Genomic DNA, 72,089 nt, shown 5'->3' on the forward strand with positions numbered 1-72,089 from the left:
ATGCTGCCAGGTTTGCTACTACTCTGACTACAAACAAAAAGGAAATATGCCATGGAAACTTGGAGAAAAAAATGGATTACCCCTGTAGTCAAACTAATATTCAATACAGAGTATGTTGTTGTTGTGTCTTTCGGCTTTTCCCGGTTAGGGGTTGCCACAGCGGAACTCCGGTCCGCTAATGATTGGTAGTTGATTTTTACGTGCCGAGTTACCAGCCCTGATGCACAACCTTCAATGAAGGTACGCCCATTCACGCATGTCTCCACGCAGAAGACGCTCTAGCTGAGAATCGAACTGGACAGCGTCTTACTGTGAGGCGACAATGCTACTGCAGCATCACCACCGCGGTATTCAATACAGAGTATAATGATTTGAAATGTACAGCGGGGTAGTTACCTGAATGTTAAATGAAGCAAGAATAAGGAATGATCTTTGTTACTTAAAAAAATATGGCACGTAGGGTTCCAGAGTTAAATAATTACATAGCAAATACAATATTTTACTGAGGAGATGCTTCCTTGTTTTTTCTTTCACTGGGAACCCCTGAAGGAAGATAGGAAAATACTTTGAGTGGTAGACAAAAGTTTCCTTGGACAAGGGTCTAAATTCTACCATAGTGATAAGATTGTGAAAGGATGATCTACAATGTCAAACTTCCAGGTTAGATGACCTAACATTAGGACCACATGTCAGGGAAAAATTGATGCTAAGCTGAGATTTCTGTTGCATTGTCTGAAAAAACAGATTATACAACGACACCCCATTAATATTCAAAAACGTGCACACTGATTGGTCAGCGTGCATGTTGTAAATCAGAGTTATAGTAATGGAAAAAGGTCCCATCGCCAGGACTTTTTCCATTACTATAACTCTTCTTTTACAGCCACGGAGAAAGCAAGATCTCTGTTGCTTCACACTGTCTTGCTATGTTAAACAAGATTCTCCGTTGCTTTTTTTAAAGCTGTCTCGCTATGTTAAACTCCTTTAACATAACGAGACAGTTTGTAAAAAGCAACGGAGATCTTGCTTTCTCCGTTGCTTTTTTCAAAACTGTCTCACTATGTTAAATGGGCTTAACATAGCGAGACAGCTTTAAAAAAAGCAACGGAAATTCTCTGTTGCTTTTTTTCAAGTTGTCTCGCTATGTTAAACCCATTTAACATAGCAAAACAGTTTGTATAAAGCAACAGAGATCTAACTTTCTCCATTGCTTTTGCCCACAGCTCTGATGTACTGCGTAGGCATACGTATGCGCAGTACATCAGAACTGCCGCAGAATACCAGACAGCTGTGGAAGGGCAGCAAGGAGGCATTATACAATGCCATTATTTAAGAAAAGTAATTATTTTTTTTCTTAAATAATGTCATTGTATAATAGCAATAACCCACTTCTGGGTGTGGGTAATGCTGGAATTACCCACGGTTGGCTTTGTTTGGCCACTCGGGCTTTGCCCTCGTGACCAAACCATACCAACCATGGGTAAATCCAGCATTACCCACACCCAGGCGTGGGCTATTGCTATAGTATTCAGTTCTTTCCATACTTTGAGGCAATCAGTAGTCCTCTATCCAGAGTGACTAAGAAAGTGGAACAAGTCATAGGTTCATAGGTAGGTACTAGGGTATCGGCCCAAGGGCCAAAGTAAGCCTAGCCAACAAGATTCCCTGGCTTACGCCACCCAAGAAAGTTATTTTCCTGTGCCCCTGTCGAGCAGAGCCACAGAAATAATCCCTGGGGTGTATTTCCTGTTTCCCATCCACTCATCAAGATTTTTCTTGAAGAGTGCTAATGAGGAACTTTGTTTGACATAGATGGGTTGCTTGTTCCAGAGTATGGGAGGTCTCTGGGACAGGAATCAATCCCTCCAGCATGTCCTGTTTATTGTGGTGACAAGGTTTAGGTCCCTAGAGCATGTAGCTTGGAGAGATTGGGATTTTTTTAGGTGTAGCATGTCCAACAGCTCTAGGTTTGACATAGCTTTATATGTTAGGCAAAGATCACCTCGGAGTAGGCGATATTGCTACAGAGTAAAGCTGGAGTTTTTTGAGATGTTCAGTGTAGGGCATCTGTTTGAGGCTAGTAATCCTCTTTGTGAGGTACTTCTGTGGCCTTTCCAGCTGCTGCAGATGTCTTGTGAGGTAATTTCCAGAAGGGGCGTTGTACTCTATAATGGGTCTAATGAGTATCAAGTAGAGGGGAACAATTAACTCTTTTTTTCCTGGATGAGAACCCTTTTATGATGAGGTGTGCCAAGTAGAAGGATTTCCTGACTACGTGGCAATGTGATTATCAAAGGAGAGACTACTGTGCACCTGGGTCCCAAGGTTTCTTATCACAGATTCGGCATTAAGTAGATTGTGCCTATGTGGTAGTTCATAGATTCATAGGTTAGTACTAGGCTATCGGCCCTAGGGCCTATACAAGCCTAGCCATAACAATTCCCTGGCTATTTCTTCCCACAATATTTACTTCCCTGGACCCCTGTCTAGCAGGGCAACTGACATGATCCCCGGGGTAAATTTCCTATCTCCCATCCAGTCATCAAGCTTCCTTTTGAAGAGGGCCAAGGAGGTGCTATGTAATGGGGAGTCTCTGGGTCAGGAACCTATCCCTCCAGCATGTTTTGTTCATTGTGATGACAAGGTTTAGGTCCCTGGAGCATGCGGCTCTGATGGATTGGGATTTCTTTAAGCATATCACATCCAACAGCTCTGGGTTTGACATGGCCTTGTATGTTAAGCAGAGATCGTCTCTTAGTAGACGATATGCAACAGAGTATAGCTGGAGTTTTTTTAGTCAGTCAACATAGGGCATCTGTTTTAGGCCTGTGATTCTTTTAGTGAGTTGTTTCTGCAGCCTTTCCAGTTGCTGCAGATGTCTTGTGAGGTACATACCAAACAGGGCATTGTACTCTATGTTGGGTCTAATGAGGGATGAGTACAGTGGGACAATTACCTCCTTTTTTCCTGGAAGAAAAGCCCTTAGTGATGAGGTGTGCCACATAGAAGGATTTCATGACTGTTGTGGTGATGTGGTTACCGAAGGTGAGACCACTGTCCACCTGTGTTCCTAAGTTCCTTATGACACTTTTGGTGTTTAGTGTACTGTCACCTATGGTTTTTCCCAAAGGGGATAACTATACACTTCTTGGCATTGAGCTTGAGCCCATGGCTCTGGCACCTAGCAACTGTTTTTGTAAGGCTCTTTTGTAGAATATCCACATCATTTGGGGATTCATTAATGGCTCCCAGTTTGCAGTCATTTGAGAACTTTGTTAGCCAGAGTCCCTTAGTGTTGGCCTATACTTCAGAGAAGTAGATGCCAAACAAGAGCGGTCCCAGGACTGAACCCTGAGGTACTCCACTTGCCTAGAGCTGGATTTGGAGTCGGCTACTTTTACGGTGTGGGTTCTGTCAGTAAGCCAGTTGGCAACCCATCAAGTGATGTAGGGATTTATAGGTTCATAGGTTCATAGATTGGTACTAGGCTATCGGCCCTAGGCCCTATACAAGCCCAGCCATAACAATTCCCTGGCTATTTCTTCCCGCAATATTTACTTCCCTGGACCCCTGTCTCATGCCCAGCTTAGTAAGTTTATCTATGATTCCAGAGTGGGGAATGCTGTCAAAAGCCTTGGTGAGGTCCAGATAGGCTGTGTGGAGCACCTTACCCTCATTCACAGCTCTGGAGATTGATTTGAAGAAGTCAGTCAGGTTCAAAAGACACAATCAGCCCTTCACGAACCTAAACTGGGTGGGTTCCAGTGTTTGAAGATTGCCAGTGTCTTTCTTTATAAGTTCGATGATAATACGTTCCATGGCCTTGCAGATCAGGCTCATCAGACTGATGGGACAGTAGTTCCCAGGATCCAAGGTGGATCCCCCCTTGTGGAGTGGGATAACTGCAGCTGTGTGCCACTCAGTGGGCATGAAGCCTCAGGTGAGGCTATGATTAAACATGACACTTAGATGAGGTGCCAGTTAATTTTGTAGTTCATGTAATACACAGCCCAGGATGTCATCTGGTCCCATGGATGCTGTATTCTTAGCTTTGGAGAGTGCGTTTTTTACCTGTGTGGCCATGATTACCAGAATTTGGCATTCTTTTGGTATTGAGACGGGCCCTTTAGGGGGTGAGAGGGGGGGTGAAGTTGGCACTGACTCGATCTGCTAGGATATTGGCAATGTCTTGGGATCTGTATATTTAATGCCATTCTGTTGTAGCTCAGAGCAGGTCTGAGCATTGCCATTTATATTCTTGACATAGCTATAGAATGCTTTGCGATTGTCGTTGGAATCTTTGGCAATTTTATTTTCGTAACTAGCTTTGGAGGATTTTATGAGGGATCTCAGCTTCTTACTTAGGCTGGTAAGGGAGTTTTTTGCATCCTGGGATTTTTCTCCTTTTTTGCAACAGTTTCTTCCTTCTGTTGTATAGTTTGTTTATGACAGGGGATCACCAAATTGGCTTCCTTTTTTTGGAGGAGAGCGTCTTGGTTCTATTTGGGATGGCATGATTCATGTACCAGTGGATTGTGCTCATACAGTGCTTTAGTGTAGGATTCGGCAGTCGAACTTTCAGTTCCCATCTGCATGGGTGTCATGAAGTTTGTCACTTCTGACTTGAGTAGCATGAAGTTGGCCTTGAAGAAGGTTTTTACAGATGTTTCCTTACTGGGGGGGGGGGGGGTGAGGGTGTGGTTGGGATTGTGGATGTCAAAGGTGATTAGCTTATGGTCAGACCTAACCAACGAGGGGGTGACCACTGGTGTGGAACATCAATTTCCAATGTTGGTAATGACCAGGTCCAGGATATTGGAGCCCCTGGTGGGACTATGAATTAGTTGATCCAGGGCATTGGAATTTATGAATTCCAAGAACCACTGGGCAAAGGTGTTGGTACACAAGTAGTTTTCCCAGTTAATGGCAGGGTAGTTGAAATCACCCAGTATTAGGGTGTTTGGCTGTATCTTAATATTTTCCAGTATGTTTAGAAAGGTGTAGTGAGAATCTTGGGGCATGGTGGGGGATCTGTAGCAAGCTACAATTTGGATTGCAGTCTTACCTAGTGTTAGTTGCACCTGGAGAATTTCGGAAGCATTGTGTTGGGCAACTAGCCTGGAGGTGTGAATATCCTTGGTGAATATGGACACTCCTCCACCTTTAGCGTTTCGGTCCTGGTTTGGTGGCCGAAAACTGTGGTAGGAGTTGTAGCCTGGTATTGCAGAGGTGCTGTCTGGAGCTTTGAACCAGGTCTCAGTTACTGCACAGATATCAATGTTTTCCATTTTTAGGAGTGCCTCGAGAGAGTGCATTTTGAGGTTTAGACTTCTAGCATTGAGTAGCATTACCTACAGATTTTGCATACTTGTACCTATTATGGTGGTGGTTTTGTCCTTTGAGCCTTTCCTAAAAAAGGCACTATAGGGGTGGCAAGAGCCTTAGCCCGTAACCTGAATCCCAGGGGCGACAGGTGCAGACCAACTCTGGCAAAGCATCATGGTTTGTCAATCATGTCATCCCAGGCAGGCAGATTCTGGATCCCCTTTGAATGACACCAGAAGCTTAGCCAATCGTTGAAGTGAAGTCAATCATTTTGTCCTTATACTGTGGTATAATTCTGGGTGAAGGCAGGATGCTACTCAAGGCTAGGGTCATACCTGCCTGGGCCACATGATCTGAGAGCTCTTCCATGTCTCTTTTCATGTATTCTAGGGAGGCATGTCTCAAGTCATTCACTCCAGCATGGACAATGACAGATTCATATTTGTACTTGTTGTGCAGTGACTTGAGTGCATGCATTATGTGGCCGATCCTGGCACCCGACAGACAGCTGACTGTAATTTTCTCCTTGTTCAGCTTGGTGAGTTGGACATCAGTGTGCCTGACTACAGAGTCACCTATGACTAAAGTGTTGGGTACGTTGTCTTGCCTTAGGGGCTGTTGTTGGGTGGCACATTGATGTTGTGAGCTATGTGATACTTTGGTTGTGATTGGTGTTTGTTTGCATTTCAGCTTCGGAGGTCCTTGTTGCTTGGGCAGGTTAATGTTATGGGCCTCTGCATATGTGGGTTTAGTGTTGCTATGTGTGGGTGTTGGTGGTGCGGGTTTTGAAGGGCTATGTGTTGCTTGAGGTGTAGTGCATGTGTTAACCTTCTCCTCTTGATTGTCTAGCACAATCTTGGCTGGAGAGAGCTTTGCTTCCAGTTTGGCTATGTAAGTGCATTTCTTGCAGGTTGTAGTGTTGGGTGGTAGGAGGAGAAGGTTGTCTGTGTACATGAGGCAATTGCTACATTGCTCCAGTATGCCCAGATTCATCATTACCGGAAGCTGATCCTTAGACATGCCTGGTTAGGTACCTTTTTCTTTTTAAAGTACAAGAGCTGTTTCCCTTACCTTGGCAAGGTACTTTGCAATTATTGGCTGTTTAGTGCCTATGATTAATTTCTCCTTATTGACAAGGAGAGTTGAGTGCTTGCATCAGTTTAAGGCTTCCTAGTGCTTTCCAGCAGGTTTTAGAGCAAGTGCTAGTCACAGGGACTCCAACCAGAAAGAGTCAGGAATCAATGCACTCTGCTCCTAACCAAGGAGTTTTTACCAAAGGGGATGTCAATGCACTTTTTGGCATTGAGCTTGAGGCCATGGCTTTGACCCCAAGCATCTGTCTCAGTGAGATAAGTCATAAAACAGTTTCTGGTACCACAGCTGTACACAAACCTAGCCATGCTATAGGTGGGCATTCTGCTACCACAGCCATACAGAAAGCTAGTCATGCTATAGGTCAGCATTCTGGTACCACAGATGTACAGAAACCTAGCCATGCTTAACTTGAGCATTTAGAACTAGGAAAAGCACTGGACAGCTTATTTTGGTTCTGTGATTAAGCTACTGTGGATGGGCAGTGTACGTAATGTCGAGATTGTCAGTAGATACCACTAGACAAATTTAGCAGTGAACTTTAAGTATCTATGCCAATAACAGAACCCACCTTTTTGAAAGAATAGCTGTAGACATCATAGAACCCCTTCCTAATCTGGTTTAGGGTGCAACATTATATATTCATAAATTTAAAGAATGCCACCAGATGTCTAGACATTGTTCCACTACAGATGGACAATGCTAAGATAATTACCATTAAATGATTCTGGGTACTTAGGACAGAGCACCAAAGGAAATTCTAGCAAACTAAGGTGTGCTCTTTATGTCCCAGTATTGTATGATACAGGTCAAACAAATTAACACATCATTCTGTAATCTGAAGACTAACAGATTGTATAAATAATTTAGTTAATCTTTAAAATCATATGTATGCATGTATAGGTACATGACATAGCACAGAGCAAAACACTTCCCAAATGAACACCATAAATAAATACCTAAAAGCAAACTCAATGAAAGCCAACAAGAAACTCCAAGTACATTTCTTGTAAAGTGTATCAGCCTTTCATACTCTGCCCATAGATTTTCATTCCCCCCATATTTTCAATAGTGCTTTAAAATGGAGAAATATTTTCCTGATAAAGCATCAGGAGTTATTGCCATGTGATGTAACAGTTTTCCTAAACTATCTAAATATCTACAGGTATAATTTTAAGAGCTCCAACAGGTTTGTAACAGACACTTTTCTGACCCTCTCGTCTGGCTGACTCCTCCTTTATTTTTGATTGAACTAGAACTGTCAGTTTGTAGAGGAGAAGAAGCAAGTCATCTATGAAGTTTGCTGATGCTGGTAGCTAAAAAAGTTTGTAGCAGCCTATGGAAATCCAGAAATTCCTCTTTGATATTAGAAGTCAATGAATAAAACATTCCATGGAATTCAGAGAAACCTTGGTGCAGTTGCCTATTGAAGGTAAGTCAATTTACACAGTCACAAAAAATGCAGTTCAGACACAGCTTTGGCCACGATGAGGAAGATGTCATCACTGGCTAATCTGCGTGTATCTGAACCACAACTCATGCTAATTACCCTTTCTGGTGGCAGTATCCCCTGACAGTCCATGATTCATGCTGAAACAGGCACCATGCCTCTCACCTGTTCAGAACTTTACAGAACACCCCTGATGTTCCTCTTACCATTTTCCTTACAGAGCCAGCTGTAACAAGCATGTTATATAGATCTATATATCTGGACTACAATGTCAAAAGGCCAAATTTATTCATGTCTGTTGATGGATTGTTGTTTTAGATTCAATACTACCTTAGAATATCACCTGCATTAAGTCCATAATAACCTATAAACAAATATCATTTCATGTCTTATTGAAATCAGATTTATTTAATACGCACCATGTGGTCTTTCAGTTGTTCTTAGACTTTGTAAGAGCTTTAACTTTTAAATATGCTGCAGAGACATTCTTTGCAGTATAGATTGCTAGCATTCTGGAATGAATCAGCGTTAACTGATTCAGCTTCTGTGGTTACATTTGCATTTGGGTTAGTATCCAAAACCAGGTTCTGTTGCCTTTTTGATGAAATAAATAAATAAGGAAAAACATCTTCCACATATGGATGGTCCTATAGTGTTGCTTCTTCTCCCATAACTCTGATAACCATTGTAGGCCAATAATAAAGAGTCTTCAGGTTCCTGGGACATCATGCCTAGTTCACCAAAAAAATTAAATAAATCCATTCATCCATCCACAACCCCTTTTTACCCATTTATGCCCATGGAGTCGGGGTGTCACTTCAACAATGACAATCATCTAGAGCCAAGGTTTACATCGCCAGGTGGTCTGTAAATCAATATAAAATGAAAAAAATAGCCACCACCAATCTCTGCATATCACACTGATATTTAAATTCATATTGTCATGAAAAATGTTACTTTCAGAATGGAGGCTTAGCATACAATAGCTGCTAACAGTTTGCCTCAAAAATGCTACATCTACAGCTAATTACAACTGAACTGCTTAACATATTACAAGTCTATTTAAAAGAAACTTCAAAAAAGATGTGTGACATAGTCAGAAGTCTGCCACTCAACACTCTTTGCATAAAATGTGGCACTGAATAATCCCTTGCAATTTTATAACCTATTGCACTACTTCCACTTGTAAGCAGAATGTTTAGAAAAAAAATCATTTGAAGTCAAGTATTAAACCATTTATATTTATTTATTTATTTTACGTTTGTTGACCGGTTTAGTCCAACTGAGCTAATAGCGGAGGCCCGTGAGGAAAAGCTCCACAGAGTTACAATTCAAGTAAATATAAGCAATACTCAGAAACATCTCAAAAATATAAACAAAATTATACCAGAGGCAGTGCTAAGCAAAAATTGTACAGGTCTGACAATAAAGTGATAATACAAATTCAATAGCAATAATAAGACAATAAGAGTAAGTAGAGTCAAGATAAGGATAGGTCGTGTACGGTTTTAGAGTAGGAAGGTGGATCATGGAGGGTGAGTGCAAAGACAGGACCAGTACATTTTCAAATATTCTTTGGTAGCTGTTTTAAACTGGTTGGGTTGTTTGATATACCTAATTGCTAATGGCAGTTTGTTCCAGGAAATGGAAAGACTGAAGCTATAGAGATTGTGGTCAGTTTTTGTATTTGGATTGTAGATTTGCAATAGGTCCTGGTCTGAGCTGCGGAGAGGCCTATTAGAAGTGTATAGGGAGATGAGAGACGATAGATTAGGACAGTAAGACGGCTGATATAGAATTGATGAATAATCTGAAGTTAAGTGAGTAGAAGCTGATGAGGAAATTCTAGCTAGTTTAGGTGTTTTAGAGAAAAACAATGGTGAGATTTGTAGGTTTGGTGAGCTGCAAATCTAACCACCTTGTTGTAGGTTGATTCCAGCTTAACTAAGATAGAGGAGTTAAGATTTGTTAAGATATGGGAGCCATAGAATAGGCTAGGTGGGAGATAGGCTTGAGAGAGGGTTACTTTAACTTTATTAGTAAGGAACTTTTTGTTCCTGTAAAGGAGGCCGAGTTTTTGGTGAGTCTTCCTTATACAATTATCCACTTGCAAGTCATACTTAAGTTGGTCATCAATAGTGACACCTAGGAGTTTTATACTAGTTTCTACAATAATAGTGTTATTTAGGGATAGTATAGAGAAAGTTGGTTTGAGATGTATAAAGTTTTTGGGAAGAAAAAGTAAGAGCTTTGTTTTCTTAGGATTTAGGTTAGGCTGGTTATTAGAGAGCCAAGTTTCTACTTTGTTAAAGGAAGTCTGAGTGGCAGTGAGAAGGTTGGAGGGAATTTCAGCAGTAGTGACAACTGTAGAGTTGTCTGTGGATTGTACAAGGGACAATAGAGGGCAAGAAGTATAGAGACGATTAGTAAAGATATTGAAAAACAAAGGTCCAAGTATGGATCCCTGGGGGATGCCCACTTTGACTGGGAGAGGAGGGGAGAGAGTAGACTGCCATCTCACTGACTGAAGTCGGTCAGTAAGGTAGCTAAAAAAACAGGTGACAGTAGAGGTAGAGAAGTTAAGGTCAGTCAGTTTGTTAAGGAGGACAAGGTGAGACATCATAGCAAAGGCTTTTGATAGGTCCAGGAATAAACAGAAAACAAGTTTCTTATTTTCTCTGGCTAATAAGATGGTATTAATAAAAGATAAGAGGGCAGTGGTGGTGCTATATTTTGGGCGAAAGCCATGTTGTGTGGGTGGGAGCAGATTTTCCTATAGCAGGTGATGTATGGATTATGGATGCATTTTTCAAACACTTTAGAAAGATGAGAAAATATAGCAATAGGTCTGAAATTAGATATTTCAGAGGAGTTATCTCCTTTGTATATAGGTAGAGTGTAAAATTGTTTCCAAATTGAGCGAACCTTAGATTCAGAGATGGAGCGGTTTATCAATATAGATACTGGGATAGCAAGAGAGTCAACTGATACCTGAAGGAAATAAGGAGGGATATTATCAGCAGATGTACAACATGGTTTTAGTTTAGAGAGTAAAGATTTAATATAATTGGTGGGTACAGGGTGTAGAGAGAGAAAGTACTGGAAGCCTTTACAGTAAGACAATGCAGGAAACGTAGCAGAGATGGTTGAAGGAGGCAGAGTTTACCATCTTTGAGATGGATTCAATGAAGTAGGAGTTGAAGATGTTAGCCGTCTCTTCGGGTGTCTTTATAGGGCATACGTTGGGAGATGAAGGGTTCACAGGAGGCAAAATTTGATTGAGTTCCAGAATTTTTTTGGGATTAGTTCTTTGTGCAGAAGGAGGGTTATAATAAAAATCTTTTTTGTCTTTGTTGATATTTTTTTGTTAGATTTCTAAGTTCTTTATATTTTTGCAGCTGGATAGGGAGTTTAGTTTTTACTCGTAATTTCCACATTTTGTCTCTAGTTTTCATCGATGTGTGAGTGGCATTGGTTAGCCATGGGGGATATGTTAGATTTAACCTGTATTGTGCAAAGGGGTGCAAGAGAGTTTAGAATGTTTAAGAAGGTAGTGTTGAATGAGCTTCATCTAGAAGGAGTTGTGTTAGGTGACTCCAGTTTATTCTGGAAAGGAGAGCATTAAATGTCTTAGGGAGGAGTTAGATAGTTTGCAGTAAGTTGTATATCTATGAGGCTTAGAGAAATATGGGGTGAATCTAAGAACTGTTATTGGAGAGTAGTCACTTAGAGAGTCAGGCAGGGTAGCTGAGTTATGATATTTGAGGGGCTCTGAAACTAATATCCAGTCAATAAAAGAGCTAGAGTTGTGAGATTTGTTGATATGGGTGTTAATGGAGATAAGTTGTGTAAAGCCATGTAAGTTAATGGGTGTAGTGGAGTTTGGTGCACAGAGAGGCAGCCAATTTATGCTTACATCCACTAAGAGGATGGTTTCATTAGGAATGTATTGAGTGAAGTAGGCAAGAATATTTTCCAGGATAGGAATATTATTCCCTGGGGGGATATAGCTAGCTGCTTTGTTAATGGTAGTGTAATTATTAGATTTAAAGTTAGCAGTTAGGATTTCAGCTGGTGGTAAGGACCGGAGGGGTTTGTCAGGACACGTAAGAGTGAGATGGTTAGAGTAGACAATGGCTACTCCACCCCCCCCCCCGATCTAGTTGAAGTATGTTGTAGCCTGAGGGGAGAATATTGTGGTTTCAGCCAATTTTCTTTAAGGGTGATAATATCAGGGGTATGGTTGACTATCCACGCATGAACTTCACTGACTTTGTTTAATACACTTCTAATATTCATTGAGTAGAAATATATGTATTTTTAGGAAGAATAGTGAGACCTGAATCAGAAGAGGTTATGGTATTATCTGGGGAGGAGTTATTTGGGCCTGGATTTGGATTAATATCACCTGAAAGTAGTAGATTTTTAGGGAGGGGGTAGGTGTTGTGACTAGATGGATGATAGAAAAAGTATTTTACTTTGTTTTTAGTAACATTTGAGGGTGAATGAGACATTTTAATTTTTGGAAGGTGAATATTTATAGGAATGATTGATGAGCAGATAGTAGAAGATTGCAATGGATGTGGTAGAAATTAGTAAGAGTTGTGGTAGGTAGAAAATATAGGGGCATTAGATGGGTATTATAGAAGATAAGAAAGTAAAGAAGTAAGGGAGGAAAATAGAGAAGGTTTGCATGATGAAAGCCATGAAGGAAGAGCAGAATAGGAAAGATTATAGTGTAAAATAGGTCTTTGGGAAAGAGAAGAGGAGTAGTTAGGAATAGTCAAATAGTGGGGGTAGTGGGAATGTGAGTTGTTAAAAAAGCTGTCTGAGGAATGCAATTAATAAGTTTACAGGGGTGGAATAAGTCAGGTTAAGGCTATGAGTGGGAGCCTGAAAACCAGAAGGGGAGAGGCCTAGGGGGAGTAGATGATGGGAGGATAGGTATAAAGGAAATGAGGTGAGGGGTGAGAATGGGGTGAGTAGGGGAGCCAAGTGAGCCCAAGCATAGAGAAAGCGAATGGAGTGGGGCTAAGCCTGGATCATAGGGTTTCCCAGAAAAACAATCAGTGAGCAGGAACCTCTACAGAGCCAGTAAAACATGCAGATGTAGGCAAAAAGAAAGAGAACAGAAACCAGTACAACAATGGGCTGTTTGGTGAGAAAAAGAAGAGAAAAAAATCTTCAGAGAGAAATATTACAGATATGAAAGTAATATTCTCAACAATAAGCCCAATGGGGAGGGAGATAAAACTTCAGTAACCTTACTAGGGAGAAGGTGGTTGTAATTTTTTGCCTAGACACCTCAACAGCATTTGGTACTGTAGAATATCACCTGCTTATTGAAACATTAAGAACAGTAGGGTAGATAGGAAACACAATTATATAATCTGCTTTGAAGGGTTCCCTATATAAATGTCAGAACTTGCAATGTCAATTCCTGACACACACACACACACACACATATATATATATATATATATATATATATATATATATATATATATATATATATATTCTAAAAGAAAATTATCTCAAAGAAAGGTGAATATTTTGAGAAATGGCAATATTTGACTCAGTATATGTAAGTCTGGATTTTTGGTCATTCAGTCTCTGTGTTTTCACACTTAGTATTGAGAGTCCTGATATTTTAGATGGCTACCAGATTGACTGCTGTCTATTAGAACCTGTGCAAACAGTTTTTTGGAACTGAGCTCCACATTAAAGAAAATTACATGGTGTGCCCCATGGAGCCATGCTATCGCCATTAGTTTTCATCATCTTTGCTAACAGTAAGTGAACAACAGCTTGTCATATGGTAAAAGTGTTCTAGTAATCAGATGACCCAGCTATTTGCTTCTCAAGTAAAGTATATTCAAGTGACAAATATAAGCTTCAAAATTCAATCAGCACCCTAGAAAATTCATATTAAATTTGTATCTAAATATGAAGACCAACAATATGCCTGGTTCTCACTCCTTTGTTTAACTTGTAGCAGGAATCACTAATATTTGCAGCTTTCAGTCCTACCATGTTATATCTACAATACTTTGGTGTACTTTCTTACAATCAGCTGTAGCATACCAGTCGTATTAATAACAATACAGAAAAAGATCACAAAATGGTAAATTGTCTGTAGGCCTAAAATATTTCCACAACACCTGTCACATCTTCTTCCCACTAACCCCAAATCTATGACATGAATTTCTCATCAACCTAAAAGATGTCCCCACAAACTCAAATTTCAGATCACATTTTGAAAACATTCCTGATGAAACACAGCAGATGTAAATGACTGACGACCTATAGACTAGCTGACTCTAGTAATAGTAAAAATCGTTACCCATTTCGCTTAAGTGGGAGGTTGGCATAATGGTTAAGGTGCCTTACAGACAGAAGGTGCAGAGTTTGGGGACATGGCCAAGATGCCAGTCTGATAGCAGCAGAAATCCATAGCTTTGCTGAGATTTTAATATCCTGACAGGAAATACTTTAATTTTTAGAAAAATCTAACTAAAAGTATACTAAAGGTTAGATTAGCATAGACTCTTTATTATTTTCTAAAAAAATAATACATAGTCAAGAGAATTTTTTAATTATTCCTGTCAAGAGGTTTTCTACTGGAGATCGCAAGATGAGCAACTTGAAGAACCCACACCAGGTAAGTGCAGTGAAGGAAGAACTACATCTTATAATAACAAACATCCAAGAACTGTCACTAAAAATGGCCTAGTTCGAAAACAAAATGGATATTATCAAGCAAGAATGCAGTAAACAATTGAAACTTCTAAATAGAATAGTAAGAAAACAATCTGAACAGATGCTTGCCTTAGAGGAAACAGTAACTGACCTAGATACTAGAGTAAAAGAAAATGAGCATCAAAATGAATTTCTTTTGAAACAAAACACCAAGCTGATTGAGAAACTGGAAGACCTTGAAAGTAGATGAAGGAGGAATAACATAAGAATTTATGGAATTCCTGATAAAGAAGAGGGTGCTAACGTGATTCATTTCCTCAATAACTGGTTTTCATCAGCACTAAACATGCCTGAATCCCTCTCTTTTGAAATTGAGATGGCTCATCAGTCCCTGGCAAATCCAGCTTCATCTCTGAGTTCATCTAACCCCAGGTCTATAATAGTTAGATTTATTTCCTTTCAAGACAATGATTTAGTATTGAAATCAGCTTGGACTAATTCCCCTATCAAGATGGGTGAAAAAGTTATTCATTTTGACAATGACTACACCTCTACAGTCATATCCAAAAGAAAGGAGTGTGTTCATCTAATTAAGTCCATGAAAAAAGCTAATATTAAAGCTCAAATTCATTTTCCTGCAAGGATAAAAATCAACTTGCCAGAAGGAGTGAAGATCTTGATTTCCTACAAGAAGCAGTAGAATTTATCCAAAAGAAGAAAATACTGTTGGACATAGAAGAAATGGAATGGTCGTCCCAGAGTTTGAAGAGACAAGCAACAAAAAATGGATGATTTGTGAAGGAAGGAGCAAACAAAACTAAGAAACTAAAGGACAAATGAATTAATTCCTTCTAATTTTAAATGCTTTGTTTTATCAATCATAATATATTTGACTCTGGAAAGTCTCTATGCTGTAAGGTAATGTGAATCATTTTTATTATTAACTTTCTCTTTTCCTTTCTATATCTACTTCTTCTAATTACATATAGTACTAAGTATTTAAATAACTATCTCTTTCTCTCTCTCTCTCTTCTTTCTTCCTATTCTTTTTTTTTTTTTTGTTACCAATGTTCCTTTTCTCTCTTTTCCCCATTATAAGTACATTGCATACTTTTCCCTTTTAAATAACTACAAATGATGTATGTCTTCTAATTCTTCAGTAATAGTATAATGTGACTTAATACCAAAGTGCATTTTTTCTAATGGGTCAGTGGTGGGGTAACAAGGTGTTTCTGATTAGTGTTACTAACTATATGTTTTAGACTCTTTTTTAGATACATTTAAACATTAATACAGTACATTAATGGCATTTTATTGATAGCTAAATATAAGTTTCATATATATATATATATATATAATATATATATATATATATATATATATATATATATATATATATATATATATACTAGGTTCATTCCTCTCTCTCTCTCTCTCTCTCTCTCTCTCTGGCCTGGTTAACTGGTGGGTAAATGATTGAAATGTTATAATATGATTTCTGATTTGAGGCAGATGTTTTTACTTCTAAATAGCTATTTTTATATGAAAAGGTTAATTTGTTCATGATGTTGATTTTTTGTGAGGAAACTGGTGGTCTGTGTGACTGTTCTCATTGTGGAGATTCATGACATGCACTGACAAGGCAGCTTGAGCATTTTTTTTTTTTTTTTTGCTTTCTGTAAACTCTAAAAGCTTCAAGATCTGAATTTCCCACTGAAAATGTTTTTATCTTCAATAGAGACAACTTCTATTGTGCATGAGCCTTTTTAGACACTTTTTAACAAGTTTATTATGAAGCTGCAGCTTGAGGAAGCAATAGTGATGACATTGTTCTACATTTTGAACTTGTTAAATGGTTGAACTTGGAATTCTTTTCTCTTGAAATTCTGTTATCCTTCACTAGATACTTTAAATGGTAAATAATTAGTTCTGATAAAAGTGTTTAACTCCTTTGAAAATGCCTATGTTCTCTTATAGCTGCATATATTCTGCAGATTCAATGACACCATTAGTAACTAAATGACATCAACTGAACTAGGAGCTGCATTAGAAAACTCATGCATATTAACATCAGACTTATGTTATATAACTAAACCTTTAGTAACTAAACAGAGGGTTATGAGGCCCCCTTTTTTTCTCTCTCTCTCTCCCCCCTTCCTGATGAAAGATGACAACATAGATATTGTTAATACATATGAGTAATATGTGTATAATTGCAATAATATAATAGTTATGTTGTAATAAGTGTTTTTATATATATATATATATATATATATATATATATGTGTGTGTGTGTGTGTGTGTGTGTGTGTGTGTATTCAACAGATCCTTACAAAAATGAAAATTGTTAGCTAGATGACTGATAAAATGGTTAAATCATCTGATGTTTCTTGAAAAAGTCTTGAAAATATTGACAATCTTCTTAACCTTCAGCTTCTAATGTTTATACATACTTTGATCTGAAGTGTATTTCTGGCATATCTACATATTAGAGGTGCTATTATCATATGTGACATATTCATATAGCTTCAGATATATTGGACACTCTCATTCTAATGTATATTTCACGGATTCAGATTTCTTTAGTTGCTTTCATAATGCTTTTCTTTTCTGTTTTGATACTATATTCTAAGCAGAGATGGATATTTTGTGTCTTTTGATATTGGAGAGGTGGTGGATGGATGGTTTAGTTAAGTTTTTAACTAAACCAGAAACTTTATGTTTCATGTATGTGTTTGTAAATAGCTTGGGGTTTTTGAAAGTATGCTTAATACACATTATGCATCCATGATAAGTAAGTTTTCAGTAGATTTCAAGTCAACATAGAAGAAAGGTCTTTCAGTTAGTAATAACACACACATTATAGTCAATGGCTTATAAATGTTAATCATTAAATACTAATGGTTTGTTCAATAATGTCAAAAGATATGGTTTGCTTAAATATATCAAAATGCATAAAGCCCAGATCATCTTTTTACAGGAAAACCATCTATTAAAAAAAATATACAAAAATACTCATTCAATGGCTATACCATTCTGGCTGATTCATGTTTTAAGACTAAGATACTTTTGGAGACAGAAAATGTAATAAATATTTTTAGTCAAGAAAATATAACTTACTATTCAAGAAATATAACTACTAAGGTGTCAATGCAACAAAATAACATAGTAAATAAAAAAATAGCTCTAACAGAAGTGAAAGAGCAAATAAAAATTTAAAAGATAATAAAGCTCCAGGACTAGATGGAATATTTCCTGAACTATATAAGATTCTTCCTGAATATACAATAAAGAAAATGATGAGTGCCTTTACTATGGTTAAGCACAAATGTATAACACCCCCATTGTTGAAATACTCAATTATCTCCCCCATATTAAAACAAAGTAAGGACCCCAAATCTTGTGATTCATATAGGCCAATTTTGTTACTAAACACTGATTATAAAATTTTCGTGACAATATTAGCTGTTAGGATAAAGAAAATATTACCTAATACATAATGATCAGACAGTGTTCATTCTTCATAGGAAAGTGCAAGATAACATTATTAAATTACTACCATTAATAGACATAGCATGCAAATACAAACAAATCCTATTACCAGCCTAGACATAGAAAAGGCTTTTGATTCTATTAGTTGGTCTTATCTACAAAGAATTCTGATTGGTTTTGAATTCTCCCCAGTTTTGTTAACATATTAATGAAAATATATAGTGGGTCACAAGCTTATGTGAAAATTGGATCATGTCTATCCTCACCACTAGAAATCTTCAACAGAACTAGACAAGGTTGTCCTTTGTCACTATTATTGTTTGCTCTTTCAATGGAGCCTTTTGCTACATATATCAGAAACAAGCAAAATATAAAAGGCTTTCAAATTAATAAGAACTATTATCCTAAGATACAATTATTTGCTGATATGTTGTTAACGTTGGGTGATATTGATGGTTCTTTACATGATGTTATAAATACCTTAAGCAAGTTTGAAATAATTTCAGTACTTAAATTTAATCATAATAAATCCAAAACATTACTAATCAGCAAAAGGCCAACAAAAACCTAAGAGAGAATACCCTGTTTAATTGGGAGAATGATGCATTAGAATATTTGGGTGTCAGTATGTACATGGAAAGAGTCTGTTAAACTAAACTACAATAATTTAATAACCACCATTAGTGAACTAATCAAAAGATGGAATAAAATGTTCTTCACAATGGAGGATGGGCTCTCTTTAATTAAAATGATAATTTTACCTAAAATTTTGTTTTATATACAGTCATTGATATCACCCCCTCCCAAAAACTTATTTAAAAATTAGATTCCATGCTACTTAAATTTGTGTGGTTCCCCTTAAAACCTAGGATTGCATATAAATGGCACATTAGAGCTTGGAACAGTAATGGGATAGCATTCCTTAGCTTAGATATTTATTCCAAATCAGTTATAATTAATGTAATATTACATTGGCTCACACCTACCTATATATCTGGCTAGAAAACAATACATGAGATTCACATAACTGATGTCAGAACTATAGAAAATCGATTTAAGGAACAATATGGAATAAGTAGAGTTCGTTGGCTTTTATGTGAGGGTGGCCACGGTGGTGCAGCAGTTAACATTGCCATCTCACAGCAAGAGGCTCTCTGGTTCGATCCTTGGCTGGGGTGCCTTCTGTGTAGAGTTTGCATGTCCTCCCTGTGGTCGCGTGGGTTTCCTCCAGGAGCTCTGGTTTCCTCCCACATCCCAAAGACATGCTGTAGGTGGATTAGACACTCTAGATTGGCCCTAGGCTTGAGTGTGTGCATGTGTGTACCTTCTGTGGAAGGTTGGGTGCTGGGCTGACAACTCGACACCATAAAACTCCATTGCCAATCATGAGCGGACAGGTGATCCACTGTGGCGAGCCCTAACCGGGAAAAGCCGAAAGAAGAAGAATTGGCTTTTACGTGAATTTTGTTTATTTAATAAAAAGTTTGATAATTTTTCTTATGGCATTAATCAAATATTTAATAACTTTAAAAATATAACTGTAATTACAATATTAAACAATTTTTATTTCTTATATTCCCTATAGCATACTCACCTGATTGCCTGGATTCTTTCAACATCAATGTGATGCAAAAATTAAAGGAAAATTATTTGATATTCTGGTTATTGAGAATAAGAGTATTAAACCACTAAACTTTCTTTTATGTAGTTTTGATAATAGTCAAGACAGTTGGTTGTTTATACACTCAGTATGGCAGTTTATAGAAAACAAAATGAGAGTATCAATCAACCTAGAGACTGAATCTATATCTAGTTTGATTCAGCTTTTTATTAGGTGTCTTTAAAAGACAGATAATCAAAAATAAAGTATCTCACCTATTTATAAGATACTAAGAGAAGACACTCTAAAGTTTGACTCAGATTTTTGGAATTACTATGTAAAGATTAATGGAGAACAAATATCTGATTAATCCAAAAAATTGTTATTGAATTCTATGTATGGTACCTCTTCTTCATTATATTGGTGATTGCATACATAGAAATTTATGAATAGGAGTTTCTATACTCCACATAAAATAGATATTATACACAAAAACAGTGAAAGTAAATGTTGGAAATGTGATGAATTATTAGAGGCCAACTGGGTTCACATGTTCATTGAAATGTAGAAATGTTCAATATTGGAAAGACTTCAGATATTTTGTAAATACTTTATGGTCTGATAACTGTCATATTTCTAACTCACTAATCCTATTCAATGTTCCTATACCTGATGTAATACCTAAATATCAGATTCAGTTACTCTGGTAAGTTCTTGCAATTGCCAGAAAAGTTATTACTTTGAACTGGAAAAATAAACAAGATTTGATGTTTAAAGATTTTATTAATTTAGCAAAAGTTGTTTGTAAAAAAGAACTGCAAACCATTTGCTATAGAACTCATAACATTACTCATAAAAAAATAGCATGGCAAACATTGGAAAACCTTTTAATAAATACTGATAACTTCTCATGGATAAAATGATTGTTTATCATGGATGAATATAAATATTGTAAATAGTTTTGTTATTGTTTTATTGTATTTGTTATAGGTACATTTGTGTATGTGTATAATGAAAACAAAATAAAAGTGTTTTTGAGAAGGTGCACAGTTTGATTCTCACATGGAGTAAATGGCTAGGCTTAAAATGACCCACTAGAGTAGTTAGCCTAATACTACTCCTTGAACTTTGATGCAGCAGCATATAACCTGTTTTTGGCTCAGCAGATTTATGGATGACAGACAATAACTGTGTCAACAAGTTATTTCTAAATTGGAGTGCAGCACAAATTACAAAAAAAAAAACATCGATCTTAACAGCTCTGTCAGTTTTTTAAGCTTCTCATTGTAATTCTCAGTGCCAAATAACTTCACTGTTAATGTGGGTCTTATGAATTCAAACACCTGCTTTCCTGTTATATCAAGTAGCAAGCTTTCTACACCAACTGTCTCAATGTTAGATGGAGTTACAGTGTCTTAGAATTTTTAAGTCCATCTCCCTAAGAGAACACCTCACTACAAGAGTGAGTCTAACAAGCAACAGATATGATTACCCACTGTGTGGAGGGTATTTGAGGGGTATAATGCTGCATCACTGTATTGTGACCTGCCATATTAGCAACCTAAATAAGGGATGATGATATACACCCTCAAAAATAGCATAGTATAAAGCTGTACAGCATACAAAACAAAATGTGCAAGCATGCTGTTAGGGAGATCAGTTTTATATTTTACATGTAAGACAAAATTTATGACTAAGATCATTAATATTACAAAAGGTAGTATTTTGATTTTTTTAATAAGATAAAGCTCCTTAGTGTAATTCAAGTACAATAGTGGATCATTACTGTGCATTTGTGTGATGGCAGAAGTAGACATTCAGTTTGTCTTTCTGCCCTTTTAAATAATTGATATTTCACATCGCCTCCATCCTTTTTCGCCATAATGTTCTCTGTCTGTCCCATGTTCTCTAGAATGCACTCATGGATTCGCATTGCTACCATTTTTTTGATAGTCCATCTGAAGGGTCCACAACCTTCACCATAAATAAGTATCAGTGGGATCAGTACTCTACCACAGTTAACAAACTGTATAAATAAAGTTCTGTTACGGATCCAGCAACTAGTTATTTCCTGCAAAAATGCAGTCTGATCCCCACCCATCTCTCTAGCTTTTTGTTTCCTGTGTGACCCTTTCACGTGTCCTAATCATGATCTTGTTTGCCCATATCATGTTCCCCCAATCTTTTCAGGGCCCTAGTGAAGAAAGCCTTAGTTCCTCTAATATCTGGTCATTTCTCTTCCGTTCCACATGCCATCATGGTGGCTTCCTTAAAGTATCCTCATGTTGATGTACTTCTCTTTATACAGGCACCAAAACTACACACAACTTTCGGGGTGGATTTATTAGGGTTCATCAAGCAGAAATATTATTTTCCTTCTCTCACAGAGCACATGCAGGCATTCTGATTACTGCTGAAGTAAGCTTCTCACTTTGCCTCTGGTCATCCAGCCCAAGTAGGACTCACAAACAAGTCTTGTTCTATTTCCATCAGTTTCACTCCCCCAGGTTAATTTTTTGTGCCTGGGTTGTTGTGACCTTGGGGACATATTTTGTATTTATGTGCACTTTACCTTATCTACCATCTTTCTGCTTACTTGAATGACTGCCCAGGTCCTTCCTTAGACTGTTTCCAGATCCTGCATTATTGCACTTTATCTTTAAGTAATCCACAAATAAACTGATCATGCTGTCTCTTGTTTGTTCACATTTGTTAGAACAATGATCCATCTAACCCTTTTCAGACTCAGCCCTGGAATGCTGTCTGGTGTAGTGACTTGCTCAGAGTCACACAGTTAAGCAAATGCAGGTAGAGGGGATCAAACCCTGGACCACAGGAAGCAGATTTTTAACAGCTAATAGCCTTAATAATCTGCACTGGCTTTAAGACAAACTGACATATATCTCAGATATGTCTGGAGAGAGCATACTTAAGAATACTTGATCCAGGGCTGTCACTTATGGTACTATTCTAGTCACTGCCATAATTTCTGACAGTGAGAATTTTGCCACAGCACTCTGTATCATACCTTGTCCTTCCCTCGAAACATGCTACAGTCTAAATCTATACTCTCAGTTCTATCCCTAGCCATTGCAGTTTTTCTAGCAACTGCCTCTGTACAAGAAAATCATGCCTTACTGAAGTTAAGATAAATCAAATTCAGCTATAATCCAGTAATTCAACTAGACTGAGTTTGACTGACAGTTACTTCTGTACATGAACCCACGTCAATTGTTGCTCTTGAGATTTCTATCCTCTAGAAAAACATTTAGAGTTTATTTGCCATAACTGTGCAACTTAATCAGCATATACTTCCTCTAATACTTACAGAAAGTAACCCAGCCGAGAATCAAACAGGCAAATCTCTTGCTGTGAGGCGACAACACTATCCACTTTGCCACTATGCCAACCCAAGTTGGGGTATGGATAGCAGGCAGAAAATGTATTAATAACTTTAATGTTTCTGAGATAATTGTATTTTGCGCTGAGATCTGACTGATAGCTTATGCATTGGCACAAGTTTAATAATATAAATAGCCACATAGCTATTCTCTCTCCACTCTCCAAAATACTAAAGAGATGCATACATTCTCAGGTCTCAGACTACCTCCTTACTAACAACCTCCTTTTCAATACTCAGCATGGTTTCCGACCAAACCATAGCACCACCACTGCCTTACTCTCCTTTACTAACACTATCCTTCAGCATAAAAACAATGGCTATCTCTCCTCTGCTACTTTCCTATACCTATCTAAAGCATTTGACATGGTCCCGCACAAACAACTCATCTCTGTCCTCAATAACCTATCCTTCTCTCAATCAGTCACCAACTGGTTTCTGAGTTACCTGTCTGACTGCCAACAATCCATTGCATGGCAGAATGACATATCTCCCCAACTACCTGTCTCCATAGGGGTTCCCCAAGGATCCATCCTTGGACCCCTACTCTTCTCTGTTTTCACCAATAATCTAGCCTCTGCCACCAAACATGGCACAGTCATACAATACGCAGATGACTCAACCATCATCTGCTCAGCCCAGTCCCTACCCAAACTGCAAAAAGTCTCACAGGAAGCCTTTTCCTCTGTTGAAACTTGGTTATCCGATGCCCAATTAATACTCAACCCAAACAAAACTAAACTACTCATCTTCCAACCCACCAAACATACTCAAAACAACTCTCACTTTAACATCACAGCAAAAGACAACACCACTATATACCCAACTGAACACACCAAATTGCTAGGAGTGGAACTAGACAATAAACTAAAATTTCACATTCACATATCCATGACCATAAAAAAACTCCACAAAAAACTAGGAGCATTATACAGAAATAAGCAACTTCTCACCAAAGCAGCAAAGATTTCAGTAGCAAATTCCCACCTTATCTCCACCCTACTTTATGCCTCTCCAATATATACCAACCTAAGACAATGCGATCTAAACAAGCTAGAGACCTTATACAACAAAATCGCCAGATTCTCCACAGGGGCATCCTACCATAGTCACCACTGTCTCTCACTTGCAGAACTGGGCTGGCTTGAACTCCCTCACCTCCTTCAATGGTATCAACTATCACTCGCCCACAAACTAGTAAACCATCCACTAAATGTCCCATCCTTCCAGAATCTACTCCAACCCTATCGCACCACCAGACCACTAAGATCCAGCAACAAAAATCACTTGCAGATCACTAAAGCCAATAACTCTGCTGGTGAAGCACCATTCTCTTGCACCATAGCCAAATTATAGAATTCCCTCACATCCACAATTACCTCCGTACCATCATGCACCCACTTCAAAACTTTACTAAAAACACACCTAAAAACATGCTGGCTATGCCCTTGCAACTCCCACTCTAATATCACTCACCCCATCCAACCACTACCTTTCTTTCCACTCCACTAACTACCTTGATTATAGCAAGCTCAGATGCTCATAAGCCTAGTACTTATTATACAGCAGGAACTTCTTATTGTAACATATGTTAATGCCTGTTATGTACTTCGCAGATAAAGATTCTAGTTGTCTACTGATGTACTGTGTTCTTCATCTGTAAATATGTTTGTAATTAATTGCTATGTTAAATTGTTAATCACTATGTAATCCAATGTAACTACTGTCTGTTTATTTTAACTGTGGAGCTTTTGTCCCCAGGCCTCTGCTGAAAATGGACCTACGTCCAGTCGGACACTCCCAGTCAACAAATGTAAATAAATAAATAAATCTCTGATCGACTAAGAGGTAAAAAGATTGGGAAACATTTAATTAAAGGCTGTGTGGTCTCCTTTAGTGAATGATACTGGTAGATGTTTTATTCTTGCCATTTTACTGATATCACTATTTTGCAGTAACAAGCCTTTATTGCGTTTTAAATGTATGTTAATATTTCTTCACTTTAGGAAGCATTGAAGTGAACTGCTGTCAGATCAGAAATGCAGTCTTGCTAAATATGTAAAGTAGCCATTTATTGAAAAAATCTAACAATCTAGCACTTAGAAGCATTATCAGCTGTGACATTTCTCCTGTCACATTCTTCAACTTCTTGCCAATAATATCAACAAGCTACATGTGGTCCAAATTGATCCCTATGTAGTTAGATGGATAGCTAATTGACTGAGGGACAGAAACCACACTGTGAAGATGGCAGGTGTGTCCTCAGAGAGTATGAAGGCAAGCAGTGAGATACCACAGGATTCCATACTAGGACCTCTGCTATTCAGCATATATTTCTCTGATCACGAAATCAAAAGCTAGGATCTCAGGTTACCAAGTTTACTAACAGTTGTAAACTTGGTGTTATACTTAAATTCCCTCCTGATATGCACAAGTTATAAAGAGAACATACTGGTACACTAAAAATGGGTGACAGGTGCTGACTTGAGGTTTATTTTGGGGAATAGACTCTTGGCTAGGCTTGTAAGGGCCCCAGGGCTATTAGCCTAGTAACCTCCTATGATCCTATGAGATTAAATGCTAAAAAATGCAATATTGTTGTATTTGTAAAGCAAACCCTCCATCCATCTTATAACATCCCACTCCAAAATGAAGATGGCTGTGACAGATTCTACAACTATCTGGACATACAAAGCTGATATAAGTATACGTTTTTGCACTTGTTCTGTTTCAGTGATTTCTGGCAAAACTGTACTGCATTTATTTATTAGTTTCATTGAATATTGGTGGTCTCTCTCTGCAATTGTTTCTCAGGGCTACTTCGGCACCAGTGGGGGTTGGTTTACATTCTGTGAAGTTCTGTGTTTATCTGATTGCCTGGGGCTCTATCTTTTGTTTTATACTACTGGTATAGTTACATTTCAGTGTATTTCTGCTCTGTAGCAAAGCTGTTTAGCTGGCTGTGATGGATTCTACAACCATCTGGACATACAAAGCTGATATAAGTATACTTTCTTGTTCTTGTTCTGTTTCAGTGATAGTTAACAAAACTGTACTGCATTTATTTATTTGTTTCATTGAATACTGATTGAATATCGGTGAGCTCTCTCTCTGCAGTTTGTTGTTCCCACCATCCTACCCAAATGCTGTATTCTTAAACTTGGTGGCTTTGGAATTGCTCACCCCTGCTGTAAATTTGTCTTTGGACACTCCTCGTAGCCCCATCTCATTTTCTCGCTCAACTGAGTACAGTGAGATCTTTTGGGAAAGAATGGTCACTCTCTTGCTTCTCTGATTTTGGACACTCCTACCAGTCCAACCTTATCAACTCTGTCTAGAGTGTACAGAGAGAGCATATGGTAAGGCCAACCCCTTTAGTTTCTTAATCTTAAATTATCTTCTGTTTCCCCCTTCTCCACTTAAAAAATGTACACTTTATTCAGCTACTCTTATAACAATCTGCTATTCTAAGCATCTTAGTCTTGGTTTTAGCACTTGTGCTTCAGGCCACTTATTTTAATTTTTAGAAGGTTTTTGTGGTCTACACTCTTGTGGACAAACCCTTATCAAAACCCTCTCTCCATAAGTCCGCCAAGTATTCAGAACACTATGTCTGGACAGTTTCCATCAGTTTCTCCTACCAGCCTGGTCGACATGGGCATACTGAAACAGTGTAACAACTACCTCATGTTCACTGACAGCCCTTTTCTCCTAGCACATAATTCTTCTACTTGAAAAAAATGCATCTACATCAGTAACCTGAAATCGGTGCTCTCTCGCACCACAGTCAGTACTCCTAACAAAGAGGAGATTGCCAGCACAAACACCACACCACCCACATCATATAGCCAAGCACAACACACATACACCTATGCAAAGGTCCTCAATAAAAACTTATCTAAACAACAGAGACCTCCAAAACACACTCACAAACATTCCACACACAACGCCAATCACATCACACACAGCAGACAACACACCAGTGTCTCACAAACACAGCCCATAAGGCAGAAGAATAAACCAACATAGCCCATAAGGCATAAAAATAAAACATACACACTAGTCATTGGTGACTCAGTTGTGAGACACACTGATGTACCCCTCACCAGGTGCGACAAGGAGAAAGTCATGCTCAGCTTTCTGTCAGGCATCAGGATCCAACACATCATGCACACACTTAAGTCTCTCCACAACAGGTACAAGTATGACTCTGTCATTGTCCGTGTTGGTGTGAATGACTTGAGACATACCTCCCTGGACTATGTGAAGAGAGACATGCTTGATCTCTCAGAGTATGTATCCCAGGCAGGTATGACCCTAGCCCTAAGCAGTATACTACCTTCATCAAGAATGATACCACAATACCAACAAAAGATAATTGACTTCAACAAATGGCTTAATTTCTGGTGTCTCTCCAAGGGAATCCAGTATCTGTCTGCCTGGGAAGACATGGTTGACAGGCCTCGATGCTTTGCCAGAGACAGCCTCTATCTATCACCGCTGGGATTCCAAATCCTGGCCAAGGTTCTTGACTCCCCCATTGTGCCTTTTTTAAGCTATGTCCCAAAGACAAATCTTCCAACATAAAAGGTCTGTCAAAAAGCAAATTGAAGGTCATGCTACTTAACACTAGGACTCTTAACCTGAAAATGCACTCACTGGAGGTCCTCCTCGCATTGGAAGATGCCGATGTCTGTGTCATCACAGAAACTTAGTTCAGGGCTAAAGAGAGCACTCCTGCCTTACCAGGCTATACCTCATTCCACACATTCTGACCCCAAAATGAAGTCAGGAAGACTAAGGGTGGTGGAGTCTCTATCTTCATTAAGGACAGGTACACCTCCAGACTGGTTTGCCAGCATGATGCACTGGAATTACTCCAGGTGCAACTGACAGTTGGCAAGACACCCATCCAAGTTATAGCCAGCTATAGACCCCCCCCACATGACTCAGGACACCCACTCTTCTTACCTGGACTTGCTTGACTCTGTCAAGGTACCCCCTAACACCCTGAGCCTTGGTGACTTCAACTACTCCCCCATAGACTGGGTGAACTATTCCTGCACTAATGCGCTCACCCAATGATTCCTTGACTTCATCAATTCTAATGCACTAGACCAGTTTGTCTCATCCCCTACAAGGGGAAATAACATTCTGGACTTGGTTCTCAACAAGATGGGTGACTGCTGCACCACTCCCATAGTATATTCTTCCCTGGTGAGATCAGATCATCGGTCGATCTCATTCAAAGTTTCTGTCATATCCAACCCCACCCCAGCCATAACCAGGCTAAAACACTTCTCAAAAGCTGACTTCAACCTCCTAAGGGATGGTATCAGTAGCTTCACACCACCTCTCCCTCAGAGGATGCAGACAACTATGCTGAGCAGTATACCAATGCAGTATACAAGGACCTGTACAACTGCATGGACTCAGCCATACCCACCAGAACTAAAACCTGCTCCTCAAGGAAACACAAACTTGTCTGGTGGACATCCTCTATCAACAGGCTTTACAACAAAAGGAAGAAACTGTTGTCCAAGGGTAAAAAGGAACAAATTCCAAATTGGAAAAACTCCCTCCTCAGCCTCAACAAGCAAGTTAGATCACTAGTGAAAACCTCCAAAGCCAATTATGAATTGAAACTAGCCTCTGAAACAAAGGAAAACCACAAAGCCTTCTTCATTTATGTCAGGAACTTCCATGGTAAAGCCCAGGTTTCATCCAAATTAGTACTTATTGGTACCACTTACACTGATCCTATTGACTTATCCAACCTCTAAGCAGATAGGTTCAGAGCAAACTTCACCCCCCCATCCCCCCCAAAGGCCCATTCAACATCCCCAATACTTGTCCCACACCTCACATCTCCATAGATCAAGGGTTAATGGCCCTATCCAAGGCAAAGAACATAGCTTCCATGAGACCTGATAGTATCCCAGGTGGTATTCTGCACCATCTCCAGCAAGAATTAGCTCTGCTTTTGAGCACCCCATTCAACCACAGTCTAAGTGCAGGCCTCATTCCAGCAGAGTGGAGAACTGCCATTGTCATCACCTTGCACAAAGGTGGTGCCACTACTGACCCTGAAAACTATCACCCCATCAGCTTGACAAATCTAATCTGTAAAGCCATGGAGCTTATTATTATGGATCTCACAAGGGATAATTGGCTAGGCTTAAAATGGCTTGCAAGGGCAGTTAGCTTAGTACCAAACTATGAACCTATGACCCTATCTCATAAACAAGGACATAGGCAATCTCCAAGCACTTGAGCCCACCCAGTTCAGATTCATCAAGGGAAGATCTTGCCTGTTGAACCTGGTTGACTTCTTTGAGATTGTCACCAAGGCCCTGGATGAGGAAAAGTCAGTACATACAGCTTACCTTGACTTGGCTATGGCCTTTGACACAATCCCCCCCCCCCCCAGGCATCATTGAAAAACTAACACAACTTAGTATAAATCCCTATCTCATCAGGTGAGTGGCCAACTGGCTCATTGATAGGACCCACACAGTCAAAATAGGTGTCTCCACCTCTGACAAGCAGACTTGTCACTAGTGGTGTTCTCCAGGGATCTGTTCTGAAATCCCCACTGTTTGGCATCTACTTCTCAGAGGTCTAGGCAAAGACAAAAGGCCTGTGCCTGACCAAGTTTACAGATGACTGCAAGTTGGGTGCTGTCATTGACTCCCCAAATGATGTTAACATACTGCAAGATGATCTCACAGCAACAAATGACTGGTGCCAAAGTCATGGCCTTAAGTTAAATACAAAAAATGTATTATCATAGCATTCGGCTAAAATACAACATAGTCTGTAGTGAGAGACCTGGATACTCAGGTTGACAACAATCTCACATTCAACCATTATGTAGTGGCAATGGTCAGAAAAGCCTTTTACCTGGTTCGTCTCATAAGGAAAGGGATTGCATCCAGAAAAAAGGAGGTTATTACCTCTCTGTACTCCTTCTTTATTGGGCCAACAATTGAGCATAATGCCCTGTTTGGTATGTACCTCTCCAAACACCTGCACCAACTGGAAAGGCCACAGATTGTCCTATGTGGACAGGCTCAAATCACTATCACTGTACTCAAGTATCATACAGATTGCTCAGAGGTGATCTGTGTCTCACCTACAAGGCAATATCGGACCCTGCCCTATTAGAGATGCTCCATATCCGTAAGTCTAACTCCTCACACATTACCTGCTCGAAAGACCTAAATCTAATATGCGACATCAACAAAATCTACTGGAGAGACACGTTTGTCTACCAGAGGCTGCCCTGTCTCTGGAATAGACTCCCCATACATGTCAAACAGAGTACCTTGCTGACCCTTTTTCCTAGCGCAACCTTGATGAGTGGATGGGAAACCACAAATTTGTCCCAGGGGTTCCACTTGTGTCCCTGATTGACAGGGGTGACAGGTACTGACTGAGGTTTCTTTTTTGGGAATAAACACTTGTCTAGGCTTGTAAGGGCCCCAGGGCCATTAACCTAGTAACCTGCTATGATCCTATATGAGACCTTGGAACATGGATATATAACTCTCCCTGCTGTGATAACATCTTGAAATAGCGGTCAGGAAATTCTTCTATCTGGCATAGTTGATTTCAGAAGGCATTCCTTCTAAATTCAAAGAAGTATTTATTCCTGCATATTCTGCATTAATCAGGCCCATCATGAAATACAGTGCTCCCTTTGGAATGTATCTTACTAAACATATCAAACAGTTGAAAGGTATGATCATGGGCCTAAAGGACCTGAGCTATCAAGAGAGGCTGGAGGCCTTGTCTCTGTATTTAGGGTACTCTAGATTCCTTTGGGGTAATCTGTGCCTTGCTTTCCAGGCCATTAGGGAGCCAGCAGTCCAAAATTTGTTATTAATTGACAAATCAAGATGTGAACTTGTTAAAGCAAATAAACAAATCATGGTGGACAGACAGATTTGTCACACAGGTACCCCTACTCTGGAACAAACTTTGTCTCTTGAGCAAGCAATGTGACATATTATTTCCTTTTATGAAGAAATTAGACAACAGGATTGATTTCAAAAATAAATTCACCTCAGTATGAATGGCTTATCACTCCTTCAAAAAAGAAGGTAAGGTCTAAGTGTGTGCACTTGGAAGGTATAAATTGCCACCTTGTTCGGTTGCCTTGTGCATTTTATGATGCTATGTTTCTAACTCAAATTATTTGGAGTGATATAACCATTAATTCAAACAAATATAGCAATGAAGCACTTAGAACTTCAAAATATCTTTGTGCATGCTCCAAATAGGTACTTACCATATTCTTGCATATAGTGCTCAGAGCTTTGAATGCTTTTCTTGAAATAGAATGCCATCTGAAGATCTCACACTTTTTTTGCCCCCGTGTGCAGCAGATGAAATCTGTTTTATGTGCAGCACTAGTTTGGATTGCTGTACTCACTAAAATGCTATGAGCAGAATACTTATAAAAGTGTTCACCACTGTTAAAAATGATGATGATAAAAATAATGATGATGAAGGCATCTGCTATTTGCAAAATTAATAATTAGGCAGTGCAAGTTAAATAATATTTAAAGGCCACATTTTGTACATATTCTTTCTTAGAAATATAATGTTTTAAAGAAGCTCTTGAAACTGGACCAAGAAGGCTTTGTAATTCTAAGTGCAGCTAAATCTGGATGTAATTGTTATCTTACACATCCGCATCTGTCACTGTAAACAATGCCCAAAATTACAGTGCTTCATAGCTGACTGATTTTAATTATGGCTTGGTTCTAGTGCAGGGCATCAATTTTCAAACTACCTAGTCAGCTGCCTTTTGCTAAGCATACACAACAGATAACATTAATTGTACTTTTTTATTTTAGTTTACAGCATATTTACACAGACTAGCACAAATCAAGTTAAAAGGCAATGTAAAAGTTGTTTGTAAAACATTGTCTTGCACTGAAAGCTGTAATGTTTTGTTTCTGCGTCAGGCTTTTCAAATTAATAGTGATACTGCTTTCCAAGGGAAGTGATATTACTGTTACAATGTGTGCTTGCACCTGGTCTTCTCTTCTATCACCTTTGTACTGAATTCTCTTTAGGAGCACAACCTGGGTAATCATTCAGTGATGTCATTCCCAATGCTGGATGCACTCTCCGGAATTGATATGACATTCCGTAGTGAATATAACCTACTTAGTCATTTGATGGCTTTAGGATTTTCATCTTTTCTGGCAGCCCTCTGAAGGAAGGTTTCAGGTTCAGCTGGCTTTCCAATAGACTGAAGAATTTATATTTAACATTTTCACAGATTCATAGAGATTATCAACCTGTGTTCTGACTTAAAGCTAGCATGGAATATTAAACCAATCAACAGCTTCCTACCCAGTTATCTAGTTGTGTTTGCAATGAACTTGGTGAGTCTGCTTGTCTAATATGACTAGGTAGCATATTCTAAAGAAAAGGAATAATATGAGAGATTTTTTCTTATATAGACCTTAAACCGAAGAATAAGAAATGTTGAATTTTCATGTTTACCAGTTCTAAGATTAATATTTAGTTTAACCCCTAGCACTGCGCTCATGTTTTGGTAAATGTACTTGTCCATATTCAGTGTTCTTCTTTTGGACTTTATTTAAAGTTGGCTTATCATCATCGTCGTATAACAGTAAAGTTTTTACATTATTTTTTAAATGCTGTCCAGTCATATACAATATTATTGTATGTGCATTATCTCATTAAAGTCAGAATAGAAGATACACATTTATAGTATATTAGTTAATTTTTGATACAGACTTACATAGGATGAGATAAACCGCAGCATGTTGAAAAAGAATTAAGGCTTGATGGAACAAACATAAAGATTCAAGCACATCAAGCAGGATAACAGACATCCTTAACTTAAGATTCTTCCAGTAAAACAGATGCAAATAGTTTGGCCTGGTTTGCAAGACTAGAAATTAGTTGTAATAAGTGCCTAGTATGAACATAAATTAGCTGTTGGCTTGTAAAGAGGTACTGGGACAGATACAGTAGATGTCAGCTGAGACAGACTGAGGGAAAATGAGAACAAAAAGATATACAATCTATACTGGTTGGTAGTTGCACTCAACAGGAAGTCAAATGATTAGACTGGATGAAAATCTGGAAATGTAGATTTAATAAAGATGCATTTTGAATGGTCACAGCGGGAAGAAGCAGCGATGAAATCTAAAATGAATAAAGGGAAAACAGCACCAAATAAGATAACCCACGATGTAAGCACTATGAGCGGTTATGTGAGGGAATGAAATTATATAGCTTAGTATAAAGGATTAAAGTGAAACAGATGAATAAGAGAATTAAGGAGTCCAATGCACAATATGTATGCGGAGTGAAAGAATCAATGATAGTGCTGATAAATATGAACAAGGACAAAGACACTGGTGTTAAAAGATGAGTGAAGGGGGTGGTGGAACTTTAACCACATTTAATGGACACTTGGCAAGATGGTGTGTGTAGCAGATTTCCTATGTGAGTTAGCACACAGCTGTGCAGTTCACTGGGGAATTGTAAAGGCCATTTGATGACTGCTTAACTTGGGCAGTATGCCACAAGATACCATCCATCCAGATCTCCTGCATAAAACAAAGAGCCTTTTCCCAGTATTAGTAAATGGCAATAACAATCCTCACTACTGATATATCTATGTGATTTAGAAAGGAATATCAGCAAAACAGCACAGTGGATTTGAAGAGACAGATGTAATTTTTCTAACTGAGCAAGTGTCTTGACAGCAAGCGACATCTAATTGAGTTGTAGTATCATCAGATATCTCCTTTGAAGGACAGCAGCACTGGATAATGCAACATAAATCTGTCAAACTTTCTCCCCTTACAGGACCCATGGTAGCAGCTATTCCTGGATCCACACTTTTAGGAAAGGTCAGTACTGGAGCTTGAGTACCATTCTAGGACCCAATGTTCTCATCTGTAAATGCAGTCATCCCAATATATTGCAACTCAAAGGAGACAGCACTTGATATTTCAATAGAAAACTATTGTAGGCAATTGCAAGGTATAATGTTTGATAGGCAATTCACAAAAATATAGAAGATAAGCACAAGCAGCTTACAGTGTGATACAAAAGAATTAACTTACAAAGAGACAGATAAAATAAGTGTTGCACAACATGGTCACCTCATCTGTAACACAGAATCACACATTCAATATGTATAGTATATGTTTTATGGACACAGTCCTTAGAGAACACCAAAGCACCATTGTTTAGATGCTGTAGCAGCTCTGTGTGGTTACAGTATTTTCTAAAATTGTCCCTGATTTTCCTTGCTTATTTCTGGATTTCTCCCTGATTCTGTTGATATTTGGCCCTGATTAGTTGAGAGCTATGTTAGAAACCTAGGGTTTCTTTGAAACTAATGATTTAATAGGGCAAACATTCTGAATTAGAAGAAGAGTGAGCATTCCTTATATTTGCAAAAACAGATAAAAAAACAGGTCTGATGGAATAGTCAGTCAGAAGTATTTGTAATATTACAGTGAAAACTTGCTTTATATCCATTTCCTCCTACTCCTACTGTCTATTACTTTTACTGCATTGTCATGAAATGGTTCAAATGTGCTTAGATAAGCGAGTGTTTACTTACATTATAAAAAAGTCCGAATTAACTACACCTAGAAACCCACAAGTAGTGAAACTATTCTACTCTTAATCTAAGGCACACATCTTTTCAGATTCTTTTTCTGCTTCTGGTTTGTTGAAATTCTGCAGAATCTTACAGAATTCACCAGCAGCTATATGTATCAGGACAATCCATGAGTATCAAAGTTACAGGCTGTGGCAGATAGATGCTCTTTGTCATTATCTCTTTGAAGTGACAGATCAAAAGCTGTCAACTTTCACACCCTGCAAGTCTGTGGGGAAGGGAGGGTCTGGAATGTTTGTTAAGGACTACAGCTTTGAACATATAATAAACATCTGCTTTTTAACATTTTTTGTATTGAGGATGTTGTAAATGGACCAAGAAAGGTTTTTTCATTCTTAAATACTAAGAGTAATGTAAATAGAAGCAATGATTCAGCTTTCACAGACTCTCTGAAAAGTCAATGACTCACATTACAGGCATTGTCATCAAATGGAGGAAGAACAAAAATATATTTACAATGTCTATGCCCATAGCCAGCTTTAGGCACTAGCAAACGCTGTGGTCACGGTGGGCCCCCAACCACAGCAAGTTGTCTTATCTTGATATTTTGTAACATGTCTATTACCAACAAAAGCTAGTACAGCAATACTGTGTACTTCATAAACCAGATGTGTAATAATTCTTATTTATATCGCCTTTAACATTCAAAGATATCTCTGGTTATAGTAACAGTGTTATATTAAGCAACAGTCTTCACAATTCAATTAAATATTTTACGACTGAAATAGTACCCCTGACTTAGTTAAACTCTGCCAGTGGACATTTGCTCCACTAAAACTAACAACATAGCCATCTTAGGAACTTGCAATACCTGTGGCTGCAAGGGAGATCCCTTAATCATTATTGACTGTGTGGAGGACCTCTTAATCATCTTTGACTATGTGGGGGCCCCACAAAAGCTGCTGTTGGTTAGGGAAAAGTGAGAAGAAAAAAATGCATTAATTTCCTGATTATACTCTTTAACCCGAATAGGTCTGTGATGTGACCCTGTTAGGATAAAGCTGATAATGAACGTAAGCAAGATAAGCACTAGAGAGATCAGCAGCCCAAAGTGACTGATATGAGTGCAAACCTTGGATTTTAAGAAAATCTGATGCTTCTGATCTTCAGAGATAGTTTTCTTTTTCAGGCAGTTTTCTAAACACTGGCAGAATATCAGATACTACAACTTTCAACTTCTTTTCAGAAGAATTCAGCATAATACATATAATAGCAGTGTGACACTGCCAGCCCAGCTCTCTGGAATTTTGTAGATGATTCTATGTCATTTGTGAATATTAATATGATTTATACAGAACTGCATGTTTTGTACTGAGCTTCAAGAATGTAACCACAGCATACATTGCTGGAACATAGAAGATTAAATTACAAAACTTCAAGAAAATAAGTTGAAATTAAGTGCTTTACAATTGTGCCATAAAAAATAGTTTCAGTGCAGAAGCAGACACAATGTCTAGAGCTAGAAGTTTTTTTATTGACCAGAAAGAAAAGTAATTACTATGTTTAAAATGTAAAGTGTTTTATTGCTTTATGACTTCCTAGCAGCTACACTGTTCTGAGCAAACATCTGAGAGATATGTATTTCTCACACAGGGATGTTAAAATTCTATTAGTTTCTGGTTTAGCCTGGGAACTGAAGGCAGGTGGCAAAAATGATGTCATCCAGGCTAACCCAGCCATTGTTGTTGTGTCTTTCAGCTTTTCCCAGTTAGGGGTTGCCACAGCGGAACTCCGGTCCGCTAATGATTGGCAGTAGATTTTTATGTGCCGAGTTGCCAGCTCTGGCGCACAACCTTCAACGAAGGTACACCCATTCACGCATGTCTCCACACAGAAGACACTCTAGGTGAGAATCGAACAGGACAATGTCTTACTGTGAGGCGACAACGCTACCGCAGCACCACCACCGCAGTGCTAACCCAGCCATAATGTTTGATATTAAATTAAGAACTCTCTCCGAGAGACTGGGCATTTTGTATTTTGTCTTGGACCAAGCAAGAACATCCACTTATCATCATCATCATCATCTGCACTTCTGCCTGCTTGCTGTTTGTAAGTAAGATTGAGGGCATAGTATCTCCTTTAGATATAGATAGGCATATAGTAAAGATTAGTTTAGATGTTTTTCTGTATTTATTTGAGACTGTCCTGCAATGTTGTTTTAAAATATTTCCTGTGACTTTGAACTCTGAAGTAATTGTGTTTGTTTTCTAAGTATTGTCTTGTTCTCTTATCATTTATTAAACATATTTAAGCCTATCGTTGTAGCGGATATTTGTAAGACATAATTAAGCTCTTAGACTTCTTGCATATGTATTTGGTGAGACTGCACAGACCACTCCTAAATAGCCTTGCAAGTCTTGGTCAGACTACCATTTCGATTAATAGTAACATTACACAGTAGGATTGGACACCTTTAGTAAGGGCCTTATAGTAGCTGATAAGTAAGGGTGGTTGATGGTAGCTGGTACTAACTTATAGTCTGGGCAGAAGGAGGCATAGCTAGTAAACCTGTGCCAACCTTTCCCAGGTGTGTGTGTGTGTTTGTGTGTGTGTGTGTGTGTGTGTGTTTGTATATAAATTAAATCTCAAAGTGTGTGTGGGTGTGTGTGTGTGTGTGTGTGTGTGTGTGTGTGTGTGTGTGTGTGTGTGTGTGTGTGTGTGTGTGTGTGTGTGTGTGTGTCAGCTACTTGGGCAAGGGCACGAAGCACTGGTTGGACAGAGAGGGTGCTGGAGGACTTGGCCTGACCACACGGCTAAGATCTTAACCCTATAGCTGTGCCAGTGAGAAGTCTTACTGGGGATCTGGAGAAAGAGGGAGAAACCAGCCCCAGACTGACTGTGATCTATGTATGCTCTTAAGGGAAACTGCACTTTACTTTGTGTGTACTTGTAATCCTCCCATTGTGTACATCCCTCACTGTTGCTAGTGGTGAGGATTGAGACTCCTTGATTACTGGGCCAGTGCAGGGGTGTCACAAGCAGAATAAACATTTAAAATCAGGAACAAGTTTTAAATATTACTCTAATTCAATTAAAAAGTTAGCAGTATAACACCTTTTGCATCAACATGCATTTTTTGGTCAGTAAGTATGAAACTCTGATGTATGGATTAATTGACTGTCTGTAATCCTGAATGATTTACAAGTAAATCAAATGTTTTTACAAGGATAGAGCAAAATTATGAGGAAAAATCAGGGAAGGTCTGTGAAATCATGGACAGTGACAGGTTTCCATTTCTCCTCACTGAGATAAAAAAGTGACTTACCCCTGCTGCTGTTTGACGACTGTTAAATGGCAGTCACTGATCTGGTATGTTAGTAGTAGTGTTGGACAATGTATTGTTGAAATAAATACAAAACTAGTATTTCTATGGCTTATGCTTGTGTGTGTGTGTGTGTGTGTGTGTGTGTGTGTGTGTGTGTGTGTGTGTGTGTGTGTGTGTGTGTGTGTAAAATATTAGTATATTAGTGATTTTTATCTGTGCACACACCCAGTAATGCCAGGGCACATACATTATTCTTCTGGGTATCAGTAAAAACATAGCTAACAAATAAATATATTTTGGAGGTAACGAACAAAATTTATCACAGAACATTCAGTCACTTAGACCTAAGAGTCTAGGGCCCCATTCCCCAGACTGTATAGCTGGATACAGGGGGCTCCCTTAATCACCCTTGCCTGTGTGAAGGACCCACAAAAGCTGTTGCTGGTTGGAGAAAAATGAGGAGGAAGAAATAAATAAATTTTTAGATTACGCTCTTTAATCTGAACAGGGCTAAAATATGACTCTGGTAGGATAAAGCTGATAATGGCCTTTGCTCTTAACTGCACCCATTCTAAAATTAGCCCTGCTCAGAAGTGTGTGTACAGAAAACAGCTATCAGTTATGTGTTTGTGTGGGGGGATTGTGTGGTTGTTACTTGTTTAATTTTCATCACAGTCAAACCTTAGAGGTGTGCACATAAGGTTATTATAGCTTGTGTTTGGGCTGAGGACATTATGGTCATTGTTTTTTTAGTTTTCTCACAGACCTCAGAGGTATACAAAGAAAGTTAATATAGCTTGTGCAGGGGCTGTGCACTGCTAGGACCAACAAAGAGGAATACATTACTGTAATCATTATTTTTTATTCACTTTCCTCACAATTGCACTTCAGGCGTGTATACAGGTAGCTGCCTTTGACAGTTTGGGTTGAGGAGTGAGGAGGCATGCTATGTATACATATGTCAGCAGTCACTTGAAATACATGACTGTGGCAGTTGTGAACCTCATCTCAATCTAACACCAGAGGGAAGCATAGCCAGGCAGTTTCCAGATAGGACCTGTGTATCCAGACAACAACTGGCTTGTTAGTTTATTGTGAGTTAGTATTTTGTCATCTTTGAACATTAAGCCTTTGGTACAACTTGTGTCTTCCTTGAAAGTAAACAAAAAAAAAGACCGAAATTCTTTTCTTACTCCTGATTTTTACTTATGCTACCATTGGATTAAACAGTTGGGAAAATGTTCTAAATGTATTTCAGAACATGCATAACCCGATGGCTTCTAGGGGCTCTGGCTTAACTGTTAACTGAGTTATTTCCTAAATGGTTATTACTGTATTAACTTGGTCAGGAAAGGTGTGTTGAAAGGATGCAAGGAAAACTAAAGCTGAACAGCAATACATTTTCTGTCCTTAATCAAAATTTCTGTTCAAGCCATCATGGGATAAAAAGGTTGTGTAAAAAGAAAAAAAAACTTTAAAATGCACTTCAGAGAATATAGGAAGTTATGGCTTCTTGAAAAAGCTGAAGATTAAGGCAAAATTTGAGAAAGAAAAATGGGCATGGTATAGGGAACCCAAGATTTGGGGGGGGGGCAGGGGAAGACTGGAGGGTACTATTGGTGTGTGTGTGTGTGTGTGTGTGTGTGTGTGTGTGTGTGTGTGTGTGTGTGTGTGTGTGTGTTTGTTGAGGGGTGGCTGAAACAGCAGGCCTAGGGCACTATTTCACAAAGTCCAGACCTGTATATAGAGTTGCTGCATTGTATCATTGGTGCAACTAAATTCTAGTAACTCTAAATGCCCCTTTGTGAGATGGGTCTACATAGTGTGGTACATAGGCCTGTTGTAATGTAAGAGCACTGCAACTACAAGTCAGTCTGTGATTAATACTCCTAAAAGTTTGCAGCATGAATTAAGAGATTGCTTAGGACAGGTGTCAGTGACATGGTGATACGTAGACTGGAAATACCTAGAGGCCTCCAAACTGACATCTGCTGGGGGCCCCCAAAATGGTAACACCGGCCTTGTTTAGGCCATGTCATGTTATAAGGATTCATCCCCCATTTTAGAACAATAACAAAGAGACTGAAAAACAAAATTATATCAGTATGGTAGTCTTTTTGGCAACCATTTTGGGGTCTAAGAAATTAAAATGTAATGGCCACAACTATGTGATTCTTTCTGAAACATTAGTAGCACATGGAAGATAAAGATAGGAGGAAAAATCATTTTTTTTCACTTTTAGTGCAGAAATATTATCAGTAATATCCCTCCCTAACCATTAGGGGAGGGTAACTCCTTTTCAAAAATATCTTCATCAACTTTTTCTTTTCATCATGAAAAGTATCAATATCTGAGAGTATACAGGAGAGTCTTATAAAATGTCCCTTTACTAAACTCTTTTGAAAAAAGGGTGGCAAGAGAAAGGAATTGAAATATGTTGGTTTCCTGCAAATGTTTAAAGAAAATATTTTGTTTCCTTTGAGTATAGTAGCATCCAAATAGTGTATAAAATGAAATATGTGTGTATAACTGAACTTCAAGAAGCCACCAGTATGGTTAATATAGTTTATAAAGGAAGCATCTTTACCAACATCCACTTTCCAAAAAATTATGATGTCATCAAAAAATCTACCATAAAATGTCTAGAAAAAAACAGTAGTGTGATGACCATGCCCTGGCCCAGCAATCAGGGAGCCTTAATCCTCACCACTAACACCAGGGAGGTCTTCTCAGATAAGAGGAAAGGATAACTAATACACACAGTAAAGTACAATTTCCCTTAAGTGCACACAGAGATCACTGTCAGTCTGGAGCTGGTTTCTCCTTTGCTCACCAGGTCCCCAATAAGACTCCCCACTGGCACAGCTATAGGGTCCAAGTCTCAGCCTAACTGGGCAAGCTAAAACCTCCAGTACCTCTCTGTCCAACCAGTGCTTCATGTCTCTGCCCAGGTAGTTGATACATACACATACACACACACTTTAAGAAGAGGTTATACAACCACACAGACTTTCCTGGGAAAAGGCTGGCACAGGTTCTCCAGCTGTGCCCCTATTACCCAGACCATGCCGTAGTAATTTCTGACACCACAAAGTTAATTATCAGCTACTAAAAGGCCCTTAAAAGGGTGTCCAATTATTACTGTGCAATATTATAATCCAATGGTAATATGACTATTCAGTCTAAGGCTTATTGGAAGGGCTTATTACAATAAACTATATAAATATATAATGTACTCTAAAGCATACTTTATCTCTACATAAACCAGCCACAGGTAGAAGGTTTTAAAAACATTTAATAATAAATAATTAAAACACAAGACAAAACTACTATACCACAGAGATATCTAAGAGTTCACAGATCACACAGAAACTTAAAATAATACAGTAGGACAGGTCTGATTTCAAAGAAAAATGCCTAATTAATCTTTACTAGCTTTAACTATTCATACAAGAAATCACAGTGCTAAAACTTACATGTGAGCATACATAAAGAGCAAGCAGTGCTGAGTTAGATGTCCAAAGTCAAAATGCTCTCACTCTCTTGTGAGAAATAGTATTTAAACATCACTAACAAACATGTCTGCTGGGTTCCTCCCAAATTACATCATGTTGACACTTAGGTTTTCCCAGGCAAACAAACTGCATTATTTAGCAATCTAACGCCTGCTCAAACACTTACAACAATAAAAGGCATTTCACATATACACTCTAGCAGAACCAGAGCAATAAAGCACCTTCCACATGTAAATTCTGGTCATAAACTTTAGCCTTAAAACAATGGGCATGAAACCTTCATCCAGACACACTGGAGCTGAATTCTAACATGAAAAAGTCACAACATGCTTCACTGGGCCAGTAGAGTGCAATGTTGTCACATATTTTGCAGTTACACATTTCACAATATTCTTTTACACTCAAGAAAACATGCCTGTATTTTACATTTATTTATTTACAAATGCCAGAATTATATATCAAATTCTATTTGACTAGGCTGGCAGCCTTCGTCCATCTCTTCCCAGTTGTCACAAGTAGTATCTCCCAAATCATCTTCTTCTTCTTTCGGCTTTTCCCAGTTAGGGGTCACCACAGCAGATCACTTGTCCGTTCATGATTGGCAGTGGAGTTTTACTGTGTCGAGTTGCCAGCCCAGCACCCAACCTTCCACAGAAAGCACAGACATGCACACACTCACACCTAGGGCCAATTTAGAGTGTCCAATCCACCTACAGCATGTCTTTGGGATGTGGGAGGAAACAGGAGCACCCAGAGGAAACCCACACAACCACAAGGAGGACATGCAGACTCCACACAGAAGGCACTCCAGCCAAGGATCGAACTGGAGAACCTCTTGCTGTGAGGCAGCAGCGCTAACCACTGCACCACCATGGCCGCCCACAGAAGTATCTGCAAAATATATTTCCCATTTCTACATAATGATGTTAGCATAAATGAGGGCACATGCCACCCTCATTGCCACCCATTTTAACTGTTGGTGGTATTCTCCATAAACTTAACTAAGAGTTCAACTTGAACAGAATTCAAAAATTCAAATGAAGATATATTCAGTCCCTCAAAATGTGGAATACTAGAAAAAATATCTACAATAGCAACAGTGTGGACCAAAGAACCCATCATTGCTTACTCCTATCCACGGTAAAATGGCAACCAGTGAATGAAAGAGCAACCCTACTACTATCCTCCCAGACCTATAAATTGTCATGTTGGGCCATCATTGACCCCCTCCCCATTAAAATCCTAGTTGCAAGTCAGACATCACATTTATGAAGTGCTGGATATAAATGATGATACCATTTCCCTAATTAAACACAGATTTAAGATAACTTTGGGAAAAAGGGCATTTGCAAAGCAGAAATTGCACCTGCCACCTGTAAACAACTTCCAACAGAAATCAGGCAAGAAGATACTTTATGTGTGTTCAAAGGCAAGCTGAAAGAGTCCCTGCTTAAAAAATGTGCCTGTGTATGTTATAAAGAAAATAGTTAAGCACACAAAAGAAATAACTTCAAGCACATTGCTAGAATATAGATGCTCTGCACAATATTTATGCTACAGTCACTTTTACCTTCCTCAATACACATTTTATTGTTCTTGCTGCTTTGACACAGAATGATGTATTATAAATATTGGATTATTTTTAACAAGTGTGATGTTGCTGAATATTTTTGTTCTGGCAACTGTAATTCACAAAACATTTACCATTAGACCATATAAACCCACTACTAAATGAAGACATCACTGCCACTTTCCATGCATTCATACATTGAAAATATTGCTTGTAAATTTGTAGTTGCTTTTCTCAATGTTGTTTGTTTTTTCGGCTTTTCCCGGTTACGGGTCGCCACAGAGGAACTCCAGTCCGCTAATGATTGGCAGTAGATTTTTATGGTGCCGAGTTGCCAGCCCGACGCCCAGCCTTCAGCGAAGGCACGCCTATTCACGCATGTCTTTCAAATGCCACTCGACGGCGGGGAGGACATGCAGACTCCACACAGAAGGCACTCCAGCCGAGAATCAAACAGAACAGTTGCTTTTCTCAATCTCCATTGTAAATATTTGTCTACTCAAAATATCTGTTGTAAATGTATACTTAAATGTCTTTTTCTGCATTATAAAATGTTGCTTTTCTAAGTGGTGAGATATCACTGAATATTTTATCTACTAAACTGTTGCCTTTATGGGCCCGTGATATGGCTAAAATGGTCTGGTAACCAGCTTATCTGCCTGGTTATCAAATGTCAGGAAATAAATAAATTAAAATTAGATGAATACCAATGTTAACAACTGGTTTTAGTGTCACTATTTGCTTCTTTAACAGATTTTCAAAATATATTTGGACAGTTAACAAATATTTTCTCTGATGATAGCTGATCTTGGAATATTTTAGATATCTGAGATAATCTTTTTAGCGATAGGAAGTGTTCATATTTTTGTTTATCTTGAAAGCTAGTTTTCCAGCTTTAAGTTTTTCCCCTCAGTTGCCCCTTGAGACCTCTTTTAAGTGAGAAGCGTTTGTTTCCTCTTAACCTTATTTCTGCAATAGAAATATTTTGTCCTAAAGAGGAATCATGACATTCAGGATTTGTTATAAAGTAGATGTAGAATATCCTTCATGTAAATGGAGCTCTAGTCAACTGGGTATAACTCCATTAACAGAGCAGCCTCTTTTGCTTCAGGAAATAATCCCCTTGAAACCTAGACAGGCGTGCACTGCTGGCATTTTACAGGACAGCGACAAGGTTGTAATCACACTTACATTATTAGGGAGAACTGCAACATTCAGGAAGCACCTTGTCAGAGAAATAGCAATCATATCAAGTAAAGTGGACATGTTAATATTGTTAGGTCTGGCAGAATTCTTAATAAATTGAATGTTTTGTTGAAGTGCCATGTTGTGGAAAAGTCCTTTGAGAAAATATTTAAGGTTATATTCTCATAATGACTTGCGTTTTAGATTTACAAAATCTGCAGGTGTTGAGAATAATATCTTTCAAATAAGTTTACTATTGAGGATGGTGGAATGTAGATACCTGCAAGGTAAAATGTATTATGTGTGCTTATGAGCAAATGTTAGGCTCATTACCCCTCTTTTGATTATCTCTTTATGTAGACCAGGCCTTATGTTTGCATGTCGCCTGGCAAGCAGTAATATTTCCTGTCCACCCCACACTCCCTATGCTAGACCCAGATGGTTGTCATTAAAGTAAAAATAGTGTTTTCGAATGTGGTGTTGTATAAAGGAGTCATCCTACAACCTAGATTCTGTTGTTATTATTATGATATCCTGGGGATCTGGAAGTTAGCATACTTCTAACATGGTCTATTTGATACTAATATTACTGATATTGATAAGAACTAATTTGATTCCCCTGAATCATTTTGTTCCAGCCACAGAAATGACAGATCTGATCATTTTTAGTAAGTATAAACAAGTCATTGGCAGAATTTTTTAAATAATGTTGGAAGAACATGGCTGATTAACTAAAAGTATAAGTCAGGTTTCATTTGTTTTTATTTAGCCATGTTGCCCTTTTTAAAAAAAAGTATCCTATGACTGGTATTGCACAGTGTTCAGTTTTTGAAAATATTAAGTACAGTCTGATGACAGGCAAGGTTCAAATTCAGTATGGGACTACGTAATGCTATTTATAACAAATGTCAGTGATATTAGGGAAGAAAAGTGACACGGCACAGAAGGTGAATAACTTTGATGTAACCATAATGCAGTTTATGATAATGCCTGATTCTATAAAGTGACAGAAAATTCACAAAATGATGGAGCTCTCATCATTGAAATAAATCAGGAACTTAATAAAATCCACTAAAGCCAAGTTTGAGACTAGAATAATCACACAGTCCAAAGACAATTGCAAGTCCTTTTTCAGTTATGTTTGTGTTCTCAAATACAAAATGCAACAATGTGTTGAACTGATTGTGAATAATGTTACCTACATTAGGCAGAAAATTTAGCAAACATACAGGCCATTAAATTCATCTCAAAGTTTATACCTATCTCCCATCCATCTATCACACAAGGTATACCTGAAACTGACTCACCTCCAGCTATCACACAAGACCAAGTCCTAAAAGTGCTATCAAAAGCTCAAAATGCTGCATCAGTTGGTCCAGACAATATCCCTGGATTCATCTTAAAAAGCATGAAGCATTACTTAGCCACTCCCTAACAACATTATTCAGTCTTAGCCTCCATACAGGTTTGGTACCAAGTGAATAGAGACCAGCTACAGTCATAATAATGTATAAGGGAAGACCTTCCACAGACCCGGGTAATTACAAACGTATACATCTGACCAGCATCATATGTAAAGCCATGGAAACACTTATCAAGGAACTAATCAATAAGGGTATAGGGAAGCTTCAAACACTGGACTTGTGTCAGTTTGGATTCATCAGGGGTAGACATGCTTACTCTACCTGGTGGATTTTTTTTGAAAAGATCTCCAAAGCAATGGGTAAAAATGAAAAAGGTACACATCGCATACCTCAACCTGGCCAAAGCTTTTGACACAATCCCCAACTCAGGAAATGTAAAAAAAGCTAAATAAACTGGGAACAAATCCCTACATCAACCACTGGATTGTCAACTGGCTCACAGACAAGATGCATGAGATCAAAATAGGGGAAGCTAATGCCTCCGCCAATGGCACTCCAAAAAAAATGACATTCCTCCAAATAGAATTTGTAAAATATCCACTATTTATTTAGTTTATTTAGTGCTTTCATCTTTAATATCCACTATTTATTTAGTGCTTTCATCTTTTGAAAAAACTTCATCATAACCAGGAAGAGACCTTACTGAAGATGAAATGACAGTCTTGAACGAATTGTGTATGAATAAGGATGTTCGTATCATGAAACCAGATAAGGGGGTGGAGTGGTAATTATGGATTACTGGATGTATGCAGCTAAAATGCTAGAATTGTTAAATAGTGATGCCACGTATTCACAGGTTTCTTGGAATGAAATTCAGATGGCATATAGGAAAATTGATATGATATTAAAGGACAATCTTACACAGGGTTTGACTGATAAGAGTTTGTATGTTTTTTTAAAGTTTCAAAACCAGTTATTTTAGCTATTTTTGGAGTACCCAAGATACATAACAGTATCACTGATCCCCCATAGACCTGTTGTGTCTGATTCAGGTTCTAAAAGCTATCCCCTCATGTTTTTTTTGTTTTTTTTTTTTTTTTTGTGGACAGAAAACTTAAATTGGTCATATAAGCACATATTGACTGATTCATGGGATTGTTTAACAAAAATTACCAAAAGAATACTATCTTCCCCACCACTTACTTGTGATTATTGATATTAAAGATTTTTTTCACTGTTATCACCCACACCCTGGGTTTATAATAGTGTGAAAATATATTGATAGAGTGTGAATTTCTTAACAGTCCTGATTTAAGATTGATTATGGAAAGTTTGGAATTAGTTTTACCTAATAATTTCCTGTATTTTGAAGGGGAATACTATAAACAATTGAGTGTACTGATGGGGGAAGCCTGCACCCCCATTTTTGCTAACACAGTACTATTAAATTTTGAACAAGAGTGGGTGTTCAGTTCCAAGTATTCCCCATTAATTGCTTTTTATTTACATTTCCTGGATGATCTTTTTTCTCATCTAGAGAGGAACCAAAAATGAACTGGACAAATGTGTGTTGTTTATTAATTCAACCACTGATTTTCTGGAATTTACTAGTAATATAGGGGATGCTAGTAGTATAAGGGATGCTGAAATTTTCTGGAATTTACTAGTAATATAGGGGATGCTAGTAGTATAAGGGATGCTGAAATTCACTATTTAGATGTAACCCTCATCAAAGACCGTGAAAATGGTTGTTTTAGATCTACATTTTATAGAAAAGAAAAGAAAGAATAGTATAAGGGATGCTGAAATTCACTATTTGGATGTAACCCTCATCAAAGACCTTGAAAATGGTTGTTTTAGATCTAGATTTTATAGAAAAGAAAACTTCTCTAATTCCTATTTATATTTTAATAGTGACTATCCTTTGCACCAGAAGAAAAAAATTGTTAAGGGACAGATGGTTAGAGCAGCCCACATGACACCTGTTTATAAAGATCTTGTAAAAGAATTGGAATATATTATGGAACTTTTTGTAGAATGAGGGTACCCTCAGCACATAGTTAAAATCTTCAGAACTGAGGTGTTGAAAAGATCATAGGAGGTTACTAGGCTAACAGCCCCAAGGTCCTTACAAACCTGGCCAAATTCAATCAGTGTTCCCAAGGTTGTCTAGTTCAAGCAAACATTAAAATCAGCACCTATTGCCCTTGTCCAAGATGGATATATGTGGAACCCCCGGGGTGAATTTCCACTTACCCATTCAGTCATCCAAATTATACTTAAATAGGGCCAACAAGGGGCTTTATTTAACATGAATAGGAAGCTTGTTCCAAAGGTGGGGCAACCTCTATGATATAAATCTGTTTCTCTAGCAAGTTCTGTTGATGTCACATGCCAAGTTAAGGTTCTTTGAGAGAGTGACCCATATGCCATTTGATTTGTGAATGTGCAGCATTTCCATTAAAGCTGGGTCAGAGATTGCTCTATATGCAAGGCGCAAGTCACCTCTGAGCAGTCTGTATGACATAGAATAAAGTGACAATGATGTCAGTCTGTACACATAAAACAGATCTTGAGGACCCTGAATTTTCTTTGTAAGGAACCTTTGTGGTCTCTCCAATTGCTGCAGGTGTTTTGAAAGGAACATACCAAAGGGAGACTTGTACTCTATTATTGACCTGATGAGAGAAGAGTACAGGGGGTTATAACCTCCTTTTGTTCTGGCAGCAATGCCCTTATTTTGATGATATCATGATTTTATGGGGGATCGTACTTTCTTGCTGATACTGATCAGAGATGTCTTCCCTTCTTGGGATTTTACTCTTTTCTGTACTAGTTTCCTCCTTCTATTGTATAGTGTGTTTATGGCAGGGGTCCACCAGACTGGTTTCCTTTTCTTGGAGGAGTGAGTCTTGGTTTTGCTTGGGATAGCACGAGCCATGCATTCTTGTAGGTGCCAGTAGAATGCATTAGTAAAAGATTTTGCAGCTTGGACAGCATTATCCTTTAGCATGGGGTTTTTGAAATTTTCCACCTTGGTCTTAAGTAAAGTGAAGTTTGCTTTTGAAAAGGTTTTCACGGTGGTTTCCTTGTCCGGAGGTGGGGGCGGAATGTGGATATCCAAAGTGATTTGTTTATGGTCAGATCTTACCAGCGAGGGGTTGACCACTGGTGTGGAACACTGGTTGCCCATGTTGGTGATGACCAGGTCCAATATGTTGTCACCTCTGGTGGGAGTGTTGACCAATTGATCCAGGGCATTTGAGTTTATAAATTCTAGGAAATGATGGGCAAAATCATCCAAGGCGAGCTTCAAAAGAAAAATTGCCAAGGACTCCAAAGATAACCACAAGGCATTCTTTAGCTATGTCAAGAATCTAAGTGGCAGTGCTAAGATCTGCTCATTGTTAGTGCAGAATGGCACAAAATACACTGAACCGATTGATATTGCCAACATCCTGGCAGACAGGTTCAGTGCAAACTTCACCCCCCTCTCACCCCCAAAAGGGCCCATAACCATACCAGAAGAATGTACAGCCCCTGAACTCACAGACACTCAGGTTAAAACAGCTCTCTCCAAAGCCAAAAACACAGCATCAATGGGACCAGACGGTGTCCCAGGCTGTGTCCTACATGAGCTCAAAGATGAACTAACCCCTCACCTAAACACACTGTTCAAACTCAGCCTCTCCACAGGCTACGTGCCCATAGAGTGGCGCACAGTAACAGTTATTCCACTCCACAAAGGTGGAACCACATCAGACCCCAGGAACTATCACCCTATAGGCCTGACTAGCTTGGTCTGCAAGGCTATGGAGCGCATCATCATGGAACTCATTAACAGAGACATTGGGAACCTCCAAACACTGGACCCTACCCAGTTCAGCTTTGTTAAGGGCAGATCATGCCTACTAAACCTGGTGGACTTCTTTGAGACAGTTACCAAGGCTATAGACGAGGGAAAGGTGGTACACACAGCCTACCTAGACCTCGCAAAAGCCTTTGACACCATTCCCCAGTCTGGTATTATAGAAAACCTCACCAGCCTGAACATAAACCCCTACATCACAAGATGGGTTGCCAACTGGCTCATGGACAGAACCCACATGGTGAGAGTTGCGGGAGCTAGGTCCATCTCTAAACCAGTTACAAGTGGCGTTCCCCAGGGCTCAGTCCTGGGACCCCTCCTGTTCCGCATATACTTCTCAGAGGTACAGGCAAGCATAGAAGGACTATGGCTGACCAAGTTCACAGATGACTACAAATTAGGGGCTATAGTTGACTCTCCGACTGACACAGACATCCACCAAAAAGGGTCTCACTGAGGTGGATACCTGATGTCAAAATCATGGCCTCACGCTAAATGCCAAAAAGTGCATAGTCATCCCCTTTGGAAAAAACAAAGTACCCACAAACTACCACATAGATGGTAGTCCCCTAAATATGGAAAATGTAATAAGGGATCTGGGGACCCAAGTAGATAGTAATCTCTCCTTTGATAATCACACTGCCAAAGTGGTTAGAAAATCCTTCTATGTGGCCCACCTAATGACAAAAGGGTTCACATCCAGATCAAAAGAGGTCATTGTGCCCCTCTACTCATCACTTATTAGACCCATCATAGAGTACAATGCCCCATTTGGGATGTACCTTAGAAGACACCTGTAACAGCTGGAAGGACCACAGAAGTACCTCACCAAGAGGATCACTGGCCTTAAACATATGTCCTACACAGCTCGACTGAAGAAACTCCAGCTGTACTCGGTTGCATACCACCTACTCAGAGGTGATCTCTGCCTGACATACAAGGCCATGTCCAACCCAGAATTGATGGACATGCTCCACCTAAAGAAAACCTTATCCCCTCAAGCTACACGCTCTAGGGATCTAAACCTCACCACAACAATAAATAGCACGTGCTGGAGGGATAGATTCCTGTCCCAGAGACTTCCCATGCTTTGGAACAAGATTCCAATCTACATTAGGCAGAGCTCCTTGCTAACACTCTTCAAGAGATACCTTGACGAGTGGATGGGAAACAGAAAGTTTACCCTGGGAATCACTTCAGTGGCTCTGCTGGACAGAGGCACAGGGAACTAATCTAAGGGGCGGCGAAAGCCAACACATTCTGGCTAGGCTTATAAATGCCTTCGGGCAGATAGCCTAATACCTACCTATGAACCTACCTATGAACCTATCACAGTGAATTCATAGGATGCATTAGGGGACAAAAAAAGAGTATAAATATCTGGAGATAAGAATGGCTCCACCATCAGCAGTTACATTGTTTCTTTTTTATAAAATCTGTTGGCTTGTTTCAAGTTGCCATTCTTACCTCCAGATATGCTTTTGCATAGACACTGATCATTTTCATAAATGAAGAAGGATTCAGCCTAGATTAATCACCACCTATGCTGTGAATGAAATGAGTGCTAAACATGGCCAACTGGCCTGATATATAAAAAGTAGTCATTAGATAAAGAGTAGTCTCTGAGTACATTCATTTAAAACTAAAATGTTATTTCAGGAAGTATCGGGTAGTTGACAGGCAGCATTTATTTTACTATGATCCTGTGTTTGATTATTACCTTAATTGTAGGTACTGAAGGGAGTACATTTTAAGTGCCAAATGAAGTCTGAATGACTTTGAGCATACTGTCTCCTTTCACATGCTGCCATCAATTGTAAACAAATGTAGTGTGTCACAAGACAGGTGAATACAAATGCAAGAAGAGAAAGGCAGGATTTACTTGTGACTCCTGTTTCATGACAATGACACTGTATTGGCAGACATCTCTTCTGCATTCCAGCTAATACTATAAACAGTACCTCTGACTCTGAATGTTTTGATCTTCTGAAATAGGAAGAGAATGTGTCAGCTTATACAAAGGATTAGGGTCAAACATGTGACTCTCTAAATCACTTAGCCAGACAGCACAGATGGTTTATCTCTGAAAGCCTGATAACTTTGTCACTTACTTTATAAAGCATGCATGATCCTTTAAAACGTGTCTAGCAAAGTTCATAATACTTTGTTTACTTTCAAAAAGGCAGGCTAATATCAAGTTGTTTAATACTTAATAAAACACATTTTACCACAGTGGAAACAGAGAACTGGAAAACAGGTTTCATGTTGTGATAGAGATGGAGAACTGCAGATGAAGTTCTTTAATTACAAATGCACAGATAACGCCAAACATTACTACAGTACACAATAATAAAACAAATATTAAGTATGTATAATGAAAAGAAATTAGATGACTGATATTGAAGCAAAAAAAAACACATAGATTTATTAGTATGAAACACTGGGTAGCTCACGAAAACTACAAACATAAATGATGCTTAATAAGAGTTAAATATAAGTTGCAGCATTAAATTACAGAAGCAGGATTAGATATCTTGTGAAGTAGAAATCTGATGATTCATGACAGAGTATCTCTTGTTTACTAAGCTAGAGCAATTTGTAAAAACTAAGACCTTCTGAAGGCTGTGGCACAAAGGAGTATGGGAGTGGATTTTAGAAATGGAAAGATAACAGCTGTGCCATTTGGAAGCATGGTGATCTGTAAAGCCTAGAGTTTTCTCATACAGCCATGAATGCAGGCATGCACATAGTGAGGCTAACGTGCAATCATAAAGCAGTCACAGAACAGCGACCAGGAATTAAATGATACATGTTAAAAGTGTTTCCACCATGGGACAAGTACTACATTCTACGTGAATGATAACTCCCAAGTACTCTGCATTAACTCAGCCAATTTGCATAATGTTCAAATCACAGCAAAATTATGAGGTGAGGCAACAGCATAATAAATGCAACAAAAGTGTAAAAATCCAGAAACAAGATCAGCACATGTTTGTTTGTTTCTTTCTTTCAGCTTTTCCCGGTTAGGGGTCGCCACAGCGGAACTCCGGTCCGCTAATGATTGGCAGTAGATTTTGACGTGCTGGCTTGCCGGGCCTAACGCACAACCTTCAATGAAGGAATGCCCATTCACGCATGTCACCACACAGAAGACGCTCTGAGAATCGAATGGGCAACATCTAACTGTGAGGCGACAACGCTACCGCAGCACCACCACCGCAGCAAGATCAGCACATGTAATCAGTGTAATTATGTTATATAGTTAAAAACGGTGTAATCAAGGACTATTACAAGAAGCAGGAGTACAATAAGTGGTGAACAGAGTGCATTACCACTTTACTTCTGGATCTTATATATTGTGTGCATTAGATACTGGCAAACCATGCCTCTAAGAAGTGGGCAGAGCTGATATGGAGAGTAAGAGCACGATGTTTCTGATAAGCCTTACAAGTGCTGCACACTGACTATAGTAGCTAGCTGATATTTAGAAGCATTAGGAAAGCAAGAGTGCTGCATTTTAGTATTGAAAATCTGTTTTATTTTAATTTTCCTTGCAGTAAATGGAAGTGACAGCTCCTCCTTTTGTAGACACCATCAAGTGCAACAAACACATAGAAGCTGGACAGTTGATATAGACATATTAACATATCTGTTACTTATTAGAATAAGCTATTACTATATATTAGATAATGGGTGACCTGTATATCGCATGCTGATTGGAGAATGAACATTCTCCAGCAGGGTGTTAATCTACAGGTAATGCTTGCTGAAAAACAAGTCCACCATTTCATAGCAGCATATCAAGCTGGCATAGAGCTCAGACTGAAAATAACCTAACAGCCACCATTATTTTATACTCACTAAGCAGCACGCTTGCTATTTAGAGAGTGTAAAATATATATAAAAAAAGAAAATGAAAAAAAAGTGTGGGTGTGTTTATGTCTGTGTGTCAGTGTATGCATGCATGTGAGTGAGCGCCATACCTCTCAACTTCTTAGAACAAGAAATTTGGACAAAGCTATAAATAAAAGTGGAACAAAGGCCCAAAAATAGGCACATTTTTAAAATATTGCTCTTACAAACTTAGAAAGTTTATAGAATAACAGGTTTTGCATTAGCATGGATTTTCTGAAGGGTGTGAAGTCTGAAACTGAAATGTCTGTCATTACTTTCTAACTTTAGTCTTTAATTATGTGCTACTAATTTGCCAAAAAACACAATTTTATGAAAAATGGACCAAAAATATGAGGCAAAAAATCTGGACATTTTGTGAAAATCTGTACAGTTGAGAGGTATGGACTGAGCATAAGATCAAATCGTGCAGTTATTTTACATTCAGTAAACAGCACCTAGAACAAAGAACATGAAGAGCATTAATTTATCTTAATAAAATTAGACTTCTCTTTGTATTAATCCAACTCTTTTTCTAATGCATTTGTTGTTACATTTACGATGTACCATAACTCAATAAGAAATAGCTATTACAAAACAGCTATATAATTAGTCTATTCTTGTGTCTTAATCACACACCTACTTTTATATAATTATAGATTCATGGCTTCATAGGTGTATACTAGACTAACAACCACTAGGGCCTTTATAAGTCAAGCTATGCAACCAAATGTATCCCACAAGTAATTGTGCCTTATAGGTTATTTTAAGGGGTGACTGTTAGTTAGAACATGATTTAATGGCTGCCTCTGTCTATCAGAAACATACTTGTCAGACTAGAGGTGAATTTCCGATTTCCCATCCACTGGTCCAGGTTGCACTTAAATAGAGTTAGGGATGGGCTCTGCTTCACATAGATGGGAAGTGCCTGGTCAGGTACATACCAAAGGGGGCATTATACTCAATAATGCATCTGAAGAGAGCTGAATACAGTGGTATGATGACTTTCCTGGACCTAGACACCATGCCCTTACTTATATATTGAGTGACATAGAATGATTTTCTTACTACCTTAGAAGCATGTTCGAAAGCCAGATTACTATCTAAATGAGTTCTCGAATTCATGATTACTGTGTCTACTTTTAGGGTGTCTTATCAACAAGCTAGTTTCCCTGGGTAGCCAACTTCCCTATAGGTACTATTATGCATTTCCTGACATTGAGTTTTAAGCTCTGGCTGTTGCAACAGTCGTTTATCTGCATTAGACTTCCCTGTAAGAAGTTATTCTCTTGGAAGGGGGGTGGGTTCTATGATTGCTCCTAGCTTGCAATCATCTGCAAACTTCATAAGTCAGAGGCCCTTGACATTGGCCTTGACTTCCAAAAAATAGATGCTAAAGCAGAGCAGACTCAGCACAGAGCCTGGGGGACTACAGTGGTGGCTGGTCTCTTTGTGGAGGTGATCTGTCATAGATTCATAGTTTCATATGTTGTTACTAGGCTAACAACTCAGGGAGTCTTTCCAAGCCTAGCCAAGTTTTTCCAAAATAATAATGATGCCCTGTATCCAAATATAACATTGAGGGCCAGACATTTGTAAGATACCTCTGGCCTTACATATGAGGTACAGTGCCAGGCATGGTGTAAATTGCCTATTCCCCATCCACTGGACTAGGTTGCACTTAAATTGGGTAATAGACAAACTTAGCTTCACATGGATGGGAAGCCTATTCCATAGCAGTTGAAGTCTCTGAGAAACATATCTGTTTCTCCAGCATATTCTGTTTAAGTCACAAACAAAATTCAAGTCCTTAGACCTTGTATTTCTAGTACTGTTTGACTTATGAATATGCAGGAGATTCATAAGTGTAGGGTTTGCGAATGCCTTGTAAGCCAGGCATATATCATCCCTCAGTAGACCAAAATATATAACCAGCAGACCGTGGAGACAGAATAACAATAAATTAAAGTGTACCAAACAGACCGGTTCTGGCTTGTAAATTACAAAGCCTTTATCGATGTGAAAAGACAGAAAAAAATGCACCTCGTTTATAGTGTGTCATCAATCCAAAAGCCAATCACAGATGTTCATTTAACCCAGCTGCAAACAGCCCTCCCAGTTTGATTATCCATTTTTTCTCCTTAACATTGAGCAATTCATGCCAGCCAGATATATTTTGTTGCAAACCAGTAATTTTATCTATAACTGTAAATTGAAAACATGCTGTCTTGTGAGTTAAGGTGTGTTTAAAGAGAGCGTCAGTGTCACGCTGGTTCCTAATTTCACTCATATGCTCAGATATTCTATGTCTCACAGCCTTGGACGTTTGTCCAACATAAAAGGCTGAACATTGACACATTGCTAAATAAACAACCCATTCCGAACTACTATTGGCGAAAAAAGGAATCTCGAATACTGTACTAGTATTCTTACTACTAAAACAAGTGGTTTTCAGCATTCTACAACAATGCCTACAGTGCCCACATGGATAGCTCCCCTTAACAATCCCCCCTTCAATGGTACTTTGTTTTTTGTCCCTTGATTTAGGGCAGCCTTGTTTGTAATGGCTGAAATATGATGCTAAATTTCTCCCATTTCTGTATGAGAAAAGGCACCTATCCCCAAGGAACCCTGATAATCTATTTTCTGCCATAAGAATATTCCAATTCCGACAAACACTATCAATAAGTGTCCCTGTGTTCCGCCCATATGTCATCACAAACCTAAATTTTCCTGTGGTGTCAAAATCCTTCTGTTTATATTTTAAGAGTTCATTCCTATTCATCTCATTAACCACATTCTGTGCTTGTGTAATGTGTCCTGCTGGATAAACCCTTTCCTTAAACCTGTTAGTAAGGTCATCTCTGAAATGTAAATATGAATCCTCGGCTGAGCATATACATTTTACCCTCATATACTGTGATTTAGGAATATTTTTAGATATATGAGGAGGATGATAGCTGGAGGCATGGAGCAGAGAGTTATACTCGGGGAATTTTCTATATACTTCAGTAGTGAGGGTATTGTCCGGGGCCCTGATAACCATTACATCCAGAAAGGTGATCTTATCCTGGTTGCAATTGACCATAAATTCGATCCCCCACTTATTTTCATTGAGATATTCAACAAATTCCCCAAGATATTCCTCATCTGACCTCCAAACCATCCAGAAATCATCCAGATATCTTTTTCAAATGTCAATCTGATCAATATACAGATTATGAGATTGATCATACAAAATTTGTTCCTCGATATATGCCATAAAGATATCCGCGTATATGGGGGCAAAAGAGGCACCCATTGCTGTCCCTTTAATCTGTAAAAACATGCCTCATGATAGAAAAACACATTTTTAGTTAATACATGCTCAGCCAAACCAAGAAGGAGAGTAATAAAACCTGGTCAGTAAAGTCCTGACCTATATAGCCAGTATTCAAGGGCTTCAAGACCAGCCCAATGTGGAATATTCGTGTAAAGAGCTTTGACATCTAATGTAAAAAGCCACCAACCAGGTTCAAGTTGCATTTCCGAGATGACCTGTAAAAATTCAATAGTATCCTTAAGCCTGGATCTAACCCACACAAGCAGGGGTTTCAAATATTTAGTCAGATATTGCGACAGAGGCTCAATCAAAGAGCCTCTCCCGGAGACAATCGGCCTGCCAGGGGGATGATATAAATTTCTGTGAATTTTAGGCAGGAAATAGATATATTGGGCCCTGGGGTCCACAATTGTAAGTTGTTTTTTTACCCTGTCAGTAATGATTCCTTCCTCCACAGCTAATGTGAGGAAGTCATGAATTTGTTTTTGAAAAAGCTTAGTGGGATTATATTCAAGTTGTAAATAGTACCTATGATCATCCAATTGGTTATTTGCTTCCAAATGACATTGATCCCAATTTCGTATCACCCCTCAGCAATCTATAGGAGACTGAGTAGAGGGAAAGTGCTTTAAGGTGCAGTGCAAAGATAGGTTTGTTATGCCATGTATTCTTTTTGTAAGAAACCTCTGAGGTCACTTTAGGTGCTGCATGTGCCTGGTCAGGTACATAGCGAAGGTAGCATTGTACTCTATGATTGGTCTGATAAGGGCAGAGTACAGTAGGATAATGAACCAATCCAGACAATTAGGATGAACTAAAATTAAATATTTTAATGCAAAAAAACAAACCAAGCTGAATGCTTTCATCTCATCAAATCGGATGAAGCTCCTTATGAATTTCACAGGACGAAAGAACACAGTGGGATAATGACCTCTTTGGGCCTAGATGCCATGCCTTTACTTATAAGTTGCTCAACATAAAATGATTTCTGTCAATGTGGTCACATGGTTGTCAAAGGTAAGATTACTCTCTACATGGTTACCCAGATCCCTGACCACTGGGTTGACTCTTAGGGGCATATTATCAACATGGTAATTAGCCAGGATGGTTGACTTTCCAAAGTGTAAAATTATGTATGCATTTCTTAGCACTGAGTTTAAGGCCATAGCTTTGGCACCATTCCTTAGTCAGAGATCCTCCTTTTTGCAATCATCTGCAGACTTAGTCATCCATAAACATTCAAAGTTTGCTTCTACTTCATAGACATAGATGCAAAAATAGCTGGACCAGTACAGAGCCCTGGGGATTCCACTAGTGACTGGCCTCACCTATTTTGACCTCTTGGGACCTATTAGTGAGCCAGTTGGCTATCCAGTGTATGTTAAAAGGGTTTATACCTAATTTAGTAAGCTTGTCTATAATGACTGAGTGGGGTATTGTATCAAAAGTCTTGGTCAGGTTGAGGTAAGCTGTGTGTACAGTCCTGCCTTCATCCATTGCTTTGGTGATTCTCTCAAAGACGTCCACCAGATGTAATAGGCATGACCTTCCATTAACAAAGCTGAGCTGTCATGGGTCCAGTGTTTGCAGGTTACCTATGTCCTCATTTATCATGTTTATAGGTTCATAGAGTAGTACTAGGTTAAGTGCCCTTGTGGGCCATTTTAAGCCTACACAATTAACCCATGTGAGAATCAAACCCTGCACCTTGTGTCTACAGGTAAACACCTTAACTATTATGCCAACCTCCTGTCCACAATTATTCTTTTCATGACCTTACATATGAGGCTGGTCACACTTATGGCACTGTATTTACCCAGATCAATGGCTGGAATCCCTTTGTGCAGGGAAATGACTGTGGCTATCTTACAATCCTTGAGCACAAAACTTTATTGTAGGCTTCAGATGAAAAGTGATTCAAGTGGATCAGAGAGGTCATGTTTCATGCTATTTTAGTAAGCATCTCAAGATGTTATCAGGGCCCATCATTAACATGATTCTCTACACAACCCACACACACACACACACACACACACACACACACAATAACAAGTTGCCTGTTGTGTGATTAGAACCCCATACCTATTTAAATACACAATCAAGAGAACACAGTACTTAATGCAAGTGCCACCACAAAAGTCTCCAAGCCTAACTTCCTGGGTGTTGTCTCTGGGACCGATGACTATCCAGTGAATTACACAGGAGTTTATGCCTAATTCTGTAAGTTTGTTTATAATGCCCAAATGGGGTACTGTTGCAAATGCCTTAGCTAGTCCAAGGTAGGCCAAATGAACCATCTTGCTGTCATCCATTGCCTTGGTGACCTTCTCAAAGAAGTCTACCACATTCAGTAGGCAAGTCCTTCCTTTGAAGAAACCAAACTGGGTTTGGTCTAGAGTCTGAAGGTTTCATGTGTCATTGTTAATCATATCCATGATAATTCTTTCCATGGCTTTGCACATCAGATTAGTCAGACTGCTAGGTCTGTAGTTCCTAGGATCCTTTGATGATCCATCCTTGTGCAGAGGGATAACCATTGCAGTCTTCCATTCACGTGGCATGAAGCCTATACAGGGGCAATGGTTGAATAGTGACTCCAGTGGCCCTGATAGGTCATGCTTCAGGCTGTTTAGAAGGCATCCTGGGATATTAACAGGGTTCATCAGAGCTGTATTCTTGGTCTCAGAGATCACATCTAAGACCTGCTCCCTACTGATTGTTGAAGGAGTTATGTTAGATGGCATTTCTTGGGGTAATGGCTGAGAATGAAAGGGGAGTAAAGTTGGAGCTAAATTTATCTGCCAAAAGATTTGCTGTATCTCCCAGTTCCAGGAATGTGAACGCATTTACCAATAGTTTGGCACACTGTTGTATGCTGCCTTTGAGGTTTCAGACATAGCTAAAGACCTTATTGGTTGTCCCTGGCCTGGGGTGCTGTCTTTACTTCAAAATTTGCTTTGTTTGACTTAATTAGTCTTCTTAGTTACTTATTCAATTTGATGTGAGAGTTTTTATCTTTTTTGGTGTTACACTTCATAATTTTAGATATGGCTATTTTTCTTTTGATGTATAACCTGTTTAATTTTGGATTCCACGTGGGTGGTTTGATTTTTAAGTTTGCTTTGAGCTTACGTTTGGTAGGTACAGCAGTCTCTATGCAATCATTGACAAGACTGAACAGAGCTTCTGTGAATAATTCTGTACAGGCCACCTTACCAGAGAGGACATGACACTGGGGGGTGGGGGGGGTGCAGCATTCTCCCATATTTGTGATTACCAGGTCTGATACATTTATACTTCTAGTAGGTGTATGTACTAACTGGTCCAGGGTGCTTGTGTTTATAAAGTCTAGAAGTCTCCGTGCCTGCAAATTTGGGAACATGTAGGATTCCCACTTTATAGAGGGATAATTAAAGTCCCTCAGGAGCATGATGTTTGGTTGAATGGTGAGTAACTTCAATAGGTCTAAGTATGAACTATGGGCTTTATGGGACATACAAGATGACCTATAGCTTTTGAGGATATGACATGGGACTTTGTCAGTGATAATCCAGACATGGTGGAACTCCAGTGCATCATCCTGTTTAACCAACCTAGAGGTAAGCTTGTTATTGATGTAGATCGAGACACCTTCACCTTTAGTCTCTATCAGTGGACTTGCTGGTCCAACTGTGTGGAAATCACTGATATCGTACACTGCCAGGGTATTCTTTGCAGCTTTAAACCATATCTCAGTGACTGCACAGATGCCCCCATTCTACAAGATGAGGAGACCTTGAAGGGAATGGAACTTCTTGTGTATACTCCTGGCATTGAGCAGTAACAACTTTACATTTCCTTTGATAGATTTTGCTATGTTGCAAGGTTTGTTAATTTGGCATTGTTTAAAAAGGTTCAGTGAGGGAGGATATTGCTTTAGCAAGTATTTGCATGCCTAGAGGGGACAGGTGCAGACCAGTCTTGGCAAAGCAATATGGTTTGTTAACTAGGTCCTCCCATGCTGACAAATATTATATCACCATAAAATGATATCAAAAACTAAGCTAATTATTAAAATCAATCATCTTGTGTTGATATTGTGGCTTCATCCTTGGTGAAGGTAGAATGCCGCTCAATGCTAGGCACATACCGGCCTGGGACACAGTCTAACAGCTCCGTAATATCTCTCTTCATATATAGTCTATGGAGGGACATATCAGATCATTTATACCTACATGAACTATGACTGAATCATACTGGTACCTGTTGTGCAATGACCTGAGTTCAGGTGGGTGTGGCATAATTGTTAAAGTTTTTCACCTTATGGACACAAGATACAGGGTTTGATTTTGACCTCAGGTTATTAGTTAGGCTTAAAATGACCCTTCAGTGTAGTTAGCCTAGTATTCACCTATGAGTGCATGCATAACTTGGCAGAACCTGACAACCGACTGTTATTTTCTCCTTGTTCAGCTTGGTGAGTAGGGCATCGCTATGTTATACAATGGAGTCCCATATGACTAGAGTCCTGGATAGTTGTATTGGCTTGCCTTATGGTCTTGGTAGTTGAGGCTGCACTGGGTGTGGCTGTACGTGCAGTGTTAGGTATTGTTTCTGAGTGCTTTTGGGTTTGCTGCGGATAATTTTCCCAGGTGGAATGTCTGGGATGTCTTTGGAGTTTAGGAAGACTGCATTTAAGTGCCTCAGCATAAGTATGCCTATGTGTGGTGGGTGTACCATGTGTGTTTCTGACAACCAGCCTGTTATTACAAGTGTCTGTACATGAGACTTTTGTTTCCAAGAGATATTGTATATATACATCTCTTGCATACTGTATTTGTTTCTTTGAGGATTAAATGGTTGTCTGTGAACATTAGACAATTGCTACATTATCTCAATACACCTATATCCACCAAACTGGCTGTGCAGGAATTTGGGAAAGTGTATATTCATGATGGCTGGTCCTTTACCGGGTAAGCTACAAGAGTGTGGTGTACTAAGAGTGCTTTTGGGGCTAGAGACTAGTCTATTTTATATATAATACTAAATGCAGTGCTCCTCAACACACAGTTTAGCTGCTCTAAGCCACTCAACACACAAAGCAGTTGCTCTGCCATCACTGAGTCACTGGTACTCATCTGTATAGGACATTACTAACCACTGCTGCATGATGGGCAGCAGCTTGCAAATATGCCACATTTATATGGCATGTAAAACTTAGAAAACTGGCTTCTAAGCCACCTGGACAATTAAACAACTACAATTATAACTTTTTGTATGTGTTTCCCAGCCCAGATAGACCAGGCCACCACCTACTTCCACTTGATGACCTATCTCAGTTCTCTTAATGTAAAACACAAAAAAGATTGCTTGAGGGTGCAATACTTCCACAAAACAACTTAAACAATCTACCTGGACAAGGTGATTTCAAACATTAGGGACCTTTAAAATGATCTAACTGGAAAAAAAAATCAATAAATAAAGCAAAAATAAAGCAGTAGCACTCTAAAACAGTTAACTGAAGTGCAAAACAATAAAATTAATCTCTTTTCTGCCAAAGATAGATTAGGATTAATTCTGGACCCTCTATGAGTATGGGGAGGATGCAAAGCAGATAGAATCTCCGGAAAAATAAGCAGGAGACAGTTTGTAGTAAATGAGGTTACTCGTGAGCAATACTGGTTTGCTGGGTCAGCACTCAGTATCATAGATCTATGGAAAACAATAGGTGGGAAAAGTACATAAGTAGCTTACACAATAGACAATAGTAATGAAGGAGGGGAATGAAGGACCTGGCAGTCAGACTATCATAAGGGGCAGAAGCCAGAGACACAGTCTTTTAAAATCACAACAGGAAAAGGAAGGGAGGTTTGGAGAAAAATTCAGGCTGCAAGAAGCAGACTAGCTAGAGAGACAGATCTAGTCAAGTAAAACCAACATGAGAGGTCTAGTCCTATTACTCTGAGCTACAGTGCAAAGACCCCAGATAGGTTAGAATTTCAGAAACGTTAGCTTAATGTCTTGGTGAGGCTAGGGAAGACACAAAGAATAGGCAACACAGTAGCAAAGTAAACAAAAAAGCAGTGGAATGCAACTTTAAGCAGATAAATGATAAGCATAATATAACACTCTAGCAGCAAAACTGGAATATAAAGAGTTGTAAAAGCACTGATCTACCAGTCTGGGGCAGAAGACTATGCAGGAATTTACACTGTTTATGAAAAAAAAATGCAGCAATAAATGACTAAATGGGGCTCCAATGTCGCAGTAGTTTACAGTTCTGCCACAATTGTAAATGAAACTACAAAGCTAAGGCACCAGACAGGCTTCAAATGCAAACAGCTAGTTTTTACAAGTAATTCCACTTATGAAAATAGAAGTGTAGTATAATGTATAAACAATGCTGAGATCTTTCAGTAATATGCAGTCTTCCCACAACTGCAATTTAAGCTACCAGGCTAAGGTCACAGAACAAACTAAAAAAATACAAACAGATAACTTTTTTTGGTTAAAACATTGAAAAAAGGCAAAAAAGTACAAAAAGTATCACCTGACAGGACACTGTAAGTGTAACTTAAAATATTTAAGCAGAATTGAAATAAAAGCTTTTTTTCTTCCCTTTTTTGATGAAAAGCTTGTTTCTCAGAGTTCAGTGCTTTCCACACCTCTCAGAATATTGAAGAAAAGGCCCTGGGTGGGCATAGCTCTATGTAGCAGACTAACTAGAGAGATATCCTAATAAGTAAAGCAAATATTAAAGCTCCGGTCTTGTGGCTTTGAGCTACAGGTCAATGTCCTTGGGTAGTTTGAATTTCATAAGTTTTAGCTTAATATCTCAGTGGGGGCAGGGTCAGATACAAAGAACAAGGGGAAGACAGTAGCACAGTAAACAGAAAGGAATTGCAATATAACTTTAAACAGGCAAATTATAAGAATTTAAGACTGTATCAGTAAAACTGGAATATAAACAGCTGTAAAACACAGAAGTATCTAGCAATCCTGGGGATGAATTTACAATGCTACCACTACTGCAATCACATATGGTAGTATCTGCACAATAAATCACCTATTGTTCTGCATGTAATTTTTAATGTTTTTTTTCAATAGTTGATTTGCAATTGTATGTGTTACTATATACTTTGTAAACATCTGTTATGTTTCAGGCTTGTATCAGAGATTTCTTTCCCCACACTTAACTGAAAATGGGTCTTCCCAGTTCAGCATTCCCAATTAAAAAATGGAAGGCAAGTAAGAGGGGAGGTGAGGGGAAGGTGGGGCAGAAGTGAAGGAAGAGTGGGGAAGATTCTGCACACAGAAAAACTGAACAACAAAGTAAGTAATTCAAAAATAGGGTCTTGGTTCATAGGTTCATAGGTTCATACTAGGCTATCTGCCCAAGGGCATTTATAAGCCTAGCCCATAGTTATGTGGCTTTCGCCACCCCTTTAGTTTGAATAAAAACTATGCCTATCATTTTTCTGTGCCTCTGTCAAGCAGTGACACTGAAGTAATCCCTGGGGTATATCTGCGATCTCCCATCCATTGGTCAAGATTCCTCTTGAACAAGGCCAGCGAGGTGCTCTGCCTCACATGTACCGGGATTTTGTTCCACAGCATAGGGAGTCTCTGGGTGATGAATCTGTCCCTCCAGCACGTTCTATTTATAACCGTGTCAAGGTTTAAGTCTCCCGCCCTTGTGGTTCTGAGGGATCTAGATTTTGAGGTGAAGCATATTCATCAAATCTGGGTTTGACATGGCCTTATATGTCAGGCACAGGTCACCTCTGAGCAAGCGGTATGAGACTGAATAAAGCTGGAGTTCTTTCAGTCGGGCAGCATAAGACATATTTTTGAGACCCTTTATCCTTTTGGTGAGGAACTTTTGGGGCCTTTCAAGCTGCATCAGGTGTCTGGTCAGATACATTCGAACGGGCATTGTACTCAATCATAGGTCTAATGAGTGATGAGTACAGGGGAACGATGACCTCCCTTGATCTAGATGTGAATCCCTTCATGATCAGGTGGGCGATATAGAAGGTTTTCCTAACTACTTTAGCAACATGAGTGTCAAAACGAAAGACTACTGTCAACTTGGGTCCCCAGATCCCTGATGACTTTTTCTGTGCTCAGTGGATTGTCACCTATATGGTAGCTAGGGGTAACCTTGTTTTTCCCGAAGGGTATGACTATGCATTTTTTGGCATTTAACTTCAGGCCATGGCTCTGGCACCAGTTATCCGCTTTCTGTGAGGCCCTTCTGGAGGATATCTGTGTCAGATGTGTTTTCGACTATGGCCCAGTTTGCAGTCATCTGCAAACTTTGTCAGCCATAACCCTCCTGTGTTTGCTTGTACTTCAGAAAAGTAGATGCCGAACAAGAGTGGACCCAGGACTGAGCCCTGTGGGACACCACTTGTGACAGGCTTTGAGTCTGACATGGCTCCAGCAACTCTGACCCTGTGGGTTCTGTCGCTAGCCAGTTTGCAACCCATCTTGTGATGTATGGGTTTACATTCAAGCTGATGAGTTTTTCGATGATACCTGAGTGGGGTATTGTGTCGAAGGCCTTTGCCAGGTCGAGGTAGGCTGTATGGACTGCCTTTCCTCATCAATGGCCTTGGTGACTGTCTCGAAAAAGTCAACCAAGTTTAAGAGGCAGGATCTGCCTTTGACAAAGCCAAACTGGGTTGGATCCAAAGTCTGCAAGTTCCCTATGTCTTTATTTATGAGTTCCATTATGATCCTCTCCATGGCTTTGCAGATAAGGCTTGTCAAGCTAATGGGGCGGTAATTTCCAGGGTCTGTGGAGGCACCGCCCTTATGAAGTGGGACCACAGTCGCCGCGCCACTCCTTGGGTACGTATCCTGAGGTGAGGCTAAGATTAAACAGCTGTCCTAACTGTGGGTTTAATTCCTCGTTGAGTTCATGAAGCACACAGCCGGGGACACCATCCGGTCCCATGGATGCTGTGTTTTTGCCTTAGTGAGGGCAGTTCTCACCTGGGCGTTGGAGATGTTTGGGGGCTACAATCCTCTGGAATAGATATCTCTCCTTTTGGGGAGGGGAGAAGTTTGCACTGAACCTGTCAGCCAGTATGTTAGCAATGTGTGTAGGTTCAGTAATTTTCACATCATTTTGAACTAATTCTGAGCATATCTGGGGTTTCCTCCTAGGATTCTAACATAGATAAAGAAGGCCTTATGCATGACTTTAGAGTCCTTGGCGATTTTTTCTCAAAATTTGCCTTGGATGATTTTATGAGAGCTCTTAGTTTTTACTTATAATGATCAAAGGTGTCTTACCTTTCAAGGATTTTGCTCTATCTTGTAGTAGCTTCCTCCTTTTGTTGTAGAGCTTGTTTATGGCTGGGGTCCACCAGACTGGACGCTTGCCTTTGGTACAGAGAGTCTTAGTTTTGTTTGGGATTGCCTGATCCATGCAGTCCTGTAGGTGCTGGTAGAAGGCATTTGTAAGTGATTCAGCGGTTTGAGTAATGTTTACCACTGGCTCAGGGGCCTTAAAGGAGACCACACTAGTTTTTAGAAGTGTGAAATCGGCTTTTGAGAAGTTTTTCACTGTGGTCTTTTTTGTTTCAGGTGGGGGCCGGATGAGGACCTCCAGCGAGATTAGTTTATGATCTGATCTCACCAGTGAGGGGTATACTTCGGTGTTGAACATTTTGATCCCATGTTCATGATGATGAGATCAAGTATGTTTTCACCTCTTGTGGGGATGGTGACTAGTTGTTCCATGGCATTTGAGTTTATGAACTCCAGGAATCTTTGGGTTAGAGTGTTCGGGCTTGAGTAGTGTTCCCAGTCTATATTAGGGTAGTTGAAGTCACCTAGTATGATGGTGTTTGGAGATACATTTATCCCCTCCAATGTTTTCAGGAAGGCCATGTGAGGTTCCTGAGTTTGAGAGGGTGGCCTGTAACATGCTACAAATTGCAGAGCAGTCTTGCCTATGGTTAATTGCACCTGGATGGTCTCCGATGCATCGTGCGTTGCCACCAACCTTGAGGTGTGGGTGTCCTTTATGAATGGTGTTGTACAAGTGCAACACCATGTCATTGTATGATCTAAAAATGATATTTCCTGGTCATTATGATCATCTCCCAATGTTATATCTCTTCAAAACAAGCAAATAAACTATTGCTATCAGGTTCTATGTTATTTAATCTGTTCAAATAAGTCATCATTTTTTATTATGAAATGGATAATCTCTGTTTAAAAATCACTGTATTAATCATATGAAGGTATTATTTAGTCTGTTAGTTAGTTAAGTAACCAGGATAAACCAGCTGAGCCAATGGTCCCATTTTCAGCATTATCCAAGGTAGAAAAGCTCCAGCAGTAAACATACAAAAATAGAAAGGTTACTGTCATTGTACATATGGGATCTACAGTAAGCTATAAAATAAAAAGAGCGAGACAGAAATAAAAATAAATCATTATATGCATATATATATATATATAAATATATATATATATATATATATATATATATATATATATAGTATATGACAAAAGAAGACTGCTAAGTAGTAAATGATACAGTGCCTATATGTACATCTTTACATGGTAACTTGTAAGCTCTCTTATGTCAGATTGAAGAAGAGGAGTACAGCAGAGAGTTAGAAGAAAGATAGAAAAAGATTAAGGTTATATAATGTGAAAATGGAGAGAGTTTTAAGGTTTAGTGCTGTATGCATTGCCATTGTTAATTGTTTATGAAGGATGATTTTAATAAATGCGTAAATATTTTTGTGCTCGTTTCAGTTCTGATTCAAGTTGAGACAGCGTTCCAAACATTAGCAATGCAAACAGAGTATACAGAGTCACCAGCATGATTAAGGCATTTGGCAGTAGGAAGTAGATGTTTTCATTGAGATCTTAGCCTAGGGGGAATACAGCTTTCTATCAGCTCCCTTAAAGTTGGCTACTTGCTGGGGTTGTGAATTATGTAGTGAATCAGTTTAGTTGTGTGAAAATTAAATTATTTTGCAATTCTAGCCAGTACAGTACAGTTGAGCTAATGCTAAACAGTGATCTGTGCTGTTAGGAACACTTGCTGCAAATTTGGCTGTTATGTTATGGGTTTGATCAAGTCTCCAAAGTTGTGTTTTATCAAGGTTTTTTAGTACTTAGATGCATAAAGGAGCGCTGGAAGCAAGAATGATGTAGCTGTAGTTTGATGGGCATGTTTACACATACACAATCACACATACATACATGCATACATACATACACACATACATGCATGCATGCATACATACATACATACACATACATGCATGCATACATACATACATGCACACACACACATACATACATACACATACATGCATGCATACATACATACATGCACACATACACACATACATACATGCATGCATACATACATACATACATACACATACATGCATGCATACATACATACATACATGCACACATACACACATACATACATACGTACATACATACATGCATGCATACAGACAAAAATTTCAAGGAGGGACATTAATGCCCTTCTAGTCTGCCAGTATACGAAAACATTTTTCCCATAATAAGTGTCCAGGCTGTTCTTAAATATCTAAACTAGTGCTTGCTTTAATGTAATGTTTCAGTCTATTCCATGCATCAGCTACTCTGCCAGAGAACCAATCAGTAGACTTTTCATTCCTATACAATCTTCTACATAGGTTGTCTGATAATTCTCTACTACTTTTTGGTAACCCCAAACATTCCTGGAGGGATTTGTTTCTAAATGCCATATATACAAATAAGATCACCTCTTAAATATTTATAATTTCTATATACAAGTTCAGATATTTTAGTCTTTCATAATAACTTAAATTTTGACATCCATGGATGCCCTTGTTATATTTCTGCTGTGCCCTTTCCAGTTTACTCATGCCTGTTTTCTTATAAGGTTTCTATATTGCTATTCCTTACTCAAGTTTGGGTCTAATACAACTAACAAAAATGACTTCGTCATTTCTAATTTCTTAGACTTTATAAATCTTTTTATACAACCTATATAATTCTATAACTATCATTAATCAATTTGTTAATATGATTAGAAAAACTCAAAGCTGGCTCTACCCATATACGTAGCTCCTTAAATGAATCTACAGTTTCAATCACTGTGTGCTATATTAAATATTCACCTTTCAATTTATTTCTCCCGAATCTCCTATGCTTAGGTTTTTATGTATTTATCAGCATATTATTCTCCTTTGTCCAAATGGTCAATTTAGTCAAGTTCTTTTTCAGACATGCCCATTTACAAGTCATCCGCACAGTCTGTAGAATACCTCAGATGAAAAAGATAGGTCTGAAAGATACAACCTAAACAAGTATGCACCTAGGATGAAGACCTGTGGGACACCCTGGCTGTAACGTTGTATTTCAACTGTCAGATTGCTGTATGATACTTGCCATGTCCTATTTGTAAGCCATGCAGCTATCCATCTTATCAAGAGTACATCAATACCTAGTTGTTCTAATTTATTGATCAGTGTTATGTGTATGACCCTATCAAATGCTGAAGTAAAATCTATACAAATTATATCACAGCACATTTTTTCATTCATAGCTGTTATTATATTGTTATAGAATATCATGTTACAGGTGGTAATAGATCTGTTTTCAACATATACAAACTGATATGTGGTTTCAAGTCCCAACCTATCCAGTTCTGACAATAATTTATCCAGTATAACTTTCTCTGCTATTTTTTGAAAACATGAAAGTAAACTTATGAGTCTGTACAACTCTGGGTTTGTCTTACTTCCCTTTCTCTTAAAGATGGGTTTAACACGTGCATTTCTCCAATCATAAAAAATGTCCCCATATTTGTATGACCTAGTGAATAACAAATATAATGGTTCTGTAAGTTCATGACAAAGTGTTCTCAGGTCATTATTACTAATTCTGTCTCCTCCCTGTGCTTTGTTTGTTTCCAGTTTGCATAGTTCTTTTTCAATATAATCTAATTTAATCTGAGGTAACCTGGATGTCATTAGAATAATTTATCACCCCCTTTGTGTAGTTAAACTACTTTCCTTAAGATTTTGTATATATATCTATAATCTGCTGTGTTGGAGAATAAAATTTTAGAATCTACACACAGTTTCTCAATTTGTATGTCTTTACTCCTACCGCATCTTATATATCCACAGCTGGATCTTGGTCAAATGGGGCCCTAGGCAAGGTAATGGATCTGAGCCCCCTACACACACACACGCACATGCACACACACACATGCATGCACACACGTACACATACACTCACGCACACACACACACACTCGCACACAAGCACGTACACACACACACGCACACACACGCACACGCACACACACGCACGCACACACGCACACACGCACACACGCACACGCACACACACACACACACACAGCAGCCCCCTCCACCATCACACCCCTCAGCCATTCCAGCACTCCATTACTATTTCTCCCCAGTTACTATAAACACTGTTCAAACGTCAGTGCACATACTATTTTCTTCTTTACTTCTACAATGATTACAGATATTTAGATTTAATTTAAAATGTTTTTATTTCAAAAGTTATAGTACAAAATAGACATTTGCTAAACAAAACAATACAGTCTCACAATGAAAACAGACTTAGCATTAACAGTAAACTTCTCTGGTCTTGAAACTCACAGTCATTGAAATGGCATTGAAACCTACATTCAAAGAAAATGCATCTGGCCATTGGCAGATAAAGTTTACCTTTAGACTGTTAGCAAACCATAGGACCCTTGCACACATTTTTTAGGACCATGCAGACATGCATGCTTTCTCTGAGTCACCCTTCTGATTGTATTAAATTATATTCTTTGTATACTACAACACCATTTGTTTGTTTGTTTATTTGTTTATTTACTGACATTTGATTACCAGGAAAGTCCAATTGGATAGAAGCCCATTTTCAGCTGAGGCCCAGAGAAAAAAGTTCCAAATTATTACAAAACATTTTAAGAACAATAATTTTGCAATCCTCAAAAATAAAACAAAACATTTGCAGTTCAAATGATTATAACAAATTAGACATAATGTAAAAAATATTGGTTAAGAATTGATATAAGGTATATGACAATTATTTAATATTTAGAGAAATTTTAGACGGTTTGTAGAAAAATTAAAGGTAAGTTAGTCTAATACAACTAGGAATTGCAAAATAAATTGAGGGAAGCACAAGCTTATGTTACATTTAGAGAGAAAGTCAGGAAAGAGAATTAGCAGTAAGGAAGTAAGTGAAGAAGGGAGAGTAAAGGGGTACAAGGAATAAAAAGGTACTTGTTCACATTAAGGGATATAGTTTATCCTGGTTTTGAGCAAAAACAAAGCCAGACTTTAGCTAGGAAACTGTTAAGAGTGTGTTTTAAATTTGTAGTTTTGAACATTTTTCCAGTAAGCAATGAAACAAAATGTATGGACCAATAATGACAAAACTACCAATTTCAGAATATTGCAACCATAAAAGGCCATTCAATATTAGTCAATATGCAAAATCTTTGCAGAAGTAAAAGTCATCCGAATAATTCCACATTAAACAGATCTGTAACTAATGAGGAGGTTGCTGCTAGCAAACCACTTTATATTTCAGTGTTTCATCTACAAATTCAATGCCTGCTGCATTTGGAGAATAAATCGCCTAGGTTACATTAAAAAAGGGTCAGCTGGTAATATTGCAATAGGGCATGGATGGCAAACAGACAACAGGTTCATAGTTACTATGAATGTTATCCAAAGGAGGACACACTCAGGACTGCAGTATCCCCACCTCCCCCCTTAAAGTACAACATAGCATCAGCATGGTGTGAGATTTGAACCCATAGCCTTCTGCATAAAAAGCAAGTATGCTGCTTGTTGTGCTACTAACACTGCATACAAATCCTATAGCACAGACAGTGATGCTCATTTGCTAATCAAAACAGTTGATCATTGAAAACAGACTTAGCATGAGCAGCAATAAACTTTTCTTCCCTTGAAGTTCACAATTCCTTGAAAATACACTGAAGCTCACAATTCCTTGAAAATTCACTTTCAGTGCTCTGGTTGTTGGTGTAGAGGATTCAGGCTCTTGTCTCCTGTAACTAAGGTACAGGGTTTGAGCCTGAGAAAATTAACTAGCATACCATCCGTAACAAGGGCATTACACATACACACACACCCACATGCACACACACACACACACATAGAAGTAATAGGTAGATTGAGTTGTTCATACGCTTACCTTAATCCTGAAGTGGCAGGAACATTTGTTTTATGTTATGGTTAAAATTCCGCATGCGCAGATGTGGAAAAGAAGAATCAATAGCAGGAGGTGTGCACATTGATGCATGCAGG

This window comes from Protopterus annectens, chromosome 4.part0, assembly GCF_019279795.1.
Source record: "Protopterus annectens isolate FY-2018-M chromosome 4.part0, PAN1.0, whole genome shotgun sequence".
Classification (NCBI taxonomy): Eukaryota; Metazoa; Chordata; order Ceratodontiformes; family Protopteridae; genus Protopterus; species Protopterus annectens.